This window comes from Lepeophtheirus salmonis, chromosome 6 (assembly GCF_016086655.4).
Source record: "Lepeophtheirus salmonis chromosome 6, UVic_Lsal_1.4, whole genome shotgun sequence".
In the NCBI taxonomy this organism is placed as follows: Eukaryota; Metazoa; Arthropoda; class Copepoda; order Siphonostomatoida; family Caligidae; genus Lepeophtheirus; species Lepeophtheirus salmonis.
Window position 1 is genome coordinate 55,695,453 of NC_052136.2, and position 72,089 is coordinate 55,767,541.

General features: G+C 31.3%; 1 protein-coding gene and 1 long non-coding RNA gene across 2 annotated transcripts; both read right to left on the minus strand.

Annotated features, from left to right (window-relative positions):
* Window positions 1-19,999: 19,999 nt before the first annotated feature.
* On the minus strand, window positions 20,000-24,011 carry yki (Transcriptional coactivator yki). The gene has a single exon (XM_040714352.2). It carries the CDS (start codon window positions 22,195-22,197, stop codon window positions 20,890-20,892), a length of 1,308 nt encoding a protein of 435 aa, XP_040570286.1. The 5' UTR covers window positions 22,198-24,011; the 3' UTR covers window positions 20,000-20,889.
* A 1,405-nt stretch (window positions 24,012-25,416) lies between these two features.
* LOC121120347 (uncharacterized) lies at window positions 25,417-26,085 on the minus strand. The gene is made up of 2 exons (XR_005865021.2): window positions 25,946-26,085; window positions 25,417-25,834 (listed from the first exon to the last, which is right to left on the minus strand). It is a non-coding gene; the product is annotated as an uncharacterized lncRNA (long non-coding RNA).
* Window positions 26,086-72,089: the final 46,004 nt, after the last annotated feature.

The following is a 72,089-nucleotide window of genomic DNA, read 5'->3' on the forward strand; positions in this document are numbered from 1 at the left end:
TATTGTTGGGTTTAGGTCTAGAAATCTTAGACCGGACTGAAACCGTTATATTTTTTATTGGATCGAACTAATTCGGTCCAATAAAAAAGCTTGGACTAGACCAATCTCATAGAAAAATTCTGTTTAGATCGGTCCAAGCAAAAATTCAGTCTAGCTCCCCCTCCCCCAAAAAAAAAAAAACGGGCATGTCCAATTACAGACTTACATACAAATTGTTTATAACATGACATCATAAATACTTTTTTATAAAAATATATATATACAGTTAATCTAAAAAATGACTGAACAACATATGTCCATTAATTGAAACCTAAAAAACGGTCCATAATATGAGACGGAAAAATATCGATCAGCAAAATGAGACCGAATAAAATAGGTCTACCGTGTAATACCGGGGTTTGGAGTGAAAAATTGGTCCAAATCGGTCTAGAAAAAAACACTTAAGACCAAACTCAAAAAAGAAAAAAAGTACTGGACCGAGTCTCAACACTAATATATTAATGTAATAAAATTTAATATATGGGAGTTCCTTCTTTTGTTTGCTCGTAGTAACGTTTCATATAAGGTCAAATTAACAAATCGTGCTTCAAAACAATTAAACAAATCGATTCTCTCTGATAAACCTCCTTATTTAATGATCTCATTTTATGTACATACTCGTAGTTAAAAGAAATAAAGAGTTATTGTTTGACGATAATAAAAATGAGTACTTGACTCTAGGTATGTACCATTTATCTTTCAGAGGCATATCTATGTACAAATAAAGAATTATACTTGATAATATATTATATGTACTGCGTCAAAATAAAACAATAACAATCTCAAGTTATTTTTTTACTTCAAAATGTACATACACCCCAATATTTCAAAGACATATTTGGGTCTATTTTAACCTTTGTAGTCAAATTTGTGGGATTAAATAAGATGTCCAAAATTTTAGCTATATTTTAAAACCCTTATAGGATATAAGAAACTTAATTTGACCCCGATATGGTCTTTCAAATAAAAAAATATCAATTTCACATTTTTATAAGAATAAATTGTTTATATAAATGTAATTTAATTTCAATTAAATTCATCCCCTATAAAAATCATCCCCGGACATTTCCTTTCCACTTTGAAGGAGGATGTTTAGTTACGTCATAGAATTCATGTTTCTAAACTAATTAGAAATTCTTGTATATGTAAGAAGGGCTGGGGCGGGGGGAGAGAGTGGGAAGTAGGTTCTGGCGGAGATGAGTGAATTATGGGCCACACCCTGGCATGCTTGTCGTGAAAAATGTCAATAAAATCATAAAAATATGGAGATGGACCGTCATGTTAGTAGTCATAGCATCGTCCATGAGCTGAATATCGATCATTAAACTGTTTTGAACTATTTGCAGAAGGCTGAATACAAAAAGAATTTGTAAATAGGAAAATAATCATCTTTCATCAAGACAACGCCATGCTACACACATCTTTGATGACGCGCCAGAAGCTCCGGGAGCTCGGATGGGAAGTCCTTATACCTCCACTTTGCAGTTTATATTTTCCACCTAGTGACTACTACCTGTCCTTGCCTATGGGCAACGCGCTCGGGGTTACAATTTGGCCTATATGGAGGTCTGTGAAAACTTGTTGTCCGATTTTTTTGCCCGTAGGGACAAATATGGTTTATTCGAAAAGGGCATTATGATGTTGGATTCTCGTGGCAACAATTTATAGAACAAAACAGTGTATACTAAGCTTAAATCGGTTGACTGTAACACTTATATTAAAAGCATTGAAATAAAATACGCAATTACTTTTTCCTCAAACTAATATATATTCCAAATAAAGAATAATAAAAAAAAAATGCAAAATTTTATAATATTTAATATGTTATTATATCTGATCCATATTATAATTTAGTGTCGGTCTACTGTCGGATCCGAGTAAGTTTCTGTCCATGCCGACTTAATTTATGTCTACTAGTATTTTGACGACTTCAGTTGAATTAATCACCCAAATATTCATCAAATACATATATAAAAAATTACATTTTATGAAGGATGAGCTAAGCAGTTTGAGGGAAAACTGTTTACCAACATCTCATAATAGCTACCACGTTGATTAGTTGGAGTCCTAAAAAATGCTAGAAAATATCCAATGTCCCATGGGGAAACATCTATTAAATCTAATCAGAGGCTATAAATAGATTAAATTATGATAAAAAAATAAAATCACCTGGTGGTAGCGCTACCAAGCGTAAAACAGTTGAAGCAATAAAAATCTAAACAAATCAATAATAATATGAATTATACTCATCATTTGACTCATCCACTCAAGTCGAACTCATAATTGTTCAAGTCTACCCAACATTTCCTTCCTTGGTCTGAAACTGACGGTCTGTACCGAAATCGGTCAAGAAAAGTCACTTAAGAGGACAAAAAGAAAAGAAAATCAGTCGCGGGCCGAGTTTCAACGCTAAAAACTATGCCTTGAGGCCTCATCTATTTACATTGTACATAGGATATTAATGTTATAAATAATATATAACAAAATATGTTACCTTCAAAAATAAATTTGCCTTTTTGAATTAATTGTATACTATTAAATAACTAATTTAGGACTTTTCATAAATGTCAGTTATAAAAGAGGAATATCCGTTATTAAACGTTGACACTTTAACCGGGCTCTACTGTATATATTTAAAACAAAAAGCATAGCGCTTTTTTTAGAATAGTGTAAGTACTCCAGAGTTAATTCTATCTAGTGGTACACTTAATTTACATTTTTATAAATTTAAAGTTTATTCGTCAACGTCGTTAAACTCGGAAAAAAATAGGTTTTGTGACTCAAGAGTCCTTATGTAAAGTTTCGACTAAATTAAAAACACAAAACAAACGAGAACGAGTAAAATGGAGCAATAAAGGACACTTTGAAGCTTCTGTCCTACAGTTTGTCGTATCAGGGACTAAATACCTGGTTATATCACTTGGTCAGACAGAAGTTCACAATACCTGTCGGCACCTGTCTTTTGGCTCAAACCAGAGGGGTGCATGACACTGATTTTGCTCCATATGACCCCAAGGATCATTAAACTGGCTGGAATCTTGGTTTTAAAGACGTGAGGGACATTAGCTCTCTCTATAGATAACCATCTGTTATTCTGGATGTTGTGGGATTTGTTGCCAGGCCACTCTTTCTCATCCGAATAAAATATGATTTAGTTACCATGTGACTTTAAATCGTTCAACAATTTTCTTCCGCAGGGAGTCTGGGTGCCCTTCATTTTGTCTGTAAGGATATATATTTTCTAGTAGCAGTATGAGTTTATCATACCAAGTCGATTTTATTGGCCTCGAGACTTTCCCATAGCTTATTTTACACTTTTTGGAAAGAACGTTAATCGGAGTGTGAGGAAATGCCTTCAACAACCATTTCAGACCTACGAAGAATCTGTCAGTGCGTTTTTTTTTATCTCTCTGGGACTTTTAAGCTATTCTTGTATATGAAATATGGATTTGAATCACAATATGACGAAAGTGTATTGTATATATTCTATGAAGGTGTTTAGGTGTTTCCGACTCTCGATTAAGCTTCTTTCAAAAATGTAAAAAAAGCTGAAGGGGGTTTTTCATTCTTGGAAGAAAAGATAACTTTTAATTTAAAAAAAAATTGTTAATTGTATATGTAGCTTTTGGTTTCGACAATTAGTCATAGTTATATATTTTTTTTTTAAACATACATACTAGCAGAGTTGGATCTGGCTTGTTTCTTGCCCTGAACAATAAAAGTTTATAAGACCATTCATCGTCATAGTCTTCTTCCTTTTTTTAGAGGAAGGCCTGTGTAACCTTGAAAAATTATATTTTCAGTGATTGCCATTGCTACATCCCCTCCTGTATATTTAGTAAAAATAGGTTTGTATATTTAATCTTAAGAGACAGGAAGGCTCTTCTTCTCCCGTCTCTGAAAACTTCAGCCCAGAGCCTTAGTCTTGTCTTGCCCTTGGGTGAGGAAGTCCGGGCCTAAACACAGGCTATCAAAATGAGTACAGCAATTACTTAAGAATGCCTTTCAAGAAATCACGACCACAATTTCACTCCTACATTTTGAGCGTGCTCCGTTTTTGTCCAATTGGGCGCTCATTAATTTTTAGAAAATGGGATTTTCCCAGCCAAATCAATCACTCAAAAACAGCACTATCTTCGATTTCTTTCAAGTTTGTCACTTATTTTAATATTAGTTAAAAAATCCAAAATTTACGTTTCTTTTTTTTTTTGTCTTCCGATTGATGATTTAGAGGCTTCTAAATCCTAAAGCCTTGACGTCACCTACACTATTTTTAAGTGGCTGTATTTTGAATATTTTTGAAGATATTGATCTACTATTAAAACCATTTAGTAGATAATTGTTTTATCCTTTTGTTGTATTTTATTGTACAAGCCAACAGAATGAGTTTTTATCCGTAAGGTAGCGAGGTAATATTTTCACCTGCAAAAAAAATCAATCATATCATTTTTAATTTCACTTAAATTTGTATATGTTAATTTGTAATATATCATAACCATACACATTACACAACAAGTTTTGATATATGCATTCGATTCTACTTAAATACTACAGATGAAAATGTGTGCGTAGGTAGGGCAAATTTCTGAATATATAATGTATTCTAAATATTGCACTCGAGTTTTTGCAATACATATGCTTTGTTTTAAGGAATCATTCTTTTGAATAAAGTGTACGTAAATTTGATTGGCAGTCCCTCCTCGAGAAGGAAATAATATACTTCAATTTTTAAGTCAGATAGCGTCCATGTCATACTATAATATTGACTTATACTTAACCAGTGCAGCTCCATCCAACAAATTAAAGGAACATTCACAAAAAATAAAGTTGATTCAGTAATCTCAATCCCCCAAATATCAAATAATATCTCAAAATCCAGATGACTCAATCCAGAATATCAGCGGTGTCTGCAGGGGGAGTTCTGGGGGCTGTAGCCCCCCCCCCTATATGAAGATTTTTTATTCCTTCTAGAAAATGTAATATTTTAAATTTAATTAAATTTTTCAAATTTTTTCCCAAAAAATTTAATTATCTATGAATAACTACAAATGTAATGTAATTTTGGAAACTTTTTTCCCAAAAATTTAAGTTTTTTTCTGTACAGCTCTGGATTTTTGAAATTTTTGTTAGAAAAAATTAAGTTTTTAATTTTGGAAATTTTTTCGAAAAATTTGATTTTTTGAGAATAACTATGGATTTTTGGAATTTTTTTGGGAATAAATGGATTTTTGAAATTTAATTTTTTCTGAACAGCTCTAGATTTTTGAAATTTTTTCCAAAAATTTTAATTTTTCGGTATACCTCTGGATTTTGGAAATTTTTTTTCTTAAAAATTGTAATTTTTCAGGATTAAAAATCCAAAAACCAAGCCCCCCTAATATAACCCTACGGACAACCCCTGAATATGGAATGGCTAGCTCAATTCTCATTTGGCCCAATGATGTACCTTTAATTCCTTCTTAACAGCATCTTCATCAATGAAGAGTTAAGTCATATTTTTATAATCATGGTTCATATATTTAAAATGGCATGTCTATTTTCTTCATTTCCTTGTTATAAATTTGTGCCTACATTTACCATGATATTATATCATCCCTTATCAGCTCCTGGACATGAAAGATAAATGGATTAACTATATACAATGTTTCGAAATGGAAGACCTTTAATAAGGAGCACAACATGATTAATGAGGATATCAGAAGATGTTCATTAATTATATCAAGTGACTCTTTCTGTAGATAAAATATCTCTTAAAAATGACAAACATGATGAAATCCTTGTTAAAGGTTTTAGATCAAATACGTTCATAATATTAGATAGGGTTTTTTTCGTTTCAAAAAGTAGGGGAGACTAAAATAGATGTAAAAGGGTATTTTACCTTGAACATCAGAAAAGCTACTTGGCCCATGAAAACATGGGTGTATGGGAAGGGTGATGTTATACTCCTTGGTTAAAATACCTTGTCAAATTCGTACGTATTTTATCAAAATTTGACCTCTTTTGACAGAATTAGAAAAAATATATATGTAAGCCACGCGAGCTGTTGCTATCATTCCTCATATATGGGGGGGGGAAGGCTAGACCCAATGCCCTTATATAACTACTTATAATGAGTAAAGTAAAAAGTTCTGTGTGTTTTTTCGCTTTCTTTTTACAATAAAATAATATAGTTATGATTATCCAAAATAGATGGTTTTCTTCAAAATGGTTTTCTGGCTCATTATTTTCACTTTCTGGAATGGAATAAGTCCTCACATGCCGGTGCAATTCCATTATTTGATCGACATTTTCGACTTTCATATTACCAGAACGGAATTGTTGGAACCACCACTTTGCTGATGCATTCGATACTATATTGTGACCATAAACAGCACAAATTTTTATAGCCGCCTGCTTCGCCTTTTCACCCTGGTCGTAGTGATACAGAGGAATGTATCGAATTTTCTCTTTTTTTACTTCCATTTTGGAAGGCTGTAACATACAACTCCCTTCACAAAGTACAAAACTGTATTGGAGCTTTTTTTTAAAGTGTACGCATAACCAACCTTTAAGCATAATTAAAGCTTTTTTTGATGCAATGTAATAATCGAGAAATATAAATCACTAAAGACATAAAGGGAAAACGCTTATAGTTTTTAATTCACCTATATAAATAGGTGTATTTTATATATATACGAGCAGGGAAGCAGCCACAACATGTTCATAACAATTGTAAATTAAAATTGGGAAAAATCAAATTTTGTGGTTGTGTGTGGGTTCGTCCGGAAATGAAACACAAATAAATGTATAGATTTTGCTGAATTTATTCATGTAGGTTCTTAAAGCTCAAAAAATGGTGCCGGTAACATTTTTGTTTTTTTGTTTTTCAAGGCCATTGCAGCCTTAAAATAGTAATTTCCAAAAAAAAAAAAAAAAAAATTCACTAACAAATGACTACTTCTAATAAGATAAATAATTAACTCCGTAACATTCTAAGTATTATTCTCGCAGCATGTACGATTTTGAGAATAATATGACACTTTATTGTATCACACAACCTTTCCTCCAAAAGGAAACTGAAAAAACGCCTGAAATCAGTTAGTAGTTAGTCAAATAAGTCCATTTCAACAACTGCTATTTTTTCTTTAGTATTCCCAGAGTATTAATGTCATATTATTTTTCTACAATCTTTAAAATGAATATATATATATAGATATATATATTATAAAATCCTAAATAAAGTATCATAATATTGTTTTTTAATATTTGATACATTTGTATTTCTATATGATAGCTAAAATGTTTTAATATTAATAAAAAATGGCCAATCTATATATTACATAAACTACGATGGATCACCAAGAATTTGTATTCCTATCCTTTTGGAAACAGAGCATAAGTATAGAATAGGGGTCACCAAACTTATACCATCTAGCCAGAATTGGCCCTCGACATCAGTTCATCTGGCCTGCAACTTGATTTTGCAAATTAAAACGTATTGAGAACGAAACTTTGTGATGAAATTCAAATTAAATTTGAATATGTTGTTGGGAAAATTAGATTGCTATGTGCCTATATAGCTATTGTTGTATGGCATTTTATGTGTCTTATGAGATTTCAAGAAATATATATTCAGTGCACAAGTAACACCAAGAGGAGCTACATTCATTTTCTTCATCTCCGTTTGGGTATCCCATAATTATGTACCTTTCCCGTTCTTTTACTTTCAGATCCCGTTTCCTTCACTCTTCATTATGGCTACTAAAAAAGTGAAAGAGGGACACTGGGTGTCCACTTTTCAAAGGAGAGTAGGGGCTAAAGTATTTCTTATTGGAAACAAAGTACAAGAGAGCTAGTTGCTTAATATGTAGCAAAAGTCTTACAGTTTTGAAAGAGATCTTTGTCATCACAATGGAGCAAAACATCTAACAAAAGTTTTCTGGAACGTTATACTCTGAGAATTATGAGTTCATGAAATGTAGTTTAGAAACTCAAAGAAACTTCTTCACGAGGAAGTTAACTGAATATAAATCTATCACTGTTATAACTTACAAAACATAATGATTATGGGGCCCGCGAACATAATTCTTTCATTTATCAGGCCCGCCGTAAAAATAAGCTTGGTGACCCCTGGTAAAGAATAGCTTCTTACCTTGTTTATTTAAAAGAATAAATTATCAAATAGCTATAACGTATTAAGCGAGACGAGGGAATCGACAGCTGAGGACAAAAAACATAGGGTATTTTTGTGTTTTTGTTAACGCCGTAATGAAAGATGAGCAAACGGTAGTTCAATTTCAATATTTTTTCTTCTCTAAACCTTATAGTCTCATTTAAAAAAGTGTGTAAAGATCTATACAGACATAGAACACGAACTATTCTTAATTTGTTTTTGTTTTTTATGAAGCAGAAGAGTTCAGATTTAATTTTAATTTCTTCATATCTGTGCAAGGTCTCCCCTAGTTATTCAAATACATACACTATAATATTATGTAAGAACCTCTAGGTAGTTTAAAAAAAAGGTACACATCAAAAAAATATATAGAATTAAAATTTGTGAAGAAAAAAAAAGATCTAATTTTGTCCAAATATTATTATTGCATTTATAAAATACACACAAATCGACGAAGGTCAATACATACACAATCTATGGTATTTAACATCTTGTATCAGGTTTTTTTCGGTATATACCTTGACGGAAGTAGGAGTAGAGCCTTTAATTGTTACTATTATACATAATGTATGTAATATAGATAAGCCAAAGAAGAAAACGTAAAAAACTTCCGGTCATATATTTTAAGTAGGTTCCGTGAGTTGAACTTACTGTTGATTGGTTATTACTATTACTTATGATTAGGAGTATTCGTCCCTAGTGGAGACTGTGAGCAGGGTGTTTTTATATAGTTGAAATGATTGTAACGTTCATTGATGCGAACTGAAATTTAGCCTATTATTGAATGATAAAATATATATCTAATGTGATGGCCCATGACATACCAGGTTTCATTCTTTCACACAATTACTTAATGGTAATTAATACTATTGCACCATATTGTATTCGTATCATATTTGAATCATGTGTTTTAGATAATTTTTTGGCTAAAAAACTTCACGAATCCCATTGCAAATATATATATTCTATCGTTTATTTTACTGAAAATAATGCAAATTTCCTACTGTTGACCTTCCAGTGTTGCAAACGGTTTGGGAATTACAAATCTAATTTAAGAAGGGTTAAATCGAGAAAATAATTAATTTTTTTTTAGCAAGAACAGTCAGCAATCTTAGAAAAGTTCAATTTCCAACACAAAAAAATCAAAAAGTAAGCATTTTTGCAATAAGAAATAGGCACTAGAGTAGGAATGTTCAATTCGTCATCACGGCCTCCATTCCAGCTCACAACTAATTCAAAACGTGTAGAATGCAGATGCTACGTACAAACAATGAAAAATATGTATTTAATAGTCTTTTTATGAAGCCATTTTTCATAAAATTTAATTTAATAGGTTTTGTAGCCTATTAAAATGTTTCAAGTAGCAATACGGCCCATTATATTAAAAGGTTGGACATCCCTGCAATAGAGTGTAAAGTATTTCATTTTTTGTAAAAAGTAGGAATATGGAGGTATAAAATTATTCTTTTTCATTAGTAAATGCAATTTACAAAGTTTGGCCCATTTTAATGAATGTTCAGAGGTAGCTTCATGGCCACAAAAGTTTTGAAATTAACATTTTTTCTTAGAAAAAATAAAGTGATTCATTACAGATTTTAAATTAAAATACAATAAATTGAGTTACTTAAAATTACTATTAATTTTTTTATAAATTTTTATGTGGACTCAGTATTTAACTGTTTATAATAACGATCATATACCTTCTACGTAATTTTGAAACGAAATGTACTTTCAACAAAAAACTTTAAAATCTCGATTTAATATACCAATCAAAAATATTTTATTTTGACCGATTTTCTAAAAAAATACCTTTTTGTTTTTCAAAATAGGGTGGGTACCTAATTACAAAAAATACGAAAATTCTCACAACGTACTAACCTAGTGGTCGTTACAGGGTTAATTATGATTTTATTGATCCAGGGAAGTACAAATAAATATAGAGGGAGCGGGGATCAAATTGTCGCCTACTTTAAACCTTGATAACTTGAAGACGACATTATCAAATAAAAAACCGGTTACCAAATAGGAAAGCTATTCTCGCCAGCTGACGATATGTAGTTCAGTTAGCACCATGCCGTCATCATATGAGGAGATAAATAGCTATAAGTGGAACGAGGAGCTTTCGAGGTCCGCCGTAGTCATGGCATTGGTTAATAATGGAGGTGAAATCTCCAATTCAACGATTGCTTCAACCTTAGGAGTGAATTTATGGACTGTTCAGCGTATCCGTAAGAAGCTAGAGGACACCTGGGATGTTGATGCCACCATAAAGAGGGCACCCAAGGAGGAGGGCCCCGACAGGAAGGTCAGGGACACCGACTTTGTCAACAAGGTGAAGAAGATGGTTGAGGATGACCCTACCAGGTCCATGAAGGCCGGAGACAAGCCTTGGGTGTGGCAACAGGACTCAGCACCCTGCCATGTGTCCAAAATCTCCATGTAGTGGTTAACCGAGAACTGTTATGACGTCGTAACCAAGGATTTGTGGCCTCCTAACTCTCCCGACCTTAATCCTTTGGACTATTTTGTCTGGAACTATGTCGAGAAACATACTAACAGGCATCCCCATAGCACCAAAGGCCAGCCTGATAGACTCCATGAAGGAGTTATTCGGCAACATGGACAATGAGATGGTCAGAAGAGCCTGCGGCCGGTTCAGAGGCCGTATTGAGGCCGTTATTGATGCCAACGGTGATTATACCAAATGAATGGCTACTCTATACCTATATGCTCGTCATAGTTTTAATTTTCAATAAAAAGTTAAAAAATGTATATTTTGTGTTGTTTTTTGTAGAAAAATATTTTGGCGACAATTTGATCCCCACTCCCTTTACTTATATATTTTGCAAAGTTGAATAAAACCTATTATTTACTAATTTTTAATCATTAATTGAGAAGTGGGCAGTAGTATTAGTACCTAATAATGATTCAAATTCACTTACTCATGATCAGAAATGAAAAAAATATGACAATTATTCTTTCATTCTTGAAGAGAGAACATATTAGTATACACTTTACAGTAATCACTATAGTGTGAAAGACAAAAAGAAAGACTAAGGATTTGTTGCCGTGTTATAAGTGAGAATCCTTCTTCTACTCAGAATAGAATTAAGGATCGACAGCTTAGTAATTCCTGCCAATGTCCTTGCAAGTAGGTTTATTTTTGCCTCCTTAAAGAGCAATTTCTTCCAATACAATACGAATACTATAAACATATCAGAATATTCCACTTTTACGCATAAACTAAGCATAGAAATAAATAAAAAAATCGTAAAAAGAAACCCCCAAAGTAACATATTTCAAAGTCACAATAAAAGGTTCTATCCACTAAGATAATCTGTATATTTTATGCAGCTATGGTTAAGATGTTTGTGTATAATTCCTCTTTTTTTAAATGTATTACGTGAGTACTCACTACTCCTATGGCATATGTACAGGGTGACCCATAAGTCTTAGAATTGTTTCAAGAGCTAAAAATGTACAGAAATATTCATTTTCTCGAAACATCTTTTTACAGCATTGCAGTCAACGTAATATTTCCTTCAAAATGAGTTTTACTTCATTTCACATGACCACCATTTGCAGGAAATAAAACCCTCAAACGCTTCGGAACTGTTTGAAATTCTGCATAGATGGTCTCCTCCGACAATTTGACCCATGCAGACACTATGGTGGCATGAACACTAACTTCCCTCTCCAGAATGGACTATATGGAGAGGTACAGTACGTAGAGATCTGGAGAAGAAGATGCCACATGCCCTTACTCCAAAATTGCTCGAAAGTAGTTTGGTAAAATTCTTGCACAGACCTTGTAGTATGTGAAGGTGCTCCGTTCTGCGAGAAGCAGTAAGATCCTTCACAATGCTGTTCCTAGATTCAGGAAAGTACTTGAGACTGTAAAATGTCCAGATAGACAGGGTGATTAACCTTCAAACGCTCGGGAATGAAGATCAGGGGAAATTTGAACCCGAGGAATTGACACCCGCCCAGACCATCACCGAGACTGTGCTCGTTCAGGGGAATGTCCTCAATGCTCTGACCCCGTATCCGGTTGTTGAGGCTGTTATAAGCCAGGTCCACATTCAAGATCTTTACGTCAGTCAAAAAGATTGAAACTTGTGTACAATAATTGAGGAATTTCAGAAGCACTTTCGACTGGATCAGCCTCTTGACCATTTTGACCTCTCTGAGAAGCTGTGTATATACATACGATACGGCTTTATCCTCACGTCCTTCCTAACAACTCTACACATCCTCATGAGCCATCTTTCTCATGGAGCGCTTCTTTTTGTGGTTGATCTTCGACCTCGTTACCTTGATCACACTGTCCTCATGGATCTCGGGCGACCACTCCTAGCCCCGTAATCGACATTCCCGGTCTCTTTGTATCGTTCGACCGTGTACTGGACGATGACTTGAAAACATTGTGGTCTATCAGGGCCTTGGTAATGGCCTCACCGCTCTTCCATTACAAATGAAGAGAAATTATGGCGCTCTTCGGTTTCATGATGTCGTCGTTAGAGGCTCAAGAACACGTTTTATAAAAAGTATGTATAAAAAAAAAATATATATATATAGAAGCTGCATGAATCATAAGCAACAAATTGAATCAAAATATACACTGGCCTAGAAGAAATATTAAGTTGAAGTTGCTATCCTAAGTCTTAAGGGTAGCCCTGTATAAATATAATGGAGTTTGTGTCCTTTATGGCCCACACCGTTGGACCTAGGAGGCAGAACCTTTGCATGGGTGTCTCTTTTGAACTTGACTAAGCTAAGACGGGGTTCCAATAAACGGGGGAATAGTCATATAAGGGGGGCTTATTCTATGCCAAAAAAAAAATTGTTTTTGGAATTCAAAGAGACTAGATAAGGCGTTAAGTTATAAGTTAAAAGTTTTTCAGCTGGAAAATTGGATTTCTGATAGAATATTATATTCGTAGAAAATATACAGTTTTGAAGAAAATTGTCTGGAAATTCGTTTACATATCAATTTCATAAATAAAAATTTATATTGAACGGTAATATCTGTCTTTTTCTGAATAAATTTTCATTTTTTTCATCAAATATAAAAATGGAAACAATGATCAAATCTTGATTGGTTTGTCTCTTACGCCTATTGTCGCTGTATATCTAGGAATCAGAGTATTTTCTATCCCTAAAAATGGATCGTCCTGTTATCAATGTGGATCCCTAAAATCTTCGTTACCTTTTTTCTCCCTTTCTTCAAGTGGTATTAAATCTTCGCATGAAAGACACAAATGTGCCCTCAAATATTCTTGCTAATCCTTGGGAACATTTAGGATGAAGGAGCCCTAAGTGAGTGATGACGTAAATATTCGATGTACTCCGCATTCAGAAGAAGTTTGAATGTATCTTTCTCTTTTCTTGGAGAAAGGCCATCTTAATAATATACTCCGAAATTGTTTTAATTCGATGGAAAGATGCAAGTCCATTTTGTATAATTTTAAATATTTTTTTTTTTCTTTGGCCCTTGATACGTCATATCTAGTGATACACAGAAATTAAATAATAATGACAACTGCTAAGGAAAATATAATTAATTATCCAGATTACCAATTCCCAAAAAAGACTGGTCCAGCTAAAAAATTAACACGATTTACATCAGTATATATGGTCAAACTAGATTATCTGCCTAGGTAAAAGATTAATTCTGTAACAGTCAAGTAATAATTTTGAACTGTTCCTCTTTGTCTTAAATGGGATGAGAATATTTTTGGGAGGAATTTTAATTATTCATAAGAAAAGGAAATTTACAAGACAGGATCGAGCCTATACACAACTACTCCTGTATCATCTAAAAAAGATGACAAACGTGATCTCTCTCACTCTTTTCTTCACAGGCCTTACTGAGATCACCTCATAGTATTCAGTTCTACGTTATTTCCTTCATATCCCAACTCCAGTAATTTTCTGGGTGTTTTAATGCTCCAACACTAAAATGGCCATTTTTTAATATGAAACTATATTTGTTCTTAGTTGTTGTTACATATGATACTACAACTACAAATGGAAATCGTGTGTACAATAAAAAAAAAAGAAATAATCTAGAATCAGCTGGGACAAGGGAGGAGAATGAAATAAACAGGCACATTGGCAAGAATTACTCAGATGTCGATCCCCAATTCTACTCCAAGTCCAACCAGGACTTTCAATTATATCTCCGAAACAAATCTTCAAGGTTACACTCCGTTTTTTATGAGCACACACAAATTTTTCATCGGGTTTTGAATATAATTGAATAAATTTGGGAAAGGAAGTTCTCTACTCAGAAGTTAAATAATAATGACAACTCCTAAGGAAAAGAAAATCCATTCTTCAAATATGACAAATTTAAAAAAAACAAAAAATAGGCTAGCTAAAAAATTTACATCACGAACTACAAGCATCAGTAAACTATTTTAATACTTTGTTAACATTATATCATTTACCTTAGAATTCATAATATAAAAATGGAATTGGAGAAAAGAATATCAAATTTTGTAGAGTGTAGAGGACAGATTATTTCCGAATAAAAAAAAATATATATTGTCAAACAAAAGATGTTTTATACAGAATAACATATATCCTACCTTAATCCCTTTCCATCTCTTTTTTTACATTCATCGTTGGGGTAAAAAAACACTTAAAAAACCTCAATAATTAATCCTTAAATTTGCTAATAAATTAGAAACAAATGAAATATTTCTTACACGTCTTCTTCATATTTAGACTCGTTTTTATTTCGTCAAGAAAAAAAAAAATGATTGGTTTTATTCAGCAAAAACATTCACTAGAATTATTTAGTTTTATCTTTGCTTCGTAATTGTCAGCAAAAAACGTTTGTACTGAATACATTTTGTATAGTTATAACTGACAAAATTAACACCGGATAAATTAAGAAATATGCATGACACCGATAAGAAATTACAAAAATATTTTAGTATCTGGGGTAGATAAACACCCCCATGGAACTAACAACAGGATAATCCTACTGTTCGTTGGTAGAGGGTTTATGATTAACCTATAGCTGACCTGCCATGTGTAGTAAGATATCAAAGGCATTTGATATTTAAAAGTTGTGCAGATTTATTTAATGATGACATTATTATCCTCAGAGAGAATTTGAGTTGTGTATAATATATATTAACAAAGAAAAGTATATCTGTATGTCGATATACAATCCATACAGGGATTTCGGATCAAAGAAATAACAATGTAGTCATATTTATGAGGAATCCTGCATGTAGCATCGAGCGTGTGCTTCAAATTAAAAAAGAAAAGAATATTGTTTATATTGAGTTGTAAACGGTAATGTAAAAATTTCTTAGCGTTTTTTCCCTTTATTTTGACAATAAAATCAATATTGTTAGGAGTATCTGATATATATGGTTCCAAACGGTTAATCTTCAGTGCCTGGGAAATGGAATAAGTGCTCAAATTCTGGTTTAACTCGACGATTTCTATTATTTTATCGAGATCTTCGACATTTGGCCTACAAGAGCGTGCCTCACCTTCGATGTTCATATTACCAGAACAGAATTGATGGAACCACCGCTTTGATGTTACAATCCATACTATATTGGGTCCATAAACAGTACAAAAAAAAAAATTACGGCCTGCTCCACCTTTTTACCATTGTCGTAATCATACTGAAGAATTTATCGACAAGGCTTGACCAGTTACAAAAATCTATCAATGAAGGTTTTTTATGCAATGTATTAATTGTTAGATATAGCTAGCTCCTTAAAGACATCTAGGGAAAAACCTTCCGAACTTTTTACTTAACCTAATAAAAGTATAGTATGTAAAAATGAAGAAAATACCGCAGGTCTTTTATAACTTTTTTTTATTATAAAATAATAGTTGTAGTACCTGACATTGTCCGGAGTTTTTAAGTGTCGACAAACAGACAAACTTTACTTTAAGAATATAACAGATACTTTCTCAAGAAATCTTGAATGTTGTTCTCTGTTTTTCATGAGCACACTACCACATAGTTACTCAATACTTGGATGTTTTCTCCTTAAGAATGAAAGAATAATATTAACAGCCACATAATTTTTTTATGTGACTTAATGAGCCAGAGAAATGAGTTGAGGACCTCATATACAGATAAACTTTGTTTCATTAATATATGAGTTGAGAACTCATTTTTAACAACAAGCGTGGGTACCTAAAACTCATGTTAAAAAAGAGTCACTCCCCAAATTTAGGAATTTTTGCTCTTTATTAAAAAAAAATTTATATTTGATTTTTTTTTTCAAAAACATTTAATATTCAAAATTTAATTTTTTTTTTAAATAGTTCATAATTTTTTAATTTTTTTAAAATTTCATATATGAAATTTTTTTCCAAAAATTAATTCCTCAAAAAAAAAATTCTAAAAGTTCGAATTTTGCATTTTTTTTTCAAAAAATTTAATTTATCATATTATTTAAGAAAAAAAAATTTTTTTAATCCAAGAACCTCCCCAAATTTAGGAATTTTTGCTCTTTATTAAAAAAATTTATATTTGATTTTTTTTTTATTTAATATTCAAAATTTATTTTTTGAAAATTTTTTGATTTTTTTTTTTTTCAAAAAAAATTCCTCAAAAAAATAAAAGTTAATTTTATTTTTTTTTCAAAAAAAATTTTCATATTTTTAAGAAAAAAATTTTTTTTCCAAGAAAAATAGAATTTTTTCTTTATTAAAAAAATTTATAATTTTTTTTCAAAAACATTTTTTAATTTTTGAAAATTTTTTTTTCCAAAAATTGAATTCAAAAAATTTAATTTATCATATTATTTAAGAAAAAAAAAAAAAAAAAATTCAAAAAGTTGAAAATTTTTAAAATTTCATAATTTTTAATTTTTTTTTTTCAAAAAAAAAAAAAGTCCATTTATGATATTATTTAAGAAAAAATTTTTTTTTTTAATCCAAGAACCAAGCCCCGAGACACCCCCCAAAAAAAAAAAAAAAAAAAATATATATATATATATAATCCTGTGGATGCCCCTAGAATGGGACTATATATTATATAGAATAATAAAAATTACTACTATATATAGGGTTATCAACGAGGGAGAGTAGATAAAGTTCAGTCATGTTGCGGTCTAGAGACTGAAGACCACCTTGGCTCATCACGTCATATTTTTTTCTAAAAAATCTTTTATTATTTATTTTTGTATTCTTAAGGAGAGAGCATATAAGTATTGAGTAACTACGAGAGAAGTTATCTTCTATATGAATAAAGCAAACTTTGACTGTACAAGAGTTAAAGAAAATAGCCCAGGCCAATTCCCTTATGTCCATGATGGTCCATTCAAGAGATCTCGGGGTTTAAAACCAGATAGACTAGATAGCTATTTAAAAAAAAAGTTGGTGGCAAGAGCCTTATAAACAGCCATGATGCCAACCCCTTCGACGACACTTTTTTGTTACATGTCGAGGGGAAGGTCTGCAAACATCGAGGCCCTCAAACCCACTGTCAGCCAGCAGTGGGACGCCATGACAGAGGACTACAGCCACAGCGGGTGCCAGGCCTTAAAATCGGAGTTATTCTAGTCTTATTTTATAATCTTTTTTCCTTCCTTTCTTGTATCAGCTGATTGTAGCTGATTCAATGAAACGTCGTCATGAGCAGTATTCTTTCTCTCCTCCAAAACATTATTCAAATATGCTAGGGTTAGCATGTTGATTTTTTGGTTTCTTTTTTAACATGCCCATTCCACACTGGATTTTCACCTTTGTGTATTACTATACTACAAATCAAAGTGACTCGGTGACTAAATAAATAAGTAACTTGCCCAAAATATTATGACATGACTGAAAATACTTCTTCTTTGTTATTTAATTAAATAAATATTATTATTCGTTATGAGAACAATTATTTAGACAAATACATTTGATGCGTGTGTGTGTGCAAGGTTCCGTTGATAATTGATGTTATCCATGCTTATTTATAGAAATAGCAATATCACACTAATTAATTAGAAGCCAGCTTTGAATTTAAAATTGATTATCTCAGATTGATGATTTGACGTCATAGAGTGATATGTACATAAATATTTAACATGTTCAATGTTCATATATTATAATGTGTAGAAGTTACAATTTCTACTTCTTATAGTACCTTATTGGAACTATTGGAACAGTCATTTTAATTCATAGCCAAATATTAATTTTAATTTTGACCTATTGAAATTACTTATTTATCATTCATTTACGAGTAAAACACAACTGAGAACTTTATGTCCAACATAGAATACTTATTACCTAGTTATTTTTATGAAAAAATGTTTAAAAAAATATAAATCACAGGTATATTCAATTTTTGCATTATCCTTATCTCAAATACTATGAATTCTTCACATCATTTTTTTGGTTGCAAATTGTACAATTTGATTAGACAAGTTACCACTTGTACAAAATAGCAACACAATAGTACACAACATTTACAAACATTATAGTATTAGAGAGATGAAACTAGACTTCTGCATCCCTTGGATAACACAAAATAAAAGGACTGGAAGGTGCAAATAGGGGGAGACTGAATTAACAGTTGTTTAGGATGACACTTTCTTTAATGATTGGATAGCCAGTGATTCGTCGATTTAATTACGAAGATATGTAATAACTAATAATACTATTAAACTAATCACAGATATTCTCCAACTACTGAAAGATTATTCTTATAAAAACTTACATCACTTTCATGGCTTCAAGAATGAAATGCAGAGCTAAGAGTCATTAAAAAAAGCTTTGGCTTGAGTTAAACTCCCAAGACGAAAAGTTTCACCCAGCAAAATTTTTTGTAGAGTTAACACAAAAACAGTTTTGGAACAAAAATGAAGAATAGGATTTTTTTTTTTACATCATTTTTAAACGTATACCCCAATATTTTACTCAATTGTAGGATCTGTATTCAAATTTCTGGAATGAATTTTGATACCCAAGAAGGTTTGCTATAATTAATAACTTTCATTTTATAAATAATAAAGGTTTATTTGGCCCGATATGACCTTTCAAATAAAATCCATCCATTTATAAAAAATATAAATGAATTTTCCCTACTTTAGTTGAAATTTGCGATGAATTTTAAGCAGTTGTTCTTAACCTGGGTTCGATGAGGTAGTCTCAAGGGGTCGGCGGAGATCAAAACACATATGATTTGTGATGACACGCTCCACTTGAACAATTAAAAAGGGTTCGGCGGAGGTCAAAACACACATGGTTAATGATGACACAATCCACTCGACCAATTAAGAAGGGCTCGCTTAATGTTCATATGAAACTGGTGGGATTCAGTACATCCAACAAGATTAAGAACCAGTGCACTAAATAGAATAGTTTGTTCATAGAAATGGACAATAATTTCTCAAAGAATATAAATAAAATCCAAACACGATAGGTCACAATTAATTGAGAAAATAATGGACCCATGAAAACGCCTTGGACCCGCTCAAGCAAGTAATTATTATCAAGTACATAAATAAATTTGATTTTTCTCTAAATAAAAACGTGAAATTTGATATTCATTTTTAGATTCAAGAGACAAGTGTTAAAGGGGGATTTGTAAGATTCTACAATACAAAGCGTAATAATAGGCTCCATTTATGGAGAGGATGGGGAAAGAGGGATATAAATAAAGTTCCTTCTGAATCCTTTATAGATCCTGTACACAAAGATAAAGAATGTAATGAAAAACAAAATTGATTTTTCTATTTTGAACATAACAGCACACGTCCTTAGCAACTACTACTACTACTAGTATTATTAATATAATCGAGCCTGCAGAGTCAAACAATGAATCATCAAATCATATAATGTATAAAAAATTATCTATTAACTATTTGCTTACAAATTATTTTTATAATAAAGTATGTATATATAATATATTTTAATATATTTCAAAGGCACCAATAAAAAAACACATCATTTTAAGTACGAATTGGTCTATATATACGAATATATAATATGCACACAAGGATGTATATATATATATAAATATATATTAAATATGAGCAAATAAAAAAATCATTTCTTACTAACAAGAAACAAGAACAGGAGGTTTGGTTTCTTAGATAATTGGAGGGGGAGAGAAAGAGGGGGGGGGGATTATTATAAAAAATACATAAAAATATCACTCAAAAGGCACATTGCATAAAAAAATTATTATTTTTCATTTATATATTTCCTTAGGTTAAAAAAAAACAAAAACTTATTGACAACTTTTAAGAGGAAATGTGGAAAAAGTATAAGTCATAAATTTTTTTTGAGTTGGGGTTATTTAGAGGGAAAATATAAAGGTATATAAAGTGATATATATATTTAATATGAATAAATTCTCTGATTTAAATTTTATTTTTTGATGAAAAAAATAAAATAAAATGCGATTTGTCTTATTGATATAGTATATTTTTAATATTAAAAAGAAAAGAAAGAGACGAACGCTGTTTTCCTCATTGTCTTCTCCTTAACCAAAGGAATACTAAATGATGTAGCAACCTCTTCATGGACGGTTATATGTAGAGAGTAGATTGATTGATAAATATTTTCTTTTTCACTTAAGGCACAATAAGTCCATTTATGAAATGTATAACACCTATATGTAGATTATTACAATAACGTTTTTTTTTTTTTTTTTTTTCATGTTTTTTATACATATAATAAAAACCCATTTAAATTCTTGTATTGAATTGTGTGTGTCCCGTTTAGAGCCAGGTGAGATTGTCTCCTTTATTCGTACTCAGGATGGACTGGACGTCTTGCATAATGTCATTAGAGAGTTCATCTCCCAAATCCCCCGTGAGGGAGGGAATGAGAGCATCTGAATCCATGTCAGCATTCTGCTCGTTATTGGCGTTGTTAGTGTTGCTGCTATTACTATTATTAGATGTAGGATTAGGAGTCCGATCTGTGAGGGTTGTATCGAGATCCGTTTCCATTTCCATGCCGGTAATATCCTCGGGTATGCTGCCTAAATTGAAATTGCTTCCCATGCCTAAACCAGAGTCCGCAGACTCCTGTCGATTGTGAATATCATTCCGCGAAGGTTGATCGTCACTACTACTACCATTGAGGGTTTGTCGCATGAGCATTTCTTGTGTTTGCTGAAGAACTTCTTGATTATGTCGCTTCACGAGCTTAAGCTGCTCATTCTTTTCCATGCATTTTTTGAGTTCCACCTGTCGCTGCTGAAGGGCTCTTCTCTCGTTCTCGAGTCTTTGGAGCCGATTGTGTCGCTGAGAGTCTTTTTGTGGGATGCGTTGATGATGAATAGGGATGCGAGGATCGAACCAAGTGGTTTTTTTGGTGGCGTGATTAATGTAATACACTTCCCCCCCAGGGGTTTCTCCTTGATCCCATCCTGGAGGAAGAGATACTAAGCTCGCGTTGTTATTATGGCACGGTGATGCGGATCGTGGTGAGGATTGGTAAGGCTGTGGGATGGGTCCATGTTGAGGGGCGGGAGAAAGAGCAGGCGTAGGAGGTGCAGGAGGGACCGGAGGGGCGGAGGCATAGTGCTGCTTTCGAGGATCTTCCCATTGCGTGGTTTTAGTTATGTGATTCATGAAGTAGAGTTGTCCTTGCGGTGTTTTGGCCATTTCCCATCCCGGAGGAAGTGGTCCCAGATCCTGATCATAGGAGGTTTGCCTCACGTGGTTACTGACTGGGGACTGTTGTTGAGCAACAGCCAGGGTTTGTTGAAGCGTGGCCGGAGAACTGTGAGCGCGGCTGTGATGAATTGGGAATGTGTTGGGACTCTCCGCCACACCAGATATGTCCAGGCTGTTCTCACGACTGTGGTTCGGACTTCCATGATGCATGGGCTGACGGAAAAAACTCTCTGGCAGTTTCCTCATACGCAAAGGGACCTGCAAAGGCAGAAGAGAGCCTTGGGGCTTCAGGGCCACATTGAACATGTCCTCCAATGTGGAATCAGAGTCCGCACGAATATGAATTATAGGGCCTGGAGTCCCACTCTCCTCGTTCATCGTAGTTCTATTAGGGGAAGACATTTAGAACATGGAGAAAAAAACACTGTTGAGGGGAGGTTTTGATAGAAACACAGGGAGCGCTCCCTTCCAAGCGGACTTTCCAACTAAACTTTTAGTTAAAAAAAAAAGAAACAAAAAAAGTTATTAAAAAAGAAAAAAGGAGCGTACGCACGCCCGCTCAAACACACACACATACTCAGTCCTCTATGCTCTCTCTCACTCACTCTTTCTCTATATGTACCTACGTATTTCTCCTTCTTTCTTTCTTAATCTACCTCTCGCTCGTTCCTTCTCTTCCTTCCCATCAACAACATCATCAGGTGAACAAGCCTCCTTTTTTATTATTATTTTTACAATGTATGTATGTTGTAGTAGAAGCATGGCGCCAATCTATTTGAACGCCCTCTTTACCTATATATCCGTTATTTAAAAAGAACCCTGTTGCTCTTCTAAATCAACTCATACCTACAGATACACACTCAAATACATCAATACCCCTCATAGTCCACGATGATTTCACCAACTGCGTCGTGGATAGCATGAAAAAGAAATTGACAATTTTTTATATCTATTATATTCCTAAAATTAGTAATTGGCAATATTCGTTACATGAATTACAAGTAGATGGCGATAGGTGTAGGGTATATAAAGGTCGCAAACGCAGGTTTCTAACGTCTTCTCTTCTTTTTTTTCCCTTTTATTTATTGAGGTGTCATTTTTTTTTACCTTAAGTAAATCGTAGGACGGGCGAGACGCCAAGATCCAAAGAAGAAATAATAATTAAGCATCGCGTGCGATGAGCCAGCGGGTCCGATTAAATAACAATAGTAAATAAGTAGGGATTCATCATGGATCCTCTAGTAGTTGTTGTATTTGTCATTGACGGATCGTGAAGATTCCCTCCTATTTTTTACATTAGAACCATGACATAATAATGCAACGGTCAAATGTTTATATTTTCATTATTAAAATTGTTATGCTATAATACGTCATTATCATTCAACTCATGACTAATTAGTATTATTTATAAGAAAGATATATCCATTTAGTAACTGATGTTTAGTAAAGTGACCTAAAAAATATGTAGAGAGTCAACACAAAACAAATTTAAACAAAAAAAATAAGGAATTCCTAATTTATTCTTCATGATCTTGATAATGAGCTAATTTTTTGAGATGGTTTGAGATATTTAAAAATATTAACTATAGTATGGAGCCTTAGCCGGAATTTTCAAATTGATTTTTAATTTAATTTCAAATATTAAATTCTTGGAATAAAAATTCAAGTATTAAATTTTCTAGTAAAAAACAAAAATTTATTTTTTGGGGGAAGGGGTAAATCCCCTCCAGTCTACCCCCTGCGAACGCCCCTGTCAAACATCAGACAGAAAAGCGTCATGGGATAACCTTGTATTTCTATTAATCTTAAGATATCCCCATGTCTTTTTGAAAGAAGTTATCCAAAAACTTGAACAGCTGTTATGACTGTGTTGGTAATTTTGTCATTTAAACTGTTGTTGTTACCATAAAAGACTTAAAAGGAACGCTCCTAGGAATTATAAAATTATTTAGTACAGAACTGATGATAGTCTTTTTAGACAGATCAATTCTGTTTTTCTATAACTATTCAACTAACATCTTCTCCAAATGATTTAACAAAATAATTTTTTTTAAACAAATAGTAGATAAGGATTTAATAGATGCAAATTTGAGAAAATTAATCCCAGCTTCTTTTTATGCTGACGGCTCACATATATCATTTGAAATAAAATAAAAACATACAAAATGGCGGTCATCCTCCTGCCCTCCCTTCATAATAAAGGAACATTCACGACGAATTCTAAGGAAATTATATTAGTAGACTTGTTATTTTTTTTTAAAAGGTAAAAAAAAAATCTATTATTTAAGAAGAAGAAGAAGAAAAAAAAAAAAACTACTCAACCGGCCCAAGAATTGGGTCCCCTTTTTCTTCCTTTTCTTATAATAATAATATGGTCTAGTACTACTAAAGATGTGCTGAGTTTGAAAATATGGATTCGAACTTTGTATACATATTTTGAAAAAGTGATTCGTACATTTTATAGAGGATTGATATTGTAGTTATAATAATGAGTATTGCCTCCCTTGACCCCTCCGGATCCGTACTTCCTCTCCTGGTTAAATTACCTAAAACATAATATATCCACCTCACCTCCATTATTTTTCTTCTTCTTTTCTGAGAATTCAAATGACATGACGTAGCAAATCTTAGTTCTCCCTAAAAAGATGTATATTTTAGGAGGAATTTTAACGGATCTACGTCTATTTACTTGTTAGTCTTCAGGGTGGACCGCAGGTTGTGGGCTGGAATGGCTTTAGGCCTTCCCAAATTAAGAAATTTTTGCATCTTAGTACAAAAATGTTCGTCATTCAGGCAAATAATGCAGCAGAGCAAAAAATTCTATATTTGAAAAAATTTCCAAAAATTCCATTTTTTGTGAAATAGCAGTAATTTTTTGATAAAAGATTCAAAAATTCCATTTTAATGTGAATGGCAGTAGATTTTAAAAAAAAAATCAAAAAAAATAATATTTAAAATTTCATTTTTGAAAATTTTTGCTAAAAAAATTAATTTTTGAATTTTTTTTCAAAAATTATAACTTTTTGTGAGTGTCTATGGGTTTTTGAAATTTTTTACCAATAATTTCCAAACACCAAGTCCCCCACCCAAAAAAAAAAATATATAAATGTATATTTATAATCTTAAATAAATAAAAAAAGATAATATAATCTAGTGGATATCCCTGGTATCTGATGCTCTACGTATGAACTATTACGATCCATCTTACCTCAATCTTACCCTTTCTTATTTCATTCTTCTTTGGGATGATTTAAGACATTTTGAAATAAGCAGTAATACACTCTGATCTGTGCAAGTTATATGTCAATAATTACGCAATAATAAACTGCATCCTGTTGAGTTGTGAATCCATTTTATGACTCTCATTCAGTATTTACTATGCATAACAAGACCAATAACAAAAATAATTGTCCAGAGCCTCAAGGAGCATTTGAAAAGTAGTATTTACAATTGATTATAATATTATATTCAATTAATGATAATTATGTCCACTGATATTTTTGAGTAAATAATATCTGTAAGCTTCCTTCTGCCTCTGATCCAATTTCTATTTAAATACTTAAACAGAGATCTCTAAAAGTGAAATATAGTATTAACTGTTAAAGCAATAAGGCAGTATAGTGACGTCATTATTTGCCATTAGCTTTGTGGCTTAGAGCCTTTATAATCTAAATTATTGATATTATATAATATTATCAAATATATACGATTCAAAATTTGTCAATTCCCTCCTTTTATTATTTGATTCTTCTTTTCTCTTCTCTCCTTTAATTTTTCCTTTTTGGATTAAAAAGGAAAGGAAAATGATTACACATATTACCTTGAATTATTTTTGTTGGGGATTTTTCTTGTAGTAGATGTTAGCTTCAACTTAACTCCGTTGCCTCTTTACCCCTAGCATCCTCATAATCATGATAAATAGAGCAACCACCACTTCTTTCCTGTGGCTGACTGACTCACACATCCATTAAGCAAAAGAAGAAAAAGACATTAAGAAGCACCTCCATAAAAAATATTATAAACATGGCGCCGAGTGAATCTAAAGTGCAAAGTATAAATACATATTATTAAATAATGTAATACGCAAAAAACGGTGCCTGATATTTTATTCTCATTTTTTATAGTAATAATATATTATGCTCTTAGTTACATGTACATAGGTACTTCAGGTGCTTCTTATTCTTAGTTACTATTATTATATAACCATAACATTACAAAGAAGGTTGAGATATATATAAATATCTATATATATTCACTCTCTCTCTCTCACACTCTATTTCTTCTTTTGTATCTCTATTATTTATTAATGTAACTCGCGTAATTTTAAATTTTTTTTTTTTCATGAGGTCTTCTGCTTAAATCAGTTTCTTTACCTTCAGCTGTTACACGCTCAATACACTCCCCCCTCCCAAAAAAAAGGAAGAAAGGAAGAAGAAGAAAAGAAAGTAGAGGGATAGAGGGGGAAAAGGAAAGAGGAAGAAATTGGCAGTTTTTCAATTTATTTATTTTTTTTGATAAAAAAGTTGCTTTATATTAAATAGGAGATATTTAAATAAGTAATATCAAGATGTGCTGTATCAGTTCCAGGACTGATTATCTATTCAGTCTCACCCCTTGCAGTCATTATTTTTTATCAGTCCAATCTTTTTTACCATCCAACGGTTCTAAGGACCGATTCATCGGTCCTTCAGTCCTACGGTTCTAGCTATCTTTATAGTTATTCTTCCCTCATAGCTAAGATAAAAACAAAAAAATAATAATAATATCTAGTTCTAGACACACACCTCCTGCTTTAAACTTCAGCTATCGTGTCTGATGAAAGAGGTTATGTTGAAAAACTAAAGCAGGGGTGTCCAAAGGAAATTGATTGGTGTGACTTTATTCCCCAAAAAAAAAAAAAAAAATTAAGGAACTTTTGCTTTTTTTCTATAATTTTTTTTTCGTAAGGATGAAATTTTTTTATATACATGTATTTTTAGTTACACATTACTCAACAGCAACTGTCCATTGAAACTTCATTTTTTAAAAAAATATACTTTTGCCATATATTTAATAAATAAAAAAAAAACCCCAGCTGAAATTGTTTTGAAAGGGATTTAGAATACACAACATATGTTCCTCCAGTATGATTTGTAGTGGAAGAGTGAGAGAAATGGAGACAGACAGAGGTGATAATTACCAATAAGCTGTCTAATTTGGCGTCGTCGTTGTCGTTATGACTTGATTTTTTTATTTTGGGATTGCATCAATCTAAAGCAATATATACATCATCAAAGTCTTTTTTTTTGCTTGTTATTATTATATTTTTGTCTGTCTTTATACTGCTTTTAATAATTATGAGATGTACCTCAAACATTTTTTTTTGTGTGTAAATAAATATTTCATAAAATATAAATATTTTTACAATTCCATGTGATGAATATTATTATTTCATTATTCGGGTAAAACACCTGTAAGTGAGTAATTATGCAGCAAGTTGCTTGCCATGTATGTAAGTATATACAAATTGCTTATACAATTGTTGATACTTGGAAAAAAAAAAAAAAAAAAAGAAGCTCAACATACCAACTTTCAATAAAGCGGGCTCAATAATATGTAACATAGAACCCGTAGTTTGTTTGTCAACATAAGTTTCGGTGAGGAAATCCAATACCAGTGTAAGGCTTTTATAATTTTTGATGGACCAACGTCGTTTGGTCCAAGTTCAGTCTACATAAATAATTGTTCTGGGTCGGTCTTACAAAAAAAAATGACCTTTTTTAATTAAAATAAATGTCAGTCCACGATTGAAATGTCTGTTGACGGTTATGGATGGATTTTTACCCTAAAGTATTGGTACAAATTCGTTTAGAAAAAAAATCGTCTTCAAAACGAGATAAAACAAAAGAACAAGACTTTGAGGGTATCGAGAACAAATCGATATCGATTTCAAGAACCACATCACTAATAGACCGGGTGGACACTTGGAACTTACAGACTTGTAATATATTGATTTGATAGGTTATATGTGAGTAAATTAGAACTGTCTTTAATTGTATAGGTAGCCATGTATCTTAATAACCTGCTGCTTTTTGATTTTTTTAAATCGGACGAGACATGTCATCACAGCAATATTCAAGGCTTAAGGAATCAATTCTTCTGCATGCGGGTTACACTCTAACAGAGGAAGCCAGTGTGACGGGAATGGCTCGTACGACCATGTACAATGCTAAAAAGAGGGTAAACCAATATATGAACATAGAAAGGAAGGTAGGTTCCGGAAAAAAGCATATCATTAATGCGAATGCCCTGTAGGATGCATTTGATCTGGTTCCACGGGGATTACAGACTCACGACAGCCATTTACATCGACGTTTTCAATGCCAATCTACTCCCCTGAGCTCACACTGCGCAAATTACATAGAGCTTCTTAGCTAACAACATCGCTCTCTGGGACAAGAGAATTTGGCCACCGTACAGTCCGGATGTCAATCCCCTGGACTTTTCATCGAGAGGGGGTATTGTATCATCCGTTCCCTATATGTTGAAGCTATGAATGCCTCGGTCGACGAAGAGTGGGCTCCCATGCACTGAATTTCATGTGCAATGCTTGCAACTTTTTTCACAAGAGGCTTGTTGCTATCTGTGAGGCCAATGGGCGCCGAAAAGAATAAATCAATTTGACATTGGCTATTTATTACATTAATATTAATATTGATTTTTGATAAATGTATAATTATAGAATGACAGACTATATTCTTTTTTCTTTCTAAGTGTGTAAGTTTTAAGTTTCCATCCCGTTTAATCATATAAACATGTTAGCCTACTTTATCATCGTATATGCAAATAATATCATATAAGTATACAATATTTCTCATTATAGCTTCAACCTAAATAAAAAATATATATATGGAGTTGACCCTTAAGAATAAAACTTATTGTTTATAGGTGGCTTTATGTTTTGTGCATGTAACTCAAACTTATTCACTCTATTTTAAAAGAAATATAAAACTTTTATTTAAAAAAAATACAATGATGATTACAAAAAAGAAGAAGAGGAGGCCTGACCTTGGAAATGCCGTTGACCTTGAAATAGAGTGGTTTTGTGCCATTGGAGTGAGTAAATTTATTTATTTATTTTTCTCCTTTTATTTGTTTTTTTTTTTTTTTTTTGCACAAAGAACAATCAATATTTATGTTAAATGTAAATCTCCATTGTTTGTTTTTAATGGGGAAAGGGTTGCCAATGAGGGCCAGTGCGTCTTCAAGGGGTGGGATGGAGGAGCTGTAGCCATTCGTGAATTTTTGCTTTTTACAAAAAAATTTAATTTTTTTTTCTTCAAATTTTGGAAGGGTTGTTCGATAAGGGGCCGGAAGACCACAGAGGCTGGGCTGAAGGAGCTTCAGGACCCCCTAATTAATAAATTTATACTTTGAATAATACTATGAATAACTATAGATTTTTGAAATTTTTCTCCAAAAATTTAATATCTGAAATGTTGTTTTAAAAAAATTAAATTTTTTGTCAAAAACTTTGAATTTTGAATTTATTTTTCGAAAAATTTAATTTTTTGTGAATAGCTGTTGATTTTGAATTTACTTTTCAAATAAATGTAATATTTTGAATTTTTTTCGAAACAATTAAATTTTTCGTAATTAGCAGTAGATTTTTGATTTTTTTTTTTTTTTCAAAATATGGTATATTTGAATTTTTTTACTTTACATTAAGTAATTAGGTAATTCATGTTTAACTTAAAAGATGAAATAATTAATTCATTGAATCAAAAGACTAATGGTTATAATAGAGAAGTTGTGTGTTATTTTAAAAGTGATTAGTTTATCCAGATGTGAAGTAATCCAGGATAACCATATTTTGATATCATCCAAAATAGAGGACACTTTGTATAATCGGTTATGTCAATTTTTAAGGAGAGGTAATATTTTCAAATTAATCAATTTTGTCCATTATTTGCTAATGATTACAAAAGACAGCATGATATTTTTTGAGACTTTCCGAATTTGGAGTACACTACAAAAAAGAAAAAGAAATGGAATCGCCGGAGCTTATGGATAGCGCTCTCGGGATTAATTATTATCTTGAACTCAATGTGGGTAGGTTAGTGCCCAGGTGATTCCTAGTGAAAGAAGTTTACTTAACGTATATGGACTTCACCCAAGAATCCTAGGTTAGTTGGAGTAATTGTAATACTATAATGTTTATTTACACTTAATCAGAGCAACTCCAGTTAACTAATTAAAGGAACATTAAAAAAAATATATACCTCTCCGAAAAAATTAAATTTCTCGAGTCACAACTTCATAATTTGACAAATATATCCTGTGTTTGTTTGTTTTTTTCAGAAAATATATTTTGGAACTAATAAAACTGGAAATTTCATCAATTTATAAAAAAAGTTCACCTACAGAGTATATTTTATCATTATTATTTTAGTTTGTTTAGATAAATAGTGGTTTTTAGTATTCAAGGGGTTTTGAAATGGAAGATCATATTATAAAGAATCAAATCCATACTGAATTTAAAATTGCTGTACAATTTAAAACCGTCATTAATTTTTTGTTGGAAATCGAGTACTCCTTTTCTAAAAGATGGAATATAACGAGTAGTGTTGGTCATAATTTTAAACCAAGGCATTTAGTCAACTCCAGACTCCCTCATTTCGATCTTAGATGTTAAGAACAGTTAGAAAGTGATGCAATGCGAGTTTAATTAATGCTTTTTTCTTGGTGCTTTTCCTTAATTTTGGTAGAAGACTCGGATTTTCAGTCAATCGAAAAATAGTAAATTATTTTTTTATCTCTTCTATAAAAAACAAACTATATTTTATGACTGCAGTCATGTTAAAGTTCAATCAGTTGAATGATGAGTTTTTCAATAGTATATAAATAATCAATAATTGCAGGATAATTGACAATATGGATTGTCTTGCCACATGAAAGCTTTAATATACATAAATTGATCAGACCGGAGATTTATTTGCTATAACAATATACCTCATTTTATGGTCGTTTTATCAGGTCTTTATTCCTTATAACCATAGAACAATATATAATAGATAGTGGTGGTTTTGATAGGCAGTTCAACATACTTAGGCTTTTGTAGAATATAATCTGAAGTCTGCTCCAATGAACAGTATCTATGGTAAAGAGTATTAAGATGCATTATAAATTCCAATGCCAGCTACAGGAAATAGGTTGATTGGTTAACTTTAATTACACCATTCATGAAAAGTGTATTCCTTGCACCTTCAGAGTCAGTTAGAGGCACAGTTAAATATTGTTTCCCTAGTAGGAATGTCTATTACTATATCAATGAGGTTTTGAACCTTTTAATGTAAGATAAAAAAATAAAGGTGTCGTCATCATTTGAAAATTACCCTCAATAATTCTTTCAATTTAACCAAGAGCGTCTGCAGGATTAAATATATATATATATACATACCGGGTGTAGAAAAAGTAAGCTTTGCTTTTTTTTAATAATTTAATTTTTTTTTTTTGAAATTGTTGACCTACTGATGCCTTGCTAACGCCTATGTATTTCTTTCTCTAGGGTAGTGTTTCTTAATCTTTTTACCTAGATATGTTACCCAATTATAGAACTTAAAAATGCCATTCACCCCCAGATTTACTTTTTTTTAAAGTGTTTCATATTTTTGGTATCATCTTTCAGAAAATAAATTGTATAACGTTTTTTTTGTAAATTGATAACGTTTTATACGACATCTAAATCCCTCCAAGGCATTACCTAATTTAAATCTTTGGATAATTACCCCCCCCCCCTCAGTTAAGAATTACTCCTTATATAGTCGAATCTCTACCGGTTCCATGGTGATTTCATTGAAGAAATTTAAAAAAAAGTATTGATGGCTGGGGTTTTTGTCCGGATATTTTGACAATGTCGAATATTTTTATTTCCTATAAATGTATACCTTTAGTTAAGGAGTGTGAGGAGATAGGACGATACCCGGTTCTCGAAAACTCGTTATCTGTTCATATACTTACTTATAGGTAAAATGACTTTGTTTTACGATAAACATGTTTATGGATATATCCTCGTATTGCCTTTAAAATCAGGCACTATCATCTGGTATGGAAGTTAGTTGTATATATATTTTTTTTAAACTCCTGAGTCATTGTATTACTGTCTGGTATTGTTTTGATTATAGCTGGTATTATTAATTTAAATTCATTATGTGGACAACGTTTAATTAACAAGACATATTTGTATGGATGCAAAATATTTTTTGTGTATGTTTGTAGACGTCTAAATAAGATTTTGCAATGGCAAAATCTTAATGAATGAGGACTTTATTTTTCTCCAAAAAAAAAAAAAAAAGGAAAGATATTCTCTCATCAAGACAGGAAATCAATGACAATGTAAAAAAACCCACATATCTACTATGTAATTATGTATGAATTTTGCCAATACGCTTTGTCTTACGTCACAAACCCTTTCATTCATTGGGATCTTCATACGTACGCAGCAGCCGTTCGTGCGTTGCTTCCTTCACAAGTGCATAACCGTTATTTGTGCTGTCTTTTTTTGTCATTTTTGTGAAATAATCGCAAATGAAGGATCCTGAGGCGTTCGCATAGGTATATGTAATATTTATGTCTTAAGTGGCTCTTAATTTGTTAATTTATATTGTTTAATGATCCATTAAACAATTGGTTTTTTGTTTGTAGGTATGTGTGTTTATGCTTGCTGATAAAAGGCTTGAATGAAGCTGCATTGCCTAGTTACTTGGCGGTTGCTCCTCTGATCAAACAATTTTATTAAGGTTGCACCATCTATTATGTGTATGTACATCTGTTGATTGGATGTGAATGAACTTTGTCTCATTTTGTATTAAATAAGTTACTTTGTTTTCCTTCTCAAAAATTAGATCCATTTTGTGCCCGTTATATACAATTATTGAAAATCTTGATGCATATATGGTTTAATTGCATAAGAAATTAATGTTGACAGAGTTAGGCCCATTCCAATGGAAGTGTATGTGTGTCAAAATTTAGAATATTTTGTAAAAAAAGATTATCGAAAACATTTCAATATGATAGGTAAAAGATGGACACAAGCAAAGACAAAATCCGCTATTTTTTAAAGTTTTTCTTTGATACAAACGAAAATGCAAGGTAGGTGGCTAGAAATGTAAATAATGTTTATGGTCCAAATACTGAACCAGCCAATCATGCACAATTTTGGTTCCGTCGATTCCGTTCTGGTAATTTTGACATCAAAGATGCACCACGCTCTGGAAGACCAATTAGCTAAAGCATCGATAAAATTATGGAAAATCTCGAAGCCAACCGACATGTGTGCACTTTTTAAATAGCCCAATAGCTAAAATTTGCACAAATATTGGATTAAAAAAGAAGCTTAATGTATGGGTACCACATGAGTTAACTCAAAAAAACCTCATGGTCAAATTGTTATCTGCAAATCCCTGCTTAATCGTAAGAAAATCGATCAATTTCTGAAGCGGATGTTTAGTGGTGATGAAAAGTGGGTAACTTATTACAACATCAAGCGAAAATGGTCGTGGACCAATCGAAGGGATATCCCATCATTGAGTACGGATTCAATAAGTCCCAGTTTTGTAATACAAAACCTACAGTAGTATGTAGTGACAATTTTATTACAGTATGAGGCTTCATTACGCAAACAAACGACAGCTGAAACAAAAAATAAACAATTTTTAACGTATAAACGTGTTTTGCGTGTGCAATCTCCTATGTGCAAGTGGCAGTGCTGCAAAGACCGTTGGTATCTCCATCAAAACAGCTTACAACATCAAGGAGTACATTAAGCCCCAAACAGTCAAGAAGAATCAAAACTTCTGACTACTGTTACGCCCCTATGTGGATTTTTTCAGTTGGGGGAGTCTTGAAGAGAAATGTCGGCCGCACCTACCATAAAAATTTGGAATCGCTCCGAACTGTCATGTAATCTGGAATTATTCGGTGTATTGCTCCGTATTTTACATAAATATCAGATATATTCTATAACAGCCTGGGCTTCACTAGGATTTGATGTTTGGGAGGATCAGTTCCCGGGCATTTGTACTACTTCCTATTAAAATGCAAAACGGGCAAAAATTAAGGCTATTGATGCACTTGTCAACATGATTATGCTTAATATAAAATGATTAATGGTGTGAAAATACACTCATTTTTAATCCTTATTTAAATTTCAAAACATCTGTGAGTCAAGACTCTGCATAATTAGTATGAAATATTCCTTCATGAAGCTGTTGTTAATTTTTTTCGCTTTTGCTAGCAGGAAAGATGAAATCCCTTACATTCAAACCTTACATCAACAGAAAATAAGCTGACTTTCCTAGCTCAAAATTTTATTTATGTGCAAATTTTCCTATTGAATACAATTGGTCTGTAGACCGTCAGTTTACCATTCACTGTTCCATACGACCCTTCATCCAAAAAACTGCCCTTAAATTTTGTTGATTAAACTTCATAAAATAAAATAACACAAACTATCAAAGAACAAATCCTATAAAATAGTCAATCTCAAGATACCAAAATAACGCCTCAAAGTGACTTTAGCCACTTTTAGCCTTTTTTTACTATAAAAATAGTCATAGTTTTGAATTTTTTTGTTTATGCATTTATTTCCAACTTTTATTTCTTTATTATTTCCTCAGGATCCTGACAATTATTTCTTATCCATGGAAATGAAAGAAGGAGAGAGGCCAATTCAAGGTGCTTTATAATTAGTAGGTAAGGATAGCTAATTTTTATAGGTACATTCTACATATTGTAATAAATACTAACCACGAAAGGTTTATTTCACTGTTCCTGGCCCTAAATTAATTACTAAAGGCAAATATTATATGTTTGAATATATCTACATAGAATGAACGTCTTTTATTAATGCAATTTAAGTCTGGCTATACGTTGTAAAGGTAGGTAAAACGTCGATACGCACCAGGTAATTGCAAACCTTAATGATCTGATTCACTTGTGTTGGAGATTTGTTTTAAGATTCTCAAGAGACATGTTTTTGGGTCATTCCATGTCAAATGTACACACTTTTTTTGCAATTTAGGGCGTGATCATCACCGATTTTGATCATTTTTGGTGAGCTAGCTTTTCTATATGAAAGAAGAGAGTTTGTGAAATATTAGGGTTCTGTGTCTCACCTGGGCCGTTCTAGTCCTGCTCACAGTAGGGCCTAATGCGTTGGATAAGTGTTGCTTAGATGGCAATAATTCCTTTCATAGTGGCTCGATTTGAACAAAAATTACGTCATAAGATGAACAAGAACACAAACTATAATTTATGTTATTTGAACCATAAATAAAAGTTTGGGCTCTGGTGCAGCCTTCAAAATGTCGCACCTGCAAAGGAGTAAATCCGATTTTGTTTTAATTTTGGTAGAACATGTCTCAATATATGTTTTCGAACATATCCAAAATTCTATAGAACAGCTTTTATATTATATTAGTATTATTCGAATTTTATATAATATATATATTTTCCTCCCAGAATAAACAAAAAAAAGGTCCAAAATTAGTGCTTTTTATCCAGGTTTTTCCCAACTTTGTAAGAATTATTCGAAAAAGCTAGTTCGATTTCAACCAATCAACGTTCAGAGCACTGAAAGTGGCATAAGAAGCGGAAAGAGCTTACAAAAAAATGCAGTGTAAATATGTAGTTTGTGACACAACGCTGCATTACTTGCTTTATCTTAAATATTTAAAGAATAATTATAACAGCTGTGTGAAATAAAAAAATATTGTTAATATTATAATTTAAATAACCAACTACAAAATTACTGCACATCAGAAAATGCTTAGAATTTACAATTCTATTAATAAAAATTCAAAAAGTATTCCTGAATTTTATATATACTATCAAACGTTGTATAGGTTGACTATATAGTACATTTATATACAAACATGTAAATATATAATATGTTAATTACGCATTTCCGTTATTCCGTTGAGAGATATTGCGTAAAAAAACACATACTTAACAAAATAATATATTAAAGTCTGATACAATCACAAGATAAATGATATAAAAATTAGGCTCCTGCATGAACTAAAGGTTGGATTAGTCTTTACGTATAGGCAGAGTCTTTCAGGAGCTCCTTTGGGGGTGGGCTGGAGGGCCTGTAGCCGTCCGCCAATGAAGGATTGATTTCTTTTTAATAATTTTTTCCCGTCATTCAAGTAAATTAAGGAGCAGAGCAAAAATTCATAAAATATAATATTTAAAATTTAAAAAATGTAATCTAATTTTTTAAATTTTTTTAAAAGAAATTTTATTTTTTCTTTATTTTTTAATTAAAATTTAATTTTGTATTTTCCTTCAAAAAAAATCCAAAAACCAAGCCACTCTCCAAAAAAACATCAACATAATTTTACGGACGAACCCGTCATTAAATTTACGCTAGGGGAGGAAGGAAGAGTTTGAAATTTGTTTTAGGGTGGACCAAATTGAATTTATTTACATGCATAGCATATAAAAACTACTTATTCAATGAGTGTTCGCTATTTTGTTAAATTTATCAAATCCAAAATTGTCATGAATCATGAGATGTACTTAGATGTTGGTATTGACCTCCTAACGAACGTTACTCTACATCAGGTCAAATTTTCGGTGTACTAGAAGTACTGGCAGAGGGTGCCTGTCTTGCAGGGTTAGAGAGAGGGGAATAGAAAACAAAGATTGAAGGTAGAAGAAAGGAGACAGAGAGTGAGTGGGATGTAGAAAGAGTCAGAGGGAGAATAGAAGAGGTAGAAACATAGAGAAGGATAGAGAGACATAGAAAAAAAAAAGGAAGGGAGGTTTTATAATGGTCAAAAAAAGGGGATTTGTGGTTTTGAAGATCCCAAAAAATATCATAGTACGACCCTTGGTTATACTACTTACTAAATTTCAGATTGATATGTTTTACTATTTTAGATTCCATGTACGATAACACTAAATACATATTATATTATAAACAAAGTTGATAATCCTGTAGAGAAAAACGCGTGCAAGGAGAAGAAGGGGGGAGAAGAAAGACTTATGGTATCATTGTTTAAAATACTGATGTGATTATCAGCTGCCTGCTTAATTATGATTTTTGAGGGTATAACGAAAGTATTTATTAGCAAAATGTTTAATAAAGATATACTACGTATAATTGACTTGGACACATTTTATCCGTTACAGTAGATTTGAAAACGTCACAGTCCATGAAATTGTAATTCAATGTGAACCATATTCTCAGAATAATAACGAATGCAACGACAAAGTAGAGTATTTCGAAATATATTTGAAGTTCCAAGTTTAAAAAAGAAGGCTTAAATTAAATATAATCTACCTACTATGAAATAAACCATCATACATTGATGTTGAATATACAAAATTAAACAATTAGAATCATATAACTAATAAATTATAAATACATAATATTGAAATAGTAGATTGATCCAAATAATATTTTCTTGTTCTGACATCGGAATTCAGTTAAATATGTCACAACTTTAGGTTGCAAAACACAAGCCAGACGTGGAGTTTAATCAAAAAGATCATCACCCCTTTTTCTTTATGTGGAAGTTGCTATATACAATTGTGCACAGGATAGATATATCTCTACCGATGAGATCTAAATAATTATTAATAATAAAGTAAATGTCAAAATCATAAAATTAGACAGTAAATATACTAATAAAAAAATTTTAGAATTAAATCCATCGTAAAGATTTAAAGCAAAAGCTAATTATGTAGTAATGTCCGGCAATATTACTCCTTATTAAGACCATCAAAAAAAGATTTCCCCCGTTATTTATGCTTGTGTAACAACATACTATTATCATGAAGGATACACACAATTACTAATTATAATGCTACACCCAATGTAACTCTACCCCTGTTGTGACCATTTAAGCAGTTGTTTTGCCATGAGTTGTGTATGATAATTCCTGATATTTTTAGCTAAAATAGAATCATATTTTATGGTTAGATTAAAAAAAAAAGAATACTTACTGTTAGATGGTACAAAATTCAGAGTTCTATTTCGAAATTAGTAAATATTTTATACTTTTTACTGATAACGTTGATTGTATTTTGGCGTGGATGGCTCTAAACATGCTGAAAATTATCTCAACTTCACAATTTACAATGGGGGTATTTCTATAAATGACATCATTACCAACCTCCTCCATTAATTTAATCATGGTTCCTCGGGAAGGGATGAGTTTACCCGTGTATTTCTCCATAAATTTTTTAAACGTAGGATGATTAGTAATGGATAAGGGTAAATTACATGAAATAAGCATCTTTGTGAGATCAAAGTTAAAGTCTGACTTGATGTATTCATCATTAACTTGATTTTTTTTAGATGAATATCCATGCTCTTGATATGAGATGAGGATAATGAGTGGTGTTTAATTCCAGACGGGGGACTTAAGGCACATTTATATCAACAAATCCCACCAGCCATCTGTTTCTCGTCCGATAAGTATTTTCAAATTCCTGGGCCTCCGTTTTCAGAAATTGAGACAGAAAGAGACGTTATTTTAGGGATTTTATTCAGTTCTCTATCGACTATCATTATCTAATATTATATTAATATTAAATAATAAAGGCGAAAATTGATAACGTTCTTGATAGAGGAAGATGTTTATATTTTAGTCAATGGACAATGATACCATAAGTATTTCTTCCCTTCTCCTCGCACGCTTTTGTATCCTTACCAAAATTATCAACCTTAATTATAAATACTAGGATGTATTATAGATTTTATTTTGAATGATTTTAATAATACATAATAAGACAAACTCGCTAATCCTCTTCCTAACTCCCTTTTTTAATTCGTATTTAATATAAAAACACACATCGGCTATAATATAATATTATAGGATTTACCCGTTATATAAATTTAAACTAAGACAAACTTGCTGATCTCTGTTACATACATACATAAATACTAGTGCTGAGAATCGGTCTATTAACGATTTTTTTGGTCTTTCTTTGTGGACCGATTTTTGTCGGCCTAACTTTATGGACAGATTTTCCCGATCTTACCCTATGGACCGATTTTTTTTGGTCTCATATATTATGAAAGACCAAATTTCTTTTTTTTTTCTAGATCAACCGTTATTGATTTTTTCAAAAAATATCACGATATCTTATAAATAAATAATTTATACATATAATATCCATTTATTCAAGCAAATCAGTTGAGTTACAATTAATACATCTCAAGAGATACTATTATTCAGAATTCCATATTCCAAGAGAGAGGATCGGATTAAAACTCATCCAAGCTGTTTAAACTTTGTATCGCGTCATTGTAGTTGAAAATGCACATGTTATACACAATTTATCTATAAAATAGGTCTAGACAGTTTTTGTCTGGGGACCGATCAATACCGCATTTTCTATGAGATCAGCTAGACCGAGCTTTTTGTTGGACCAAATTAGTTCAGTCCAACAAAAGATACAACGATATCAGGCTGGTCTAGGATTTCCAGGCCGAACCCCAACACTAATAAATACATAAATACACGCACTATAATGTTATATTATAGTAGATAGGTGAAGTTATTTTTTAGCTTTACTGTGACAATAAAATTAATAAAGTTAGGATTATCCGATGTAGATAGTTCCTAATGGTTTTTTGACTAACCTTCAGTTACTGGTCAATGGAATAAGTGCTCAAACGCCGGTGGTCCAACTTGACGATTTCCATTAATTTATAGATATTTTGGACGCCCATTTTACCAGAACGGAATCGTTGGAATCACTGCTTTACTAATGCATTCGATACGGTATCGAGTCCATAAAAAGCAGTGTTTTTATGGCCGCCTGCTCCACCTTTTCACCTTGATCGTTGTGATATTGAAGAAGGTATTGAATGTCTCGTTTATTACTTCCATTTTGGAACGCATTAGAACACAAATGGATTCATCAAACACAAAACTGTAAATGAAGTTTTTTTAAGTGTACGCTTAACCTTCCAGCATACTTCAAGGTTTTTCTTAAATGCAATTTATTAATCGTGAGACTTAGCTCTCTAAAGACATCCAGCTAAAAACGCTCATAACTTTTTCCTTAACCTAATATATATATAAAATATTAAAAACTTCAAAAACTTTAGGAGGAGCTCCCCTTCCCCCAGGGGGTTAACGATGCCACTGGGATACCAAAATTAAAAATAATATTTCACGGGATACTGCTTCACGACAATTTCACAAGAAATGAGAAACCCTAATTTGACAATGTTATTAACTGAAGAGGATTAATGACTCATTCAATTCAAATATAATTGATATGTTTGAACAAGTGTTTATATAACTTTTATTAAAATAAGTGATGTACAACATAATTTTAACGATAAAAATGATATTTTTAACTTTTCATAAGTTACAGTGTCAGTTTAAGAGAGAGGGGACTCTACAGACTGGGTTCTGTTTATATGTAAAAAAAAAAAGGGTCATGCACATTTAAGATTAAAAATTGTAAACTTCACGAATAAAAACCTTTCTTACACTACTTTGTCCACAGCCTGTATATTCCGGAGCCAGCACTGTTTATGATTAGATATTTTCGTAAACAAACAATATTAAATTTTAATAATGTCTCAATTTGTCTGTAGACTATCAGTCCCCGACTACTGTTCTATTTGACCCTAAATTCCAGAAAATGTTCCTCAAATTTTCTTTAATATCAACTAACTATGAATTGTTATATACATGATTTGTTGCTTCAAGAAGGATCGAATACATTTTGATTTAAAGTTTATTTACAAAATTACTTATCAGCCTTCTAAATCACATTTTAACATGTTTTTTGATGAAATTACCTTCTAAATTATTTTTGTACTGTTACACAAGGTTAATAGAAAAAAAAAAGGTTAACCCATAATGCGTGTACAACTGATGTTTGACTTACACCGCGCTTTTTATTAGTGACGTCATAGAATATGATTGGTGGAGTGTTTTGTCAAAATCTTTTTGTCTTGGCCAGCAATTGGTAAGTACATCAAATTGAAAACTATAGCAAGGCCGATGACAATATGGCTTAACTTTATATTTCTATTAACCTTTGTGTTACGTAAGGTTTATAAATATTATCTTTTATCCGCCCTCAATTTATTTAACAACTTGTCATAGAAATGCCTGAACCCACCATCCTTAACCATTAAGTAGTTTCTAAACAACTTCTATTGATATTTTTTTTATAATTCACTGATATGAAGATTGCTAGAGAATGTTACTGTCACCTATAAATTGATTCAACTAAGGAAAATAAGGGCTCTCAAGCTTTGAAGTTACTTCAGAATGATATTTTGAAATATAATTTATTTTACAAGCCCCTCATTTAAAGTACTATTACTTAAAAAAAAAGTCTTAAATTGAAAATTAATACTTTTTTTATAATCCTCACCTAAAATTCAATGTTAATTTACAAAACAAAAACAAACAAAAAAACGTCACGTCAAATTAAATGCGATCTTTTTTAATAGGTTTGGTGAAAAAGTAATTTCGGATTGTTTGCTATATTTCAATACATAATAAGTATTACAGTCATCCAATTTAACCCAAGTATACCTTGTACTATTCAATGACTTGTTGTCAACGAGAATTCAACTTCATATGTTCTTCTCGTAGAAGCCCATATCCCTATTGTCAAAAAACTCTGAAAACCAATATTCATAGGCTTCTATTGAGGCCAAATTTGTATCCTCAAGCACTTTGGCCATAGAAAGGAACAGGTAGTAGCCACTTGGTGCCAGGTCTGGACTGTAGGGAGAATACATGAGAACTTCGTATCTGAGCTCCCAGAGCTTCTGGCAGGTTATCAAAGATGTGTGGAGCCTGGCGTTGTCTTGATTAAATACGATTCCTCTACTACTCAGGAATGCTGGTCGCTTCTGTTCGATTGCTAGCTTCAAACAGTGGAGTTCAACGCAGAAATGAGTGTTTGCCAATAGGAGAATAGCTCATAGGTGATTATTCCCTGCCAATCTCACCAGATATACAGCTTCATCTTCCTGACAGTGAACCATGCTTTGCTCCAGATCTCTGCAACTTTACATTGACGTAACTGATCCATTTTTCATCACCAGTCACTATCCGCTTCAGAAATGGATCGATTCAGCAATGATTCGTTGTAGGAAATTCGGTCCATGAGATTTTTAAAATACAGAGAATTTCTTCCTATGAGACCTTTATACTCGACGCACGATAATTTACGACAGAACCAGCCAAGCGCAATACTTTTTCTAAAAGCCTTTACAACACTTTATTGTATGATCTGATGAGACCAATGATGAAAAAGATAAATTTTGTTTTAAAAAAGGCTAGTTTTTTCCTACCCCAAAAAAGAGGAACAAATACAGTGTGAACAAGAATTGTGACAAAGGAGTCGATTTGGGTGAGTTTCTAGTAGAATTTGGAACTTGGAGTTACTTTCCTATTTTGAAGAATAAAACTCGTGACTCTACCTTGGACTCGAAAGTTATTTTAAACCGAACTCAAGAAAATCAGCCAAAACACTATGGACCCTATACAATAACAATGAACTCGAAATGAGCTAAAAAAATAAACTGGAGGACTCGAACTGGTTTGAATAAAATATTCGAAGACTCGAACATAAGCAAATAATGACATTCAAACACTTGGCCTTGAGACCCGACTTCGACTCGCAATATAAAAACTTTTTCTACATCTGATTTCTATCCTAGACTTAATTGTCCAAGAATGGTGACAATTTTGTTCAGTAAGAAGTATGACATTTAAAATGCTAAAATAACTTTTCTAATAATTGATGAATGAGCAGATTTTTGTTTAAATTGTAGTTTGAAAATACAAAACCTGACCCGTGTATAACAATGATATCACTATAAGTTATATATATAGGGTGTGCAAGTTATCCGGGCCAAGAAAATGATTTTTGAACACAATTTTCTGTTCAACCAATTATCAGATTTTAAAAAAAAAAAACCAGATTCTGTAATATTGATGGATTTTGAATTGTTTTATTTAATAAAATCACACCCAGGCTCAATTGCAGTCTCTATACGAGGCCGAAGGTTCAAGCAGCCCTTCACCACTTGGTCCTTTGTCAAATCTTGGAATTCCTTCTCGATCCGTCTGTTAAGTTTGTTTTTGGCGTTGCAGAGGGTCGGTTGGCTCTTTGTTCGACTGCGCCGCATATAAAAAAATATCTATCAGATTTAGATCTGGGGAGTTTGAAGGCCAAATGTTCGTCGAGATGAAATCGTCAAAATTGTCTTGGAGCCATTTGAGTTTTTTTTAGCATTGCTGTTGCCTCAAAACCACCTTTACTGTGTCCCAGAGTTCAAGCAATTGTTATATTGTCGTTCCCGGCGAGGATTCCAATGAGGGTTTTGTGCCTTTTCCGAATATTTTAATAAAGAATTCGTCAATTGATTCCATTTTTTTTTTTCAACCTATGCAAGTCAAAACAAGCTATCTAACAAAAACAAAAAAACCTGTTGCCTAAATGGCCATATTTACTCTAGAGAGCATGCCAAAGTAGTGGGATATAAATTTTGGCACACTGTATTAAGATGAGGCTGGTGCCTAACAAAAACCCGTCTGTACAATTTACCTTCAGCCCAAAGTAGATTAAATTTGGGAAAAATTTACAAAAACTATAAATATGAATAATATTTATAAATAACCTTTTTTTTTTTTGTTAAATATTTCTTTTATATTAAAATACAATGAATATAATATATATTTAATATATAAAATATATTTTTCAAAAATCTCTATCAACTACAAAAAAGTAAATGAGAGTTTCAACAAATACTTATATTTATGTAATTCGTTTCTCAAACGTTTTTTCTTTTTTACCGAGTGGTCCATTAAAATCTTAACACTTTGAATTTTAAACTTGAACAAGATATAATTTAATAATTAACAATAGAATTTGAACTAAATTAAATAGACAATTAATGTAGCCATCCTCAGCGGCAAAGATGGCTTCCAGTTAGAGGTGAAAGGCCTGGCACTCACTGTCACATTCAAAAACTCGAAAATGTGGTTTCTATAGTTTTTATCACTTTTTCTAAAATTTAATAGGCTTTGTGGTCAAATTAAATATTAATTATATCAATGAAATTGTACAGATATATTCTGTATGCCCACACTAGGGTTTCTTATTTTCTGGAATCCCAATAAACAAATGTTAAAATTACGAAATCCTGTTAGTAAATAATAAGTACACATTTCTTATTTCTTTTTATATTTTAAGAAGAATTAATAAGGTTTTTGGAATTCCGTAACCTGATCCGACCAACAACAAAAAAGAAATCAAATTGTAAGTGATGATCAAGCTAAATTTTGGTGGATATTTTGAACTAAGTGAAACTTAAATTTATATATTAAATATATGCAGTATTTCTCAGGATTTTTTGTTGTTGTAAAAGCCTCGATAAATCTCGATAAAACGGTCTCCTGAGAAAAAAACTCTAGTCCGAACAAAGTACCATAAAATGTTAGGCCTGTTTGAACAAAGTCCACTGACGCCAGAATGTATTTGTAAATGGAGTGGTGGCAAATTATCTAACTGTGATGTCATCAGTGGATTTTTTTTTAATTTTAGAGTTATAGTTTTTGGGGACATTTTTTATGAAATAAAAATTTTTAAAGTTTTTTATTGTGATGTCTATAATAGACCCTTTGAAACTATAGTTATGGTACCACTGTACCAATTTCACTCTAATAGAGGGGTCACCAGCCCTATGCACTTCATTGCCAGTTGGCTTCTTCTTTGTCGCCTATACAATACTTGTTCTAAAAATATTGTATGCTTTTGATTTCTTGATTCGTTTATATATTATTTGATCTCGTAGCCCTCAATTCTTTTGGGAATCTTAAAGTAGGCATCTACTATAAAAAGGTTGGCGACCTTTGCCCTAATGTATCCTGTAGTGATGGGACGATTCCAAAAATAATCCCCATTCCGATGCGATTCTAGTAAGATGCCTATTCTGATTCTTTAATATTTAAAATAATAGTTGCTATCAGGGGGCGTCCGCAGGGTTATGTATAAATATATATATTTTCTTTATGGAGGGTGGGGGGTTGGAAACAATTTGAAAATAAAGTTAGCGTAAAACAATTTGAAAAATTTAATTTCCTGGAAAATAATTTTAAATATTAAAATTTGAAAAAATCAAATTCAAATGTGCAGTTTGTTTTGTATTTTTTATATAAATATTCAGAACAAATAAAATTCCAGGAAAAAATTTCGAAAATCTCCAGCTGTTTTGAAAGAAAAAAAATTTTTGGAAATTTTTTCTAAAATTAAATTTCTAATATATAAAATATTACTAAAAACATTTTCACAAATACATAGTTATTCATATTTTTTCATGAAAAATATGTGAAAAATTAAATAAAATTTCAAATATTAAATTTTCTAATAAAAAGCAAAAATTCCTTTATTTGGGGGGGGCTATTTTTTTATTCATAACTTTGAAAAGTAATAAATAGTTAAATACCAGTAATAAATCATCATATATAATTCCTGATTATGATTAATCATCTCATCACTAGTATCTTGTAATCTTTCATCAAAAAAGGATAAGACAAAAGCATCAAATCAGTTGATAGTTATTTAATTATTCCCAACTTTTGAATTGTAAATGTGTCCTTTGGAGAGGTAAGGCGTGATATACGAGGGTTGTCTACAAGGGTACAAGACTTTTTTTTCTGAATTTTTATGTTTGAACATAATCTTTTTGTAATTCTACACTCTTCTCTCTGAAACCTCTCCAAATAGTACTCGGTGTTTTTTCTCTTCAAAATAATTATTCAAGAAACACTTTTTGTTTTTGGTTCAATTACTCCTAGGAGTTGGATTGACCCAGACGCGTCAAATTTTGGCACTTTTATTGTCCATTTGAACAAAAAAACTGTCTCACACACAATCAAACACTGCCCATTCAAAAGACTGAAACTTTTTTTTTTTTTGTTTAACTCTTCATGTTAGAGTCGGAAACTTTTCAGAGCATTATTGTGTATATGTAAAAAAACAACAACAACATTCAAATGAAAAATAATGACGTCATGACAATAAGGACTCCATATACAAAATAAATATTCATTTTTTATACATTGTATATATTTTGGATACGCAAACAAAAAACTATGTACACACTTAGGCTCTTTATTTGCATGCCAGTTTTAAAGTTCCTCGATAGCCCAGATTAAAGTATATATCTCTCTCTACATACATTGATTGTAATTTTGTTTTTGCTTTTTAATAGATTAGATAAGGAAAATTATATGTATGTACGTGTAAAATTACCTTGAAATAAAAAACTCTAGAAATAAACTGATGATAAATACTCCCAAGATTTAATTTTATTTAAGGTTTTTGTATTTTTTGCATCGTTTACTATTCAAATGATCTCTACTCTAATATATATTATATCTAAATATTTGTATGTGAATACTTCATCATATCATATTATCAAAATAAATGGTGAAAACTTGTGAAAACTTGGGGGCCCCCAAAAAAAAAAAAAATAATAATAATATTTCTTCTGAAGAGTTCTTTATTTCTTTTTTATTATCTCTACATAGGGCAACCTATTGATTGTCTCCACTCTGTTTTCCCACGATGCAACTTCTTTTTATTAATATATAAGATATATTTATATATCTTATATACATAATTTAATAATCCTATCACACAAGAAACTTTTCTTTTCTTTTTAAATACATGTGTCTACGTGACGATATACCGCCTACGCATAGAGCGTATAGGACCTATTCTAAGCTATTTACATACATGTAGATACCCTGAAAGACTCAAACTGTTCTTAGGGTATATGCAAGATCGTCTGCAGGGAGTGGGCTGGAGGGGCTATAGCCAGTGTTGTGTCGGCCCTTATTTATTCGGTCCAGCCTTAGGAACGGTCCTTAGGACTGTTGGTCATTGGGCCTTTTTTATTTTTCATAAAATATCCATGGTTTATTAAGCTGAATTAGATATATGTAATATGTAGTTAGAATATTTCACACATCATGCAAAAAAATATTATTGTTTTGATTATAATACTATATTAATATATTGTTACTTAGCTAAATAATTTACTCTATTATATAATGAAATAATTAAAAAGGAGAAAAATACTCATTGATGTCACAGGGGGACGATTTTACCTTCTTTAAGGACCGACAAGTGGAACTGGACTGGATCGTGGTCATTGATCCAAAATAAGGGTTGATACAATCCCCCACAGAAATGAAGGACTTTTTGAAAAATCATCGCTCTGGAAGAAAAAAAATTACCTCTAAAATAAAAAACAGGTCATGTTATCAAATTATGGACCGTTGCAAAATTTTTTTTTTTAAAAAAACAAAAAAAATTCTATATATATAAATATAAAATCCGGCAAAACGGGGCGTTATATGAGTACTGTTTGTGAAAAGAGTATTAATTCATTTTAGACGATCTTGTTACTTCTTCTATGATGAAGAACATAGATTATAAATTTAAGGTACAATGAACAGGTTATCCTTGTCTCCAAACCCTTCCTTCATTGTCCACACAGTTAAAAAGTTATCAAAAAAAGTTAAAAAATGGCATAAATACGATAGTTTATTTCAAATAAAACTTTTTTAAACCCCTTCCCCCTTTGCCTAATAATTACTGTTGTTCCAAAACTGGACTTTGAGCAAAGAGGCCCTAACCATTACAGCAAATAAATTTACGAGGAGCAGGTAGATATAGTGATCATCATGGGATGTCCCCCATGAAAATACTAGTCGGATTTTTTTTTTGTTGTCTTTTTTGTGAGAGGGGCAAATTTTAGAATTTTGACGTCATCGGGGGAAGGAGAGAATGTGACACGGATAAATATTGTATTTGGATGAAAGGTTTTAGGCTTTTTGGCAATTGTAATAGAATTATTTTGTTGTTCATAAATGTAAAGTTGACAAATAACTTTTTATTTCTCAAAGTTAGGACACTTAAACTTTTTATACAATACAATATTTTTTTCTTGCAACAGTTATAAAAGTTCCTCAAATGTTTGGGAAGGGGGGCAACGTCGTCATCACTGCTCTGTACTCTTATTTCTTTGTCACCTCTATGGGAAAAGTAGCAAAATTACAAATACAAAAAAAAAACCTATAAAATATAAAAAAAACAACAACGTTAATTAAGTTATTCATAAGGTCTTTAAATGGGGTGTTATTTTTCCTCAACATTTGACATGTATATTCTCTATTTTTTATTATTTGAATTCACCCATACAAAAATTTTAAAATTATTTATTTGGGACGTTGTAGACTTAATCTTAAACTTATACAATCACTTGAGCCTAGAGAGAAAAAGCATAAATTAGAGAAAAAGTACTTAAGGCAAATTTTATTTTATTAATCAGCATTTATGTAAATGCATGTCAACTAGTTTTCTAAAAATTTGGTATGTTTGATACTTGAATTAAACGTGGAGTTTTTATTATAAAGAAGTAATCTTGAGTTTATTTTAAATTTATCATTGATTTCATATTCGACCAACAAATTTAAAAAAGTAGAAACTGTTTGAAATCAGAAGGAAACATTGATATTTTACCAATTATTGAATTAATTATATTTGGATAGAGAGGATGTTGGAGATTATATTTACTTGTTTAACAGGATCTTTTTACCAATTACTTTAAGCCCAACATACCAGAATTACAACTTATTTACGTAGGGATATCCTAGAATATACATATTAATTGCTATATTTCATTTTATGTACATCTAAAAACTCTTAGTGACATGGGAAACCAAGATCGGTATTCAAAATTAAATACATCACTACTAAATTTATCTCCTGGGATTTTTGGAATCCAGTTTTCTCGGAACTTCTGGGTTTTTTTACTCCCTACGATAAATTCCTGGAAACCACACATTTACCGAGTGGTTCATTAAAATCTGAGCACTTTGAATTTCAAACTTAAAATAGGTTTAATTTATTAAGTAACAATAGAATTGGAACAAAATTAGTACTATAAATAGCTGTATGTATGAGCTCACTTAATCATTAATGAAGCCTCCCTTAATGTCCATGACGGATTCCAGATGGCGGCGGAAGGACTGGCACCCACTCCGGATTTATGCGTCTGTCATGGCGTCCCAGTGCTGGGTTTCAGGGCCTCAGTGTTTGGATGATTACACTTAACGTCTTTTCCTCAATATGAACCCAAAAATGGTAAAAAAAGAGTTCAAAAGACTCATTCAAAATAGTCTTGCAATGGAGGAGATAAGGTTCTGTTATTGTTGGTGTCTAAAGTGACTTCTCTACCCTCACAAGGCTCTTTCCACCCCCTTTTAATATCCTCTGGATATTCTGGTGTGAAACCCCAAGATCTCTTACAAGGACCCTAATTGACTGAAGGGGATTGGCCTGGGCTGCTTCTTTCACTTCTCCGGATCCAGTTTAGCCTTTTGACAGAGCTTTTCTTCCTCTCTAACGTTTAGGACTTGCTGACGGCGAAGACTGTGGTCCTGAAGACGCCTAATGGCTCGGAGTGCACGAATGGAAATTCGTCAATTACGTTCAAGTGTAATTTTGCATAAGATTTGTAACTAATTGTTTATGTTTTAATAGATTGAAATATGAACTAATTTCAATCACTCAAACTATTTTGATTATTAAATTAGTAAGTGTTCCGATTTCAATGGACCATCCGGTAATTATTTATAATATAAATTTCCTTTATGTAGTTCATTAGATTGAACACATAATATGAAAGATTTACTTAAGATAATGTTTGAAACGGTTTTTACTATAGTGAAAATGAAGTGCATCTACAAAATATGATGATCAATGAAGCACCAATAACAAGCTTAAATGTAATATTTAATCATAACTTTACCTTCGAACTAAAAAAAAAACATGGATTAATTTTGGATCTATAAGGAATGCATGGGTAAGACTAAGTTACAATTTATTGACGGCTAAAAAATTCGTATTATATTAAATTTACGTTTTACGGGGATTTTTGTTCGTACTAAAACTCGTAAAACATTTTTTTGGTTTGGTTTGGTCAATAAAAATATTTTATTCATTTTATAATATAAAATTTAACCTTAATCTGGTATTTACTTGATTTTTAATCCGGTCATTTTATTAAATAAAAATAATGGGAACCAAATCAATATTTATTCATCAAGATTTTTAAATGCAAGTTGTTTTTATAATAATTGATACCCGCAAGCTTTTAGTTGATATATCAAATCATATACTAACAAAACACTCCCCCCTCCTATGAAAAATAATACATTTATATTATATGAATTAATAGTGATAGTATCAACAAACTCATCAAAAGCACAAAAATTATACTTTTTCTCAATATATTATTTTTTATAATTTATTACACACACAAAACCAACTATGTCTGGGATATCAACCGGGTCTATAGTGGATAGCGCTTGTGATGTTATTACATCTGTTGGTAGTGGGTTATAGTACGTTTGTTAGTTGTGTTGGCACGCAACACAACCCGTGGGCCGGGATATCAACCGGGACCACAGTGGATGACGTCCTGATTGTAATATACAAATTGACGAAGGACGCTAACTCTTAATCAAGCCCAGTGGACATATTGCACATTCCATGAGCCAAGCATCAATTTGTGTCTCTTGAAAGGTTTTCGGAAAATAATGGGAAATTTATGATGCACATTAAATATATTTTTCAGTTATTATTCACATTAAAGGTCTTGTTCCGTTATTATGCACAATACTTAGTTATTATGCACATTAACTAATTATTTTGCATACTAACATATTTCTTATTTTAGCTGCATCATAGGTATATATAGAAATGAATAAAATCAACAAAAAAATAGTAAAATTTCGAATACACTACGCAAATTTTTTTTCAGAAAGTGAAATTAAGTTGTTAAGTTTTTATATATTTAGCAAAGGGTCAAAATTAGCATTTATAAAGACCCATAGTTGTTGTCAAACTTTAAAATATCTTTTAAAAAAGTGTAAAATTTGGTATCTAAAAATAAGCAATTGAAATTTTTTTTAAATTTAAAAAAAACAAAAAAACTAGTCAACAAAATCCCCCCTCTCCCTTATTCCCAACTCGTATCTCAAGAATGATGGTTGTAGAGAGAAGGATGATAAGGTAAAGAGATTAAAACTCCGTTCCATAGGTGTTTACGAATCATTTCCTACGTTTGTGAGTCAAGTCTCGAGTCCAAGTCTTGGGGAAATTCTTAAGTCTCAAGTCAAGTCTCATACCTTTAATAGGGGTTGTTGTCCATTACTGAGCCTGAAGGCGGGTTACCACATCCCTAGTGCATGTACACTAGGGATGTTTGTTTTTCAACTTTTTCGAATTTCATTTATGGATGGCTCGAGAAAGGATTGGTATGGTAAGGAAATAACATTGGCAAAATTTCATTTTTCAAGACGTAATCTTTAGGTATCATAATTAGATGTAAGGATGAATGGAGACTAAAGTTGTTTATTTTGTCAATAAAGATTAAAAACCAGCATAAATCTTTACTTTGCATTTATTAATTATGAAAGCATTAATCTAACCTATAGAAAATAGTAACAATTTCTAAATTTTACAGCTACCTTACAGAGCAAAAAGATAACAAAAGCAAGTTTTGATCTTTCCTTTATGAAATGTAAAAAAATATGCGCGTTATACGCGGAGCACCAAATTTTCCTAACTTTTTTTTTTTGCTCAATACGACAATTTTAGAAAAAAACAAAAACTTTAAGATACATTTTATAGTTTTAAAAAATGTCAATCAAAATTATTTCATGGAAAATAACTAACAATGTATTCTTAGTATCTATATTCACTAACCAAATAGATTTTGTCTTTTTTCATCATTTGATGGAGATGTTCTTAGGACAATACAATTTTGCAAGGGTGATTCCTTTACCATATGACAATTTATCCGCACTACCCATAATCGAACTTCGAAAAAAGTTCAAAATCAAACTGCTCTATTGTACACTTCTAAGTCTATATATAGGTATATATATTTGTATGTGAGGGATGGTACGTTACATAGTTATACCGGGATTTAGTTGAGTACGTTATTACCCTCGGTGCAGTAAATATATATTATTATATTAAATATTTTGATATTATAATTTTTTTTTTTAACATTCTTTACTTGGTTTATACTTTATACATGACATTCGTGTATAAACAAACCAATGCAATTACCTTGGTCAATTTTTTTTTTTTTTTTTTTACAAAATCAAACATATATTTTGCGACTTAAATATCTATTGCGCCTTAAATATTTAGGCAACCGCTATAAAAGAATTATTAGGTTCTTTGTTCTTAGTCACTTTGAAGTAATGTGTACTATTTTAAAAAGGTTTCATTTAAGCATAATCGACCAACAAATAGATAGGGATAGGGAATTTGATATAAAGTTAAAAATACCTCCCTTTGGTACTTGCAAGTCAGCAGTTTGGGACCACTTTGGATTTCATTATAAAGATTGCAAAAATGAGGGAAAAGTTATGGACAAAAGTATAACCAAAATGCTTCAAAAAAGGCCAATCTGATTCAAGGGTATTCGCATGATTATATTCTTGGGGGGCTTAGTTATTTGGAATATTTTTTTCTAATGACCTTTTTAAGAAAATAAATGGTCCAAAAAAATTTTTTTTTTTCTGTTTCCACATTCAATTTTTTTCCCCAGAGCGATAATTTTTCAAAAATTCTTTTATTTGGAAAGTATTTTTCAATATTTATACGTATAAAGCGAGTTCTCTTGATTTAATTATTAATTTTTTGGAAACAACTTTAGATTTTTTTACAATTTCTTTTTCAAAAATTTATTTTTTTAGAAACGGCTGTGGATTTAAAAAAAAATATATTGGTTTTTTTTACGAAAGATATCCGAAAAACAAGCCCGTCCCGAAAAACATATATATATAATCTCGCGGACGCCTTTACAGTCCCACCGATTAGTAGCATTGCACACAGATTATTTGAATTATAGTATTATATAACCTATTAAGTTAAATTTCCCAAAAAATGCCAATATAAAACAAAACGATTCAATAAAAATTCCTTTTATTTTAGACCAAATATAAATAAAGGACAAATTTTATTTTTCAAAGCCTAACTGCTGAAACAAGCTAAACTGCCAAACCTGTTTGAGTCGCATAAAATACGAGAGGTGGTCAAATATTTTTCAATGTTTGTACGTATTATGAGCGTTCGTCGTGTTTTGATGAAATTGCAAACACTTTGCTAAAAAAATACTACTTGAAGTAAGAATGAGTAGTGGGCGTCAACTAAACATTCAGCAGGCCCTAATGTTGCCCGTTATCCACAGGTTGGACATTCCAGCACAAGATTATCAAATTGCTTGCTATGAAATATTATCTTAATCAAATTCTCAATGATCAAATTGCTTTCAATAAATTATTTTATAATCAAATTACTCTCACTCATTTTACCTGACAATGTAAATGAAGTTAAAATTACCATTAACCACTCTTTTTCAAATTTTATAGATTTTCCGGGCATTTTGTATATTGTCCAGGCATTTTGTAAAATGCTAATAACATAAATAAATATACATATATATATATTCGAGGGGGAGGGTGGGGCTTAGTTTTTGGATTTATTTTTGAAAATAACTAGCTAGGATTGAGGAACTATGAAAATATTTAATGATAGCTAGAACATATAAAAATATTTTCTAGTATCACACCTCCAACTTTTAATTCAGGTTATGAATTATGATGAAACTTCAGTGACTCAAATGACGTAGTCAGTTCCAACTACGTAATTTCAGCTATTGTAGTTTCCATCAGAGACAAAAAAGGACCGTTCCGAGGACTGACAAAATTTTATTCGGACCGGACTGATAGGACTACAGTCCTTAAGTTTTTTTAAACGATTCAACAATATCCTACTCTCAAAACAATTTAAAAATGTAATTATTATAAGTATACCTGCAATCTACATTTATAAGCCACTAATTATTCAAAGTTACATGCACATGTTATGTAAAGAGTTAATTAAACATATACTTAATCATATTTGTTGATCATTAATTAGATAAGGGTCGTTAATGAATGGAGTTCATATTTATAGTATAATCAGGACGAAGGTTATAAATTACTGTCCCAAAATACATTTTTGGGCCTTTTTTATTTATCACTCAGTATTTACAAGGTTTTTGTTAAGAATTTCATATTTTTTCCTTTATTTAAGTTAGTAATATTTGAACAAGGGATCTGTGTAAAGAAAAAACTAAGTATAGTGATAAAAAATGGAAAAACGGTTGCTGCGTGTGATCTTTCATTATTTTATAGGTAAATAAGAAAAAAACTAAGTATAACTATTGGAAAAGAAAAAGAGATTGATGCATGTGCTCTTTGTTCTTTTTGTTCATTATTTAATAAGTTGTGGGTGTGTTAAGATTTCCCTCTAAAAGAAGAATTATCGCCTCTCTTTGGTGTAAATTGAGTTATAAATCCATAATAAAGTAAATATATATGAATTAAAATATGATTATAATATTTTCCCTCCACTAATTCTATTTTAGGAGTAAAAGATTCTACTTTTTATAGCAGTGATTCATTTTCACCCTATAAAAAGCATAAAACAGCATGCAGATATGTGGGTGTGTTAAGATTTCTATTAATCATCTCTATTAAAGAAGAATTAATCTCCCTCTGAAGTAAGGATTATCGCGTATCTTCGGTATAAATTGTTTAAAAAATGCACAATAAAATAAATATATATGTTTAAATATAATTACAACATTTCCACTGCACTAATTCAATTTCATGTAAATGTAGAAAAACAGTAATATATTTTCTCCCACACAAAATCAAATAACAGGCAGGTTAACAAGGATCTTAATTGAGTAATGCCCTATGCTCCTGCATTCTCCTCGCGCTCTTACAAAAATCCTATACCTTCGTCATTCATGCAATAGTTAATTTCCGTTTTTTATGAGAACAAAACTCCTTGGTTCACTTTATACTTATATATTCTCTCCTCAAGAATGAAACAATAATGATTAGTGTTGTGTTCGTCCTTATTTATTTGGTCCAGTCCAGTCTTAAGATCGGTCCTTAGAACAGTTGATCATTGGAACCGGTCCTTATACCGTTGGTCCTTGGGATTGCTTTTTAACTGTCAGTCCATATATTTTTTGTTAAAAATGTCAAAGGTTTATTAAGAAAAATAAAATATATGAAATATGTAGTATGATTATTGCATATATCTTTCAAAAAACATTATTTTTTTTAGTTTTAATACATTATAATATAATCCACATAATTATATTTTGGGGGCTGATTAGATTTTTATTGAAAAAAAAATTAAAAAGGTAAAATTTTTTGGAAAAAAAAATTTTTAATTTAAATTTTTGAAAAATTCAAATATTTAATTTCTTCCAAAAAATTTAAAAACTCATGGCTATTTTCAAAAAAGTTCAAAAATTGACAGCTATTGTCATAAAATTTCAAAAATCCACAGCTGTTAAAAAAAATGGATTTTTTTTTTCAAAATCACAATTTTAAGAGTGTTTGACATGAGATAAGTTTAGCTATCATGAAGTTTCATTAAATTAGCTGCAGAGAATTATGAGTTAAAAGAAATAAACAGCTGTACACCAAAAATAAAATTTTGGGAGAAATAAATTAGAAAAATTTAATTTCAAATATTAAATTTTCTAGTAAAAATTAAAAATCTTTAATTTGGGGGATGGGGAGTACAGCCCCTCCAGTCAACCCCTGCGGACGCCCCTCAAATACGAAGATATTATATTGTTACTTAGTTATATAATTTATTTTATTATATAATGGATCATTTAAAAAATTAAAAACACCCTCACTGACGTAACAAGGGATCGATTTTACTTTATTTAAGTACCGAGAAGTTGGATTGCACTGGATTGGACGGGACTGGACTACGGTCTTAAATAAGGATGGACACAACATTTGTAAAATGACATCCATGGAAAATTAGAAACAACACTATTCAGACTGGCAACAATGCCAAATGTCCCACGCTAAAAAATCCTTATGATTTACAGTACTACAAATATATATTCAAAATGATTGCAAAATACGTATGCATTAAATGTCTTCACAAAGTTTTTCAAATAAAATTACTAAATGCTTCTTTTTTTTACGATTCATCATATTTTAATATCATACATAGTTATTAAGAAAGAATCACACATAGACGAATAGCCGTTTATTTTTAGAGATGTCATTTGATGGAAAGAGTTCGTTTTATTTATTTATTTTTATTAGGAGTATTATGTTTTTTGTGCAATTACAGGTAAAAATAATAAAGTTGTGATCTTTATGACAGTCGTGTCTTCAAATTATATTACTCCGTAGTAGTATTTTTTCATCTTTTTGTTTTTTGTAAATACGATACTCAGCAAATACTGATTCGGTTCACTGATAAGACAATGTTTCAGTGATACCATCAGGAATTTTATGAACTTCAAGTTCGTTTAATTTTTCCTTCTTATTCTATTTATGTTTTGTTGTTGTGTGTGTGTAAAGAGTCTTTAAAAGTCCTTCTATATAATATTTGTATACTCACTTGTTAATTTTTTTGTTGATAGTTCAGAATTTAACTTACCTTAAGCAGAGCTGGCCTTAGGCAAACTATGAAACCTTAGTTGTCCTCATATATACCTTAGGCCTTGCAAAATGGAATGTTTTTTAGAATGTCATTGAAAAAAATTACTAAAGTGCTCCATATTTTAATTTGTAAAAAAAATTATATTTTAAGGCAAAATTCGAAATTTTGTCCAAATTTTAGAAAAAAAAAAGATTTTTCATTATATTAAAAATTTACCAATGTACGAATAAAAAGGTCCTCGTGCATGTATCTTTGCCCCAGGTGCCACTTATGTTAAAGTGGCCCATTGTATCAATCCTTATTTTATGTTATCTTTATCTATAGCAACTCTTATTCACAATGAGATTAGTCCAATTCAAAATGAAATAATCCAGTTAAAAGTAGGAATAGTCGAATTTTAACTTGAAGAGTCGAATTACAAATGGGAATGTTCCAGTTCCAAATTGAATTTTTTAATTTAAAATAGAATTATTCAATTAAAAAATAGAATATTTTAATTCAAAATTAAATAGTCAAAGTCAAAATGGGAATAGTCAAATTCGAAATGAAGTAGTCAAACTTAAAATGGGATGAATCAAATTCAAAATGAAAATATTCAAATGCTATTCCTATAGTATTACTTCTTTAATAAAATATACAAACCTCAAATCCCAATTATGGCGAATCTGTTGCACTTTCAATCGACAATGCACCTCGTTTTTCGATTCTAAAGGAATTATTCGCTACATGTAAAATAATTAGATTGTGCCGCTATGCTCAATCCAAATGAAAATATCTGGTTAAATATATAAAGGTACGCGGAAAAAGATTCCGATAAGAAGCTAGTACATATGTATTTTAGACTCCAAACTCTAAAATATATATATTCATTCAAGAGCAAAGCCTAGGAGAATTGGAGCTGATTGTCCAAAATGCAATACATCCAATTACTCTATAAACCTGTGCAAATTGTATCACTAGTATAAAGAGTTAAGTCAGCTCTCCTTTAAATTTTGAGGATATGAATTTTTAAAAGAATATACAAACAATTGACTGTTGTTTTGTATTTAATTATGTATAGGTATATTTATATATATATTATAATCATTTTTATATATAGGTATATATATATATAAAAATTATATTCAAGAACTTCCTATCCAAGTTCTGGAAGATTTTGACTCGTTATCAAAGATATGTGCAGCCTGACGTTGAAGCACAATTCCCCTCCTATTAACCAATTTTTGCTGCTTCTGTTCAATCACCAGCTTCGCCGGTAATAAGACATTAAAGCAACTTTGAAAAATTTGGCCTGAAACGAGTATTTAGATCTCAGAAAAAACTCAGAATTATAAAGTGAAATTTAACACACTTAATCTACTCAGGAATTTGAACTTGTGTGGCAAAGATCATACAAATCTGAGAGGGTTGGGTAATATGCCCTGGTCCATTTGACCCACATGCAAATCTTTGACTAATTTTGGCTTGATCAATTAGCAGTAAATAATGGGGGGTTTCTCTTCCTTTCTATGTTTCACAATTATTCGAATAAAGTTACTATACTAAATAAAATCTAAATTAGAGATTAATAAATGTATATGGAGTATTTAGTTGACTTGTGTCAATATGACCTAATAAAAGGTTTAACTTTAAAATTGATAAGAATGAAGTGCAAACTATCAACTATTACCTGGACTTGAATTATTACTATTAGTAATGGGATGATTAATCGGAATCGGAGAATCCTGTGTTTTTTCTTGAATCAAGATTGGCATCGGGGAAAAAATGTTTCATTTGTGAGTCTGATTCTTACTTATTACTGGTATTTGAATATTTAATTTTTTCTTAAAGAGTACAGCTGGGGATTTTTGAAATTTTTTTCCAAAAAAAATATATTTTTCAAATATTTTTCTATTCATGAAAAAGTATTTATTTGGTTTTGGGAAGTAAATGGTGTTGTGAACAGAGAGTCTCGTTTTGGGAAGAAGTAATCTTTATTTAGTATTCAGGGGGTGGAGATAGATTTATTCGGTAGGGCGTCAAAAAATCCTTTATAACACGTATATGATATATATGCTTTTAAAATCTCAAATCACTAGAGATGTAAATTCCTAAGTATACAATTTATTATAAAATATAGACGCATGTTACTGACATAGAGGGCGCTGTGAAAATGTTCTTAGCCTGCGTCCTTTTTTTGAACAATATAGAACAATAAACTGTTACACCACTGTTACATTTGGTCATGCCGTATTATTTGTAGTTCATTTAAAATTAAATGAAATAAATCGGTTAAATATTCAGTGAGATATTAGGGCTTGAAGTCAAAGTGTAGGTCTAAGTGGTAAGTACCACACAAAATCCCAAAGAATGCCCCTTAAAACCGGCACCATTTCATATTCTTATAAACAACAGCTTCTAACAAACAGGTTGTCTCGAGGCTCCTAGGGTCTTAATAAAGGCTTGTACTGATAAGTTACTTCAAACCCCGACCCTCTTCCTCCCAATTTACAAAACTTTGACAATTCTATTATGATATTTATTGAATACATATGAATTATAAAAACCAATTATAAAATCTTTTTGTCTTTGGACAGTTTTATATGGTTCTTGGACAATTGGGGGAGAATGTAAACTTTTCCAAAGGACATTTCGCTGAAAGACTATTTGAGACATTTTGGCTGAAAATGAGAGTTCTTTTGCAGAAATATACTTATTTTATTAATTATATTCATTAATGATCATTATATAAACCATTATAGAGTAACCACCTATACTTCTGACACATCCTGGATCATAACGAAGTTGAAATAACTGTTCTTCCCTGATATTGTGCTTGTTCGTAAATAATCGAATTATTATTAATTGATAATGGAGAAGTGTTATGTTTATATCACGATGATTAATGAACATAACTACAAAAATAAATATTTTAATCCATTTTGTCTAATTTGACTACTATAGAAAATTTGACCAAAAAACTTGTCTTTAGTGAATTATTTCCTGTCCTAAATACTTGTCGAATACGAAATTAAAATTTAGAAATTAGTTTACCAAATTGCTCATAAACATTTTGCAGTCTGGCGTAACGTTTTTAATATAATCATATCCCCAATATTTATAACATAACTTTTCCTTCAATCTTAGTTTCCAAAAAAAAAAAAAAAAAAGTCCTGACATCAAATTCAAAGTTATCATATTTATGTTTGAAAAAACTGTGCAAAATTTAATGTGTGGTATAAAAATATAAGAAAGGGCGGATTTGTATTCCTATTGGACAAGATTTGAAAGCCCTTGTATGAGGAGACTTTTGTTCATTATGAAATATGGGATTTTAAGGGCAATAAAAAGTTTAACTACTAAATGATGAACCATCTGATTTTTTTAGAATTTCAGGTTGAAAATACACCGTCCCATCCAACTTGTGTGCTAAAAGTCAACCCATATATCCCTAATAGGCATAAATGGTGAGACTAGGTCCAAGAAAAACTTTTTTTCCCCTGTTCGGTATTAAGTCATTTCTTCTTGAACAATTTGAATAGACATTTCTGTCACAATCAATGGACCGATTTTTTCCCGTTTGGGATTTATGAGTTAGACAAATATAATTTATGTAATGTGATTGTAGATCGATATTCACAATTTTAAGACACATATATGTCCGCTCATTTGAGCAACGTTGAATTGAGCGAGTGTGATGTTAGCAACATTCATTTGAATAGCTATTGATTTGGGTGAGCCTTTTTTTCAGCGTCGTTTATTTCAGCGACATTTTCATTTAAAGAATACAAAATGAATAATAACTTCATTATTAAAAGTCATCACTCACCAGAGCGGTATTTAAAATCATATGGAAGACATCTAGGAGGAGCAACATAGGCTCTAAACTCTGTAAGTCTCCGTGGAAGGATGCATTTATAAAACTTAATGAGTGAGATGAAATTCAAACCCTTTGATCGATAGGTACATGTGGAGTAGTACCTTTAAAGAAAGAGGTGCATTCTCTGATCCCCCTGTGCAACAAACTCACACTTTTCTTTTTTAACAATAGAACAGTATATGCTCTACTCAGAAGAGTTTGATCCCCTAATTCCAAATATGGGCTTATTTGTCTCTCTTTGTCTCATGCCCTTCAGAAAAAGGCCATACATTTTTATTTATTTTTGCTATTCTTAAGGTTCAAAGCTTTTTAGTCATTGTAGATGAAATAGAGATATATTAGTGGAATATATTTTGAAGCCTAATGTTAAAAATGATAAAAAGAAAAATTAAAATGTTTGTATCATGCTTATAACTTGAGTTATCATTGTTTAAATATGTTTTTTTATTCAAATGCTCATTGCTTCAAGACAAATAAATATATTCGAAAAGTTAAAAAGTACATCATATGAACGTTAATTTAAAAAAAAGAACCTCCCAAAAACGCTCTATATCTTTGTCAATTTGAGATCTGTCACGACAATATTTAAAGGATAAAACTCATTTTTGAATTGATCTAATAAGAAAATCCCATATATTAGCTTAACAAAGAGAGAAAAGGAAAGAGAGGGGAAGAGAGATAAACTAGGTGCTAGAGCTTCGAAATGATATCTCTCTTGAGAGTAGGATCCAAATTTGGGATTGGTGTTCGTCAATGGAGAAGAGTGCATATGTGGGAGGAATCCCTGCTGAAGTACCTTGGCCACTAGGATTTGATTTTGTGAGGATTTGCTCCGAGGACTCCCTGGAATGTCTGATTTTTGGAATCAGACATTCATGATCAATTTTTGACTCAGTTTCAAACTATAATTGTTTAGTTCTTTATAGGAAAAGGCTTCAATGGAGTTGGGACGGATCTTTTTGGGTACTCCTTTATCACTCTGTTACCTTCATTGAATGAAAAAATATTCAATATTCTTAAAAGAAAAAATAGATAGTCCCTATATCTACTCTTAAAAATACCGCTGAAATGAAGGACACTGAAAATAAATTCGCCCAAATAAATACTTGCTATAATGAATGCACGGTGATATTATCAACAATTTAACTGTAGAATCTGTCTAAAACGAATTTTAAATGTGACTGATTCAGAGCGAACCTCTTTAAAGGACCAAATTAGTTTGTTCCACTAAAAATTTTAACAGACACACACATCTATTTATAGTACTAAAATTGTTGAAACTGGATTGTTCATTAATAAATTATTACTTTTTTAAATTTAAAATTCATTGTGCTAAGATTTTAATGGACCATGAACACAATAGGCACAAATCTTTTGGTTGTCTACAGATGTATATAGTCCAGTGGTGTATTAGACATAAAATATGATTGATTTTCTTCTTCTGCCTGAATATTGTAAGAGAGAGAGAGGAGATGCCTCAGGTGTAGTTACATTATAGACCTAGTATATCGTTCACCCCCTTAGTTCCTCTCTCTCTCTCTTTCTCAAACAACCTGTGTCCTTGAAATGTCTATAGTACCCATGTTTGTAGACCCAGATCCTCCGTCACTGAATATTAATTAAAATCTCTTCCATTAAGAATAACCCTCGGAACTTTGTGTGTCTTGAATATGATTTTTATCGTGGGTTCCCTATGGAGAAACATAAATAAAATGAGGGACAAGAGAACAAAGACACAAAATGGAGTAATGGAAATTTCCAATTTATTTTCGGGAAAAAGTGTTTCTTCAATTCACTCTTTTAAAATTAATAGTGAATGGCTGAACTATATTCTACATATGATTGAAAAGGGGCATGCAATTAGTAATGGGGTAATTAGTATCAATATCAAAAGAGACAAGCTTATGATTATGTATCACACATGATTTGTAACTGTATTTGCAATTTTGCAAAAAAAAAAAAGTGCATTTATAATTGTGAGACTCTTAGGCTAAATAAATATACATACATAATAGCTATGGAACAGTAGTCATAGTAGTGAGAATTACTTTGTTTCCTTCTCATCTACCTATCCATTAGCTAATGATATAATTAGACAAATCCATGAATATCAGGTTTTGATAAAGAAATAAAGAAACAAGCACAAAACGCAATAACCAACAGTTTAATCAAATTATAGGTAAAATGGTTTGAAATATTGTGTAACGACGGGGTTTTCGGTTGTGTCCATTTATAGTTCAGGACAGTCCAGAAGATGGTGTTTTGAATTTTTAGGAAAAAAGTGAAAAATTAAATTTTTGCAAAAAGATTTCAATTATTAAATTTGTCCGAGAAAAACTTCAAAAATCAAGAGTTATTCTGAAAGAAAAAAAAATTGTTAAAAAGTTTCTAAAATTAAATTTCAAATATAAAATTGTTCAGAAAAAAATTTCAAAAATTCATAGTTTTTCACAAATAATTAAATTTTTTAAGAAAAAAAATTGATTATTAAATTTGTCGAAAAAATTTCAAAATCCATAGTTATTCACATGCAATTAAGTTTTTGGAAAAAAATTTAAAAATTCCAGAGTTGTTCAGAACAAAACAGAAATTTTTTGGTGCAAAATTTCTAAAATTAAATTTCAAATATAAAATTGTTCGGAGAAAAATTTTAAAAATCCATAGTTTTTCCGAGCGATCCTCCCAAATAGTTCAAATAGTACTTGGCATTTTTCTCTCCAAAATAATTGTTCTCGAGACAATTATTGTTTTTGGCAATTACTCTGAGTTGGATTGACATAGACGCGTCAAATTTTAGCAAAAAAACCTATATATGTCTCTTATTGTTTGGATCTTTTCAAAACTTAAATTTAGTACGTCTTCACGTTCAGGCTGAAAACTTTTCAGACCACCTTCGTATTTACACGCACCATTAGAACTTTTAAGGGCCTTAATACTTTGGTCTATGCCAAAGGAGGGTGTATTTAATAAATTCTTAATATTAACTTCCGTCAACGAAGTGTAACAGAGTTTATGAAGTTTGTAAGCAGGAATACCTTAAAGTTAGTGACCGATTTCGGTAAAACTTTGTAGTTATATTTTTACCTTCGTATTTGTCTACACAAATAAAAGTTATTTTAACTACCCAAATGTGCTAAATCAACTTAGGTATGGTCTTCTTTATAATTGAAGTTTGTTGTTACTAATTAATGATTGATTTAATGCAAATTATAATATTTCACAGGTCTAGAGAGCACATTTAACCATTAACACGATTACGAAGCAAAAGAACTTAGAACGAGTTCAAAACTACGGAGTTTTTTGTCGAATATTGTTTAAATTATATTTTTATTTATATGTCAGTTGCTGGAAGTGTTTGGCAACCGCATCGTTTTGTGCAGATTAAGGCCCAACAATGCCACCTGTAGTTATGATGTTGATAGTTTAGTGGTATTTTTAAAAATACTCAAAAAATTCTGAATTTTTGTTCTTTTTTAATAGATAAACTATTCTGCAGATAGGCCAATGGTTTTGTGTGGAAATGAGACTCTGGAATGGTCAATAATGGGACATGATTTCATGATAATTGCTGTACCTCTAACCATACTCGACACACAGTTGACTCTACGACAAGAGGCAACATGTTTAATGAACAAACGGTATGAACCTCTTTTCACTTAGTATATATTTATTCTAACTAAGTAACGAAGCATCTTTATAATATAAATAAGCTTTTATTTGTCATTTCTCGTTCTTTTTTCTGTTAGATTAACCTTGTTTTAATCATATAACATGTTTACTTTGTAAATTCAATATACAAATGTTTTTAATAAATAATGATTTAAAAAAATACATATACTTTACAACTTGAGTAAGAGATACATACATATATCTGTCAGTGCAGGATCATTGCAATCAAATTTTAGATATTTTATTGTAAAATTTTTTGTTGAATATATCCTTTAGTACTCGTAGTAAATGTATGTGGAGAAAAAGAGAGGATCGCAGGGGATCAATCCAGGTAAGGGGACCATTGAGGAGGAATAAGAATTAAAAATAAATAAATGAAGAGTTTTAATATCATTTTACTAAATAATAGTGTTGGATACGAGTAAAAATTTTCGAGTTAAGGCTTTGTAGATTTTATTTTTTTTAGCTTCGAGTTGAGTTTGTCTTAGGAAAATATACAGTGATCCTTTTAATACGAGGGCTACAAGAAATGATTTTTCTAAAAGAATGGAAGTTGTATTTTGAGTAAAAAATTGTATTGCCAAATGAGTTTAATTTATAAATACGAGCTGGTGGACCAGATCATGGATCAAGCTAGATTTTTCAGTTATTTCTTATGGAATAATTTTTTTTAATTGTGAGGTCCATCCAAGAGCGAATTAAACTCGTACATAAAAGTTATGTCTGAATCAAATTTGGAGTCGAATTCGAGTTATAGATCATTTCCACAAATGTAATGTGATTGTTTTTTTATCCCTTTTTTTATTTTATTTTGAGTTTTAATAGAAATTTGTAAATATTAGTAAATTCGATGATTTTTTTTTATTTACAAGTTCGAGTAATTATCGAGTCCATCACTAATAAATAATAAAAAAATAAGAGAAGAGAAGAAGAAAAATTAGTAAACAGAGTTGCCAACGGACTCCATTCTTTTTTCTTTTTCTTTTTTTAAAGAGGAAGGAAGGAAAGAAAAGACGTTATTTTCCCGCCTTTTGATGTTTAAAAATACAGAATAATATAATTTTTGACTTCAAATATTCCTTGACATTTTATTAATTATACTTTTATTCTTTTAGGTAAAATACAGATTCTTTATAGAGAGTGAGATCAACTCACAAAAGAATAGAGTCCTTTTTTTTCTCTTTTTTTTTAACTTATATTTATGCATTTTAAAAAAAATGAGTAAGAAAGAGAGGAAAAGGATTTGAAACGATCGCCCCCAGTGCGAGTTTGGAACACCCTGCTTCTTCATCATCATACCCTCAAAAACGTTAAAGCAAAAAAATATTTACTAATCTCTATATGTAGTATATACATTAGGGTGGTTTGTTTTTCAACTTTTTTCGAATTTTGTTTATGGTTAGTTTGAAAAAGCAGTGGAATGGTAAGGAAATAACCGATACTAAATTTCATTTTCCTTCAATTTCATCTTTAGGTAGCACATTTAATTCAAAGTTTGGAAGGAGACAAAAGTTATTTATTTCGTTAATAGATATTAAAATGTGCCTTTCACCATTATTTTGCATTTATTAATTATGATAGGCATTATTCTAACCTATAAAAAAATATAATTAAAGTTTCTTTCTAAAGCTACCGTACGGAACAAAAAGAGAAAAAAACGTATTGAAGTTTTAATCTTTCTTTCTGAAAATGTAAAAAAATGATGCGCACTATACGCGGATCCTTCAATTTTCCTAACGTTTTTTTCTATTTTTGTTCCTTAGGATAATTTTAAAATAAAACTTTGGTAATATTTTTTATAGGATAAAACAATTTCTATCAGAGTTATTTCATGCAAAACAACTAAACATGTCATTTTAGTATCTATAATCACTGAGTAAAGAATTTTTGCATTTTTCCATAATTTGATCGAGATGTGCGACCTTAAGATGACCTCGTAGGACGATGAAATTTTTCATAGGATATTTTCAAATTTATATAACAACTTTTCTGTACTAATCAAAATCGAAATTTGAAAAAAGTTGAAAATCAAACCACTCTAATAAACTTATACTTATATTTTGAAGGGATACGACGGTTTTTTTTTTTTTTGTTTTTTTTTACCTGAAGAAGAAGCGAGCGAGGGGCAGTTTGGAAAAAGAGAATAAGAATAAAAACGATAGGGGGGACCCATTATTATTATATGGCAGAGTAAGAAAAAACAACTTTTTGTATGTAGTACAATGTTAGGATCGAGTATACATTTCAGACAGGTTTTTTATTTTTGTAATATTTGTCTTGTAGTCTTTCTTTTTAAAACAAGGAATTATTTAAAAAAAAAAATATTATTAAAGGTCTTCGTCAAAATAACATGAGTGCGACTATTGATATTACTGTTGCTGCGGATGATGTAACGTAGTGTCGCATTGACATCATTATTAGCTTCCGAAGCACTTTTTTAACATAATAACCAAGGACGTCCGCAAGATTATATTGGGGGAAGGGGAGGGGGCTTGGTTTTTGGATATTTTGAAAAAAGAAAATTAAAAAATTAAATGTTTCTGAAAAAAAAAAATGATAAATTAAATTTTTTGTAAAAAAATTTCAAAAATTCACAGCTATTCATAAAATTTTTTAAAAATTTAGAACTGTTCATAAAAAAGTAATTTTTCGGAGAAAAATTTACAAAATACATATTTATTCGTAAAAAATTTAATTTTTTGAACTTTTTTTTTCCAAATTTCGGGATTGTCCGAAAAACTGAAATTTTTTGGGAAAAAATTGCTAAAAGTCAATTTCAACTATTAAACTTTTCTAAGATTTTTTTTAAAGATCCATAGCAATGCACAGACAATTTTAATTTTTAAAATTTTTTTGTAAATTCTAATAAATTTCAAATCTTACATTTTCTAGAGAAAAAAAAATCCTTTATTGAGGAAGGGGGGGGGTTACGGCCCCTCCAGACGCCCCTGATAACATAATACATCTTAAGAGGATGGTTTGAAAAGTTTCCAGCCCAAAATGAAATGGTAGCACTCGTAAATTAAAGCTAATCATATCTATCTATCATCAGCTAACAGTTACTCGTCAAAGTTTTAGGCATTTCGGACGCGTAGGTGTTATGTAACAGCCGTTTGAGTGAGTTGACGTGAGTGTTATTGTGAAAATGGACGAAATCGAGGTTCCAGCTGACATTAAATATTTGTTGTCCAAAATGGTGAAAACTTTAGTGACCAGCTGTCAAGTTTTGTGGATTCTCCCATCTCTGTAATCCGTCCAAATAATTTTCAGTGTTTTTCTCTGCAAAATAATTGTTCACGCGACACCTTTTTGTTTTTGGCACAATTACAAAAAAGTTGGATTGACTTAAACGTGTCAAATTATAACACAACGAGCCTTTGTATGTCTGCTATTGTTTAGATAGATTGAAAGCTAACACTTTCAAAAAGTGAAAAAATTAATGACAGTTCGATACTCAATTTTGTCGATTTTCACAAAAACATTCACATCAACTAACTCAAACGACTGTTAGACAATAATTGCACGTACAAAGTGGCTGAAACTTATATTTACGGTTGCATCTTCATGTTGAGGTTGCAAAGTTTTCAGACTACCCTCGTATGTACTAGCTGCATTGGTGCTTTTAAGAGGCTTAATACGTTGGTCCGTCCCAAAGAAGAATGAATTTAGTAAATTCTTAATATTAACTTCCGTCAACGAATGTCATCGTCTCCATTTGTTTGTTTGTAAGCAGGATTGTGGATGAGTTACAGACTGAATATGGCAAAACTTTATGGTAATAATAACATTACATATTGTAAGGTCACAGCAACACAAAACGTTCAAAATGCACTATCGACCGTAATTTTTTAAAAAATCAAGTAGGTAAGAATCAAAGAAAGATATTTATCTATAAATCTATTTATTCATAAATAACGGGATAAAATCATAATTCAATGCCGCTACAACTTTTTGGGCCCGCTCTGCAGATCGGTCGGCGACCGTCATAACTATTTTTGAACCGAAGTAATTTTGTCCTTTATAGTAGTTTGGTCAGAATCAATCGCGAATAAATATTCTACCGGGTGGTACATTGAAATCTGAACACTTACTAATTCAATAATTAATAAAGCTTGAGTGATTGATATTTAAATAAAGTAAAGTATAAGCAATTAGTTACAAAAAAAAAAACTCTCTAGCTTTCGTACAAGTCCAGAAAATGACACTTGAACGTGATCAACGAATTTCTATCCAAGCAGTTTGGCATCTCTAGGAGCAACGTCTACGCTGTCAGCAAGTACGAAATTTTGTATTTGACAGAAGGGCTTTGTGAAAAAGGCCAAATTGGATCCGGATGAGTTTAAGAACACAGCTCAGGCCAATCCTTTCAATTGTATGAGGGATCATCCAAGAGATATCAGGGTTTCAGAGCAGACTGTCCATAGATCTAGTGGGTGAAAATAGCCTTGTGATGATGTAGAGGGTACATTTGACACCAGCAATGAAAAAAAAGAAAAAAAAAATCTCCTCCGTTACAAGACACTTTTGAGCTTTTTTTTGACACTTTGGACCACCTACAGCCCTGATGCCAACCGATTGACTACGCTTTTTTAGGGCATGTCGAGGGGAAGGCCTGCAGCGTCTGTCATCCAAACACTGAGGCCCTCAAATCCATCTTTGCACAAGAACCCCATGACATAGGACTACATCCACTGCTGATACCAGGTCTTGCACCGCACCTGGAAGGTATAATTGCCGCTAAGGGAGGCTACATTAATGATTCAGAGAGCTCGGACACACATCTATTTATGGTATTAATTTTGTAGAAATTTTATTGGTCATTAATAAATTATATCTTGCTGAAGTTTGAAATTCAAAGTGTTCATATTTTAATGGACCACTTGGTATCTAGATCGGTCTCCAAGAAAAAATTAGCCTTATGTTATATTTGGTGTAGACTAATTTTATAGATTAATAGTTGATGACGTCATGTATGTATCGTAATTGTGAACATGGGTGCAGTACCATCATATAAAGTTAAAAGTGTTGCATATGCATTTAACTTGTATATCCGGGTATGAGAGGCCCATAAAGTAGTGAGACCAAAAAAATTGTTCCATTATTGGGATGCGATTAATTTGGGTCGTTGCCCTTAAACTACCATCTCGATCGAAATATCGGTCTAGAAAAAATAAATAAGACCAAACAGAAAAACACTGGCCTTTGACCAAGTCTCAATACTGGCATTTATGTCCATGGCGAGACCCCGGAGTGAATCACAGTTAATCATCGATCAAAATAGTCGATATTAATACCGAAAAGGTCATATGCTACGAGTATTTAATATTATGTTCAACGTCCAACTGAGGCTACAAACCTGTTGATCGAGAAGTGTGAGATTAATTGAATAACCCGCCTATTATAACTATAAGCATAACTATTAGCAAATAAATACTTTTTTTTAAATAAATTTGTACAGGGCTAGGAAAGTACATAATGGGTATCACTGTTATTCATAACTAAAATTTGATTTACTAATTTAATTTGATTTTTAAAAAGATAGTGGAAATTTGCAATCAAAAAATGAAATGAAGCATATTAAATGAATAATTTACAGCATAGTTATAAGAATTGCCAAGGTATAATCCAATAATAAAAATTATATCAGATGCTCTATAGGTTAATTGGGAACTTTTTTATTAAAGATTATTAATCACTAATGATGTGACACTATGTATAATTTAAATGTCGAATGCACATAAATACTCAATAAATAAGGCATATTATTAATCTAAACAAATAACAAAATGAAATGTTAGCATCAATTAATAGTTGGTAATAACTCAAATGTTATTATCAAATAAAGCCTTATGATACTTGTAAATTGCAACTTGTAAAATATACAGTTATTTATATTAATGAAGCAAAGTTTTTCTTTCCAAATATATACATATATAGTATATGAATACGAGTCACAGGATGAACTGTTTATAGTGCTCCATGATATATATCATAAACATATTTTGATCAAAGGAATAAATGTAGTCGTTTTAATGTTTTTTTTTTCTTATTAGGATATGATGTCGATCATAATTCATGTGTATTTTCAGTATATGCTAAGATTTGAATTAAATTAAACGCTGGGATATTAAAATGATTTTTTTTATATTAGTGAGCGCTCTAAAGATTAAACTACTCATCCGTTATTAAACATATTAAACTTTTTTCCCAAACTATTATTCTTTTTTGTCCATTCTTGGGGACAGAACACATACGAATAAAGAATAATCCTGTATACTTCATAGCTGTCCTGTTTTTTTTTTTTTTTTTTAAATTAGTAATCAGAAAAAGGAATTTTCTTTTCTGAAGAAGTTGTCATTATTAAGTAATTCCTCAGTAGTGAACTTCCTTTACTTAACAAATTCAATTATATGCAAAACCTGATTGAACATTCGTCTGTGCTCATAAAAAACGGAGTTTAAACCTGAGGATTTTTGTGCAGTTATAATTTTAAGTCCTTGTTGGACTGAGAGTAGAATTTAAAGTATTTGGCTTCGATGATTTTTTTCCATTATTTAATTTAGCCATCAAGTTTTTTTAACGATGACTGGAGTTCTATAAACTTTGACCTGTTGATAGGTGCATAAAATAAAATAAACCATAATTAATGTGGTGCTCAATGGTTTAAAAAGATGTCTCAAGAAATAAATATTTGTGTACTTTCAGGGCTGTTGATGTTGTCCTAAGACTTATGGTTCACCCTGTACATATGCTATAGGAGTGAGGACTCGCGTAATACATTTAAAAAAGGTGAAGTTGTGCACTAATATATTCCTGTTTGGATTCTAGAGTGTTTGTTTTTTTCAAAGTGTTTTTTAAGTTCTTGAAGAAATCAAAGCATTAAAAAAGTTGCAAAATGCGCTTGTTAGTTCCAAGAGATACATTGTCGTATATATATGTATTTTTTCTATGCATGATGTCGCTTTTATGATACTACAGATGACGTCCTTTTTTCTTATGCTGCTTGTAGCTTTTTTTTTTATCTTCGCAGAGTTTATTTTTGTTCATTCAGTTAAAAGGAGTGAATTGATGGAGGCTTATCAGTTAATTATTGAGTAATATTTAACGCTTCTAGCGGACAAAAATACTGTCGCTACGACCAGTACCCTGTCAAAATATTGATAACGAGTTCTTTGTTTCACTAGTTTAATTTTAAAGCCTAAGTCTAAATAAAAAGTAATCACAACTGCATTTCCTCATGAAAGACACAGAGTAATACCCAGGATTTGTTACTAAGTTATTAATGTAAGCCTTGGTTGAACTCAGAGTAGAATTAAGGATCGACTTCTGAGTAATTCCTTCTCATGGCCTTCCTTGATACGGAGTGGGGTTCGTATTTATTTTTCTTGTTCACATAGCTGCTCGTAGATTATCTAGTAAAATGTTATAGTTTAGCAAAGCTGATCTCCTCCAAAACATTCTTTCAATTTTTAGGGTTACCATAATTTTAATTTTACTTACTGACAGCTAATATCTTATACAACTCTAATAATGGTATCTGCCTAGGTAAAAGCTACTGCTGTTCAGTATAACAGTACTATAGTAATAACACAAAACTTAGGCATTTAAAACGGTATTTTACTTTGAGGCCTATTATATCATTTAAAAATTGGCCCGCTGATGACGTAACTCCTAAATGTATGAGCAAGCGATGGCGTTACTTTGCAAACACAAAAAAGGGTACAGTATTTTCTTGTCAGCTGTCCAGTTTTCTACTTTTTTGATCCTAATCAGTGTTTTGAACGTTGAGAGCTTGAATTCGAATGTACTCTTGTTAAGCTATGCAAAATTGAATAATAATTATATTGTGGGGAGAAATTGGCTAACTAACAGCTGATTTTGTACAATTTTTCTGTTTCTTTTTTGATAAAGTTTGTAAGACAAAATAAAGTTATCGATATATATACTCCAGCCCTTCCCCCTCCACTAAATTTTGTTTTATAAAAAAAATAGTTAACTATAAACATATTAAAATCATGCGAATGAACGCCTCTGTACCTTCATGTGAATTCCCCTTTAAAAACATTGTTAGTAATGATTAGACGATTTTTTTGGGAAGGGGGGGGGGGAAGCTATTTTTTCCATAACTAAGTAAAAAGTTATACATAATAATAAA

What these genes read in the sequence shown, in the direction of transcription:
- yki (XM_040714352.2), bottom strand. Translation starts at nt 22,197, where the DNA reads ATGTCTTCCCCTAATAGAACTACGATGAACGAGGAGAGTGGGACTCCA.